Below are 72,089 nucleotides of genomic sequence, written 5' to 3'. Positions count from 1 at the left end.
AAGGAACCTTTCCATCCAACGCGACGTCTACAGTTAGCTTTTACCAATGTTCTTCGTAATCGTGATATTATTATAAAATTAAAATCAATGTTGCAAATATTGCAAGTGGGTCGATGTGAAATGCATCGTTACCGAGTCAGTAGATAAGCGTTGCATTTACCTACAGTTGACGTGCAGATTGCGGGCAGCGCGGGTTGGAATTATGAATATTTAAGTGCGCTTCGTCAATTAGTATTGCGGTCTATGAGGAGTTGAGGACTATCAACACAATTAACATCCAGAGTGGCAGATGCAGCTAAGCGGACAAGTTGCCCAAAATTATGAACACGACTATGTACCTATATTTTAAATGAACACGGTATTTAAAACCGTGTGTAGATCTTTTGGACTCCTGGTCCATTTTTCCACTTCTGCTGACTGTAAGATTTGAGGTGCAAATAGTTACCTACCAAATTCTGAGAAAAAAAGAAACAATATTCTAAAATATGTTTGGCACACTTATTATTCCACTTGTGAACTAAAACGTGTTTTTTGTCAATTTATTTCGGTATCTTTGAACACACTGATTTAAATATTAGCATAAAATCCCTCCCGTTCTCACGCACCAATTTACAACCGTATTTAACCTAGATGCGAGGGTTGTCCTGCCCATTCGTCCCCATTGCTCGACTCGAATCTAAACAGCGTATGAACCGTGTAAGTTGCTATGTCCATACGACCAATGTATTTAGTTGTAAATAAAAGACCCGACGCCTCTGAGTCTGACACGCCATTGTTTTAACGTAATAAAATTCTACCATCTGCTTTAATCTATGTAAATTAAGCGAAAAAAAAACAGTTTTTAACATTGATTTATTTTGCCCAATTTTGCCCTGCAATGTATTTTAATGTAGGTAATTACAAAGATATGTTTTGTTTTTGTTCCAATAAGTAAATACTTAGATATATTCATCTACACACCTAACTTAGTTCAGTGGCCCTTTTTGATAACTCAGAAAGAAGTTTTTATTTTAAATATTTCATTTGTAGTGGGATTCTATTTTATGATAAGCCTATGAAAAGTGTTTTGAACCCTTAACTAGGTAATAAATTAATAATACAATACCCATACTCATACTCATACTCATTTATTGATAATATTCTTAAAATATTACATGTCAACATCAGAAAATACATTTATATTGTTAAATCATTAAATTAAAATTACAATGGTAATAAATTGATTAGTTATTATTTTTGTCATGGTCAAAGAACTCCGTAACAGTATAAAAGGTCTTATCATTAAGCCATTTTTTTAGTTTCTTATTGAACATATTGGCACTATCTGATATTTTAATGTCATTCGGCAGTTTATTGTAGATCCTAGGGCCTAGGACATGCATAGTCTTTGAAGACTTGCTTAGTTTGTGGGGTGCTGACATTAGTCGTTCCTTGCTTCCTAAACGGGTGCGAGTAAGTTTGTTGGTAGCAAATGTGTGTTTGTGTGTGTGTACGTGTTTAGCTATGCTGTATATGTATTGTGAGGGTAATGTGAGTATTTTCATGTCTGCGAATAGGTGTTTGGCTGACGTACCTGGTGGGGCTCTGGCTATTATTCTTAGGGCACGTTTCTGTAGTACAAAAACGCGATGCCACTCTGCCGCTGTGCCCCATAGTTCCAGGCCATAGCACATTATGGAATGGAAGAGTGAGAAGTAGGTTGAGCGTAGTTCTTTATACGGTAGCACATGAGTGAGCCTTCCCAAAGCAAAGCATGCACCGGAGAGCTTTTTACAAAGAATGTCTATGTGTTGGTTCCATTTGAGGGCGGAGTCTAGGGTTAGCCCGAGGAATTTTGCGTGTTTAATTTGTTCTATTTGTGTATTGTTAATGTGAATTGATAAGGGCCTAGGTGGTCTACCACCTAAATTAATATGCATTACTTGTGTTTTTACTAGGTTAAGTACTAGGCCATTGAGGGTGAACCAGTTTTGCATTCGCTTGATGTCCTGAGTTATGAGTTCCTCTAGGTTTTGTATGGAGGGTGCTGTCAAAATGTCACAGGAGTCATCAGCGAATAGGTACATATCACCTTGGACGTTAGCAGGAAGGTCGTTAACCTGTAATAGAAAGCACAGGTTGGCTAGCGACGATCCTTGAGGTACACCGATGTCTACCCCCCCGTATTCCGATTGCACCTGGCCGCCTTTCAAGGCCACCACCTGCTTTCGCTGTTTTAGGAAGTCAATCGTAAGTTTATGTGCTGTACCGCGAATCCCGGCGTGGTGGAGTTTTCCCGCTAAGACGTCGTGGTTACATAAATCGAATGCGCGTGTCATATCGCACAGTAAAATAGCGACGTGAGACGAGTTCTCTTTTGACATCATAATTTTATTTATTGTTTCGCGGATCACGTTAATGCACGACCTGTTTTTCCTGTACGCGTATTGTTTATCGCTTAGTATATTAAAACGTTCGAAGAAAAGGGATAATCGTTGGCATATACAGTATTCGAAAAGTTTTCCAATCGCTGGTATTATACTAATTGGTCTATAGTTTTTTATGTCATCGATTTGCCCTTTTCCTTTATAAATTACACACATACTATGTTTAACTACGTTCTTCTATGATAATCGAATAATGATAATCATATATTTGTATATATTGATTGCAGCACTAGGAAAACAAATTGTTACACCCATGTGGATCCAATTTCTTTTTAAATCATGTGACTAATGTAACTTTGCTATACCTCGTTCAAATACTTTTGAACTAAGTATTTGACGTAGGTACCTAAGTAGCGTACGTCTTTTTATGTAGAGAAACGTCTCGTGTACCTAATCAATAGTGTCTTTTTATGTTTGGTACTTATCTGTCATCCGAAAGTGATGTCACAATCAAATAAATAGCTTTAGTTTCAATTAATGAGTGCGGCGTGGGTACCTAATTAACACACAACAGCAGAGAGCGAAAGTGTGTGTTTTGGCCACGCCAAACGGAGCGGAACCAAGTGGGATGTAACTATTTATTGTTATAAATTATAATGAATTTTTACACCAATAACGTAATTTTATTTTATTAATATTTGCAACTTTAGCTAATTCTTGTACCTACATTTTCTTGTAAACTTTAATACTGCAATGTAATCAATAGATACGGATTTACATGCCAAATACCAGACATAGTCAGTTATTGTAGAATCATCATTAGGTGTGTCTATGTTATACGTTATATTTCTTCTCTTTATAAACGACCTGCCGTCCAATGTTGCAGCTGGTTTGCCTGTATTGTTTGCGGACGATACCACTGTGTTGGTTAGTGCAGAATCTTACGACCAGCTAAGCCTAAAGATAAGTGATGCTTGTGCGCAGTTACAGACCTGGTTTTCAGCAAATGGGCTCATACTAAATTGTTCTAAGTCAAACGTGATGCTATTCTCTGGTCGGAAGATTCCACTCCCACCATCATGCACTGCCAATAGTCCGATGCCTGTGTGCAATGAGAGTAGGTTCCTTGGGTTTATAGTTGACAGTAACCTAAATTGGAAGCACCATGTTGACTATGTCTGTGACAGGTTGGGTAGTGCAGTCTTTGCGTTGCGAAAGATGAAGCCTCTTATCTCGAAGGAAGCTCTAAAGCAGGTGTACTTTGCTCACTTCCATTCTATCATGTCGTACGGCACGCTCATTTGGGGTAACTCCACTGATGCCAGAAGAGTCCTGATAGTTCAGAAGAGAGCAATTCGTACACTTGCTGGAGTAAAACACAGACACCCTTGTAAGGAACTTTTTATTTCGGAACGCATAATGACTCACTACTCACAACACCTGTTTGATCTAATAATGTATGTCAGAAACAATATTGCTCAATTTTCTCGTGTAGATTGTCCGGGAAAACAACTGCGTAACACAGGTCGTCTCAGAACAGTTCCTCGTCGCTTGGTGCTTTCAAAAAAGAACCCACGAATCATCGGACCTACGTATTTCGAGCACCTACCTGCCGAGATAAGAAACGAGCAATGCGACGTAATATTCAGGCGTAAATTGAGAAACCTTTTGTTGGAAATCCCCCTGTACTCAATAAATGAGTTCATGGAAATGACATTTTAATTCAAATTTTTTTTTAATTATTATTGTTTTCTTATTGCCATTGTTTCCGTTATCATAGACTATCCTTATTGGGAGATACTAGGTATTTCATTGTTTTTTTATATTGTTGATGTTGTGTGTTGACGATTCTTATTGGGAGATATTATTTTATACCTACTCTTATTAACGACTGTTCCAATTGGAAATTAATTGACTTTTATTCATTGTTTTTATTTTTTCTGTTCTTGTATTCTCGTAAGTTCTGACATTGTAAATTTATATTTTGGATTTGTAAGTATTTACCTACTTACTCTTATTTTAATTGTTTGACAATCCTTATTGGAGATATAATTTTATTTCATTAGTATTGTTATTATTTTCATTTTTATTTTTTATTTTTATTTTGACGATCATGATAGAAATTCTTATATTTTTGACATCAATGCAAACTTATTATGTAATTGTCTTTCATGAAATAAATCATCCATCTATCTATCTATCATCTATAAGGGTACCAACAATAGGTCTTTTTGACCCTAGGTATATCATTTTTAGAAGAAACACTCGGTAGGTGAGAGTAAAGGCTCCGTCACACAGGCGCGTTTTGCTGGCGGGGTGTGAGCGGGGCGCGACGCGAGCGCCTCGCGCGCTTCCCCCGCTTTGATCGCGCCCGCGCAGTCACACATCACACACAACACGCGCGCGTTGCGAACGGTTTGGGTTGTGAGCGCGGCGCTGGCGGGCCGCGAGGCCCGCGAGCGTGACGTTTGGTGCGACGCGCGTGTTCTGCCGGCGTCCTCAAGGCGCTGCGGGTGGGAAGCGGGCGCGGCGCTGGCGCCGCGCGCGCCGCTCTCATCGCGCCCCGCTCACGCCCCGCTCGCAAAACGCGCCTGTATGACGGAGCCTTAAATTTCAGTAATCTCACAATCTAATCTATCTATTTATCTAATACCTTTAAACGAACAATTCTTGTTTATTTATATATTTATTTATTTATTTATATATATATTTCGGGGATCTCGGAAACGGCTCTAACGATTTCGATGAAATTTGCTTTATGGGGGTTTTCGGGGGCGAAAAATCGATCTAGCTATGTCTTATCTCTGGGAAAACGCGCATTTTCGAGTTTTTATATGTTTTCCGAGCGAAGCTAGGTCATCCAGATATTATCACACTAACGCTTATATGACTTAAAAATAAGATCTTTAAGCAAACGTTAAGAATCTTAACTAACGACAGCTGCTGCAACTGGCTCTAGGGTACTCCTTTAGATTTCAAGTTACCTATTGTATAGTGATGGGTAGGACATCAATTTAAAATGAGTTTGTATGAGTACCTCATTTTCTAAAATGAGGTGTTACAATGTCTTACTTCAAATGAGGTGAGGTACTAGCATATTTTCAGCGTCGACTATTCCATTAATTCCAACGGCGACAAAAATATTTAATGTATATAAGTACATATACTTATAAATATCTAAATAGTAACATTTAATTGTAGTGCAATTCTGGAGGTTAAGAATAGAACTTTTAGGAGAAATTTAATTTTAGAATCAAGTAAAATGAATAGAGGAGTGAAGTAAGACATTTTTGCGGTACGAAGTACTGCGACAAATTAACAAAATGAGTGGTACAAATGAGGTGCCTCACGAGTGAGCGACTCAACACTACTATTGTACATATTTTTTTCACAAAAGATGTAAGGGAAACGTACTAGCTCGACATGCTAATGCCCAATAGATGACATTCTGCTGTCACCTCTATTGACAATAACTTAAGTTTTAAGATGACATGTACCGCGTCGAGCACCAGTACGTTTACCTTACCAAGGTAAAAAAGCAATAGATACATGCATAGTAAAACAGCAATCCATTTGCTGAATCAACACGCTTCAACACAATCTACCTAAGTCCAAGTTTACACATTCTCATCATGCCTTTAACATGCATTCAAAGCCATCTAATCCATCAAGCCATCCTGCACATCGCAGTGTCATGCCTCTCACTTCCTCCATGACACATCACTATTTATGCCTGAATGGTCACTATGATGTTTAGACGCGTCAAAAGTAAAACTTCAATCTTTAACACATTCGCTGCGTTACGGGAAGCATTTGGCCGTATTTGACTTTCTGCCGGTGCGGCAGCTATCTGCGCTTGTCTTACCCCCGGTGCGGCGGTGGTTTTTCTATGTTCTCGTGTGAGTAAGAAAAAGATGACTATACTCCCGATATTCTTACTTCAAGTATATTCTATTTCAAAAGAAAAAATGTACGGGAAGTATTTTTCCGTAACGCACTGAAAGGTATTTTTTTTTCTTAAGCGCGGCACGGGTGCTATTTGTCCGTACTCCATCGCCCCGTACCGCACCGTAAGGCGCAGCGCTCATATTGGTCATAGTGCTGCGCATTGTTCACGTTTCCGCGTCGATACGACATTTTATTAATGCGACAATTCAAAACTATGACATTTATTATATTTATGATGTTTGATCTATGACTTTTTTCCACTTTTAAAAATTCGCAGACGTTTCCCCTTGTTAAAAATAAAAATGATGACATATATATTGAAAATGACCTACTCTAAAAGTCCGACCCCTTTTTATAATTAATATATGAGGATGAATTATTTTTGTTTTGAATACGAGTTATATGAATTCCCGGGAATTCCCGGTTCTCGCCATATAAACTCAGTACTGGGAGCAATCCCTAGTACAGACACGATGACGATAATAAATATTTTGTCGATTATAAAAGTCGTAATCGATTCTTTAGTATCCCATCACTAGTGTTATATACGACCTGTGCGGCAAGGGAAGTATATTCCCGTAAAATTAAGGGTTTTGAAAAATGCCTATATCTTTTGGAATTGTATACAGATCCGCGGGCGACGGCAGCTGTATATACACAAGGATATAGTCTATTGATCAGAATGACTTTTAGTTCAAATCGATAATATTCCAGGTCTGTAGGGACCTTTAAAGTCAGGACATGGTACGGGAAAATGGAGGTCGTACCGCAAATTTGGCTTTCTCAATACGGGAAGTACCTATATGACTCGTAAAGCACTGGCAGTAAGTATGGGTTTTGCGCTGCCGCACCGAATGTGTTAAGGTAGAATGAGGATGTTGTGCGTTGTTTAGACGACAACAGTTTTACTCACTTGAATTCTTAGTCGCTATTGGCGACATGTTTCGTTTCGGGCCCGTCAGGGGTCCTTCCTCAGGCGCTCGTGCTTGTGCGTTGCTCGTGTTTCGTGAATATGTCTCACGAAAGTTTAATCTCGATGAATGCTGTGAGTTATTCAGGATATTCTGTTAGAGTCCGTCTAAGCTAACTGTGCACCGACTTGAATACAGCAAAGTGACGCCGTGCCATTATTAACGTCATATTTTCATAAAAAATTTACATGAATGGTGACATTGCCACAATTTGTCATTGTAATTGGCATGCAGCGTTAGCTGGGTCCGACTCTATTTCTACTAACAGTTAAGATCAGATAAGATAAAAGATAGTTTATTCAAGTAGGCATAATTAGAATGCGCTTATGAACGTTAAATAAAGCTAGTGGCTCCAACCCAACAACAAACAAGGTACCTACAAGTAATAGTGGTTGGCTAACTATTATCGCACAGTCACCATCAGTACTGATATGGTCTTATTTGTCTACGTGATAATGACATTGCCTGTCTCTTTCAATCGCATGGTGTTAAAAAGTGACACTTATATAATCAAGTGGATATAGCCGTCCATAACACGCCTGGAGATATATCGGACCGGGCGTATTGAAAATAGAAGCTTTGTTCAGATATTTGTGATCACCTTGGCCGCTCCGATATATCTAATGGCGATATAATATTGGATGTATAGGTACTTAAGAGATATCTATATACGACCTATATGTAATAGCTATCAAGCCTATCAATAGATGAACTCTCTTGAGGATCTCAACGCCATTGAGAATTGCAAGCGTTTGATGTTGAGTAATTAATACTTGAGCCGCATTACTACTTTTTTAACTAATTAACGAAACCTGTTTCGTTATGACAAGCAGTATTTGAGCTGATTAGATGTTTTTGGGTTTAAAAGATACTTATCTAATAAATTACATATATATGTACCTACCTATTTGCTACGTAATTATTATAAACCGGAAGGACTCGGCTGGACTCGACGGTTTTACTCGTATAGGATGACTGGGTAGACAGTCATGGCCCTGATGAGCATGATTGCCAACTAGAGCCGTGATTTATCGTATTGATTGCTTCCCAGTCCGCGACTGATTTACGACGTGGTTAGCGCGGAATTCCAGATTCACAAGATCGATAGAATTGCCTCAGTAATTGAAATTCTCGTCTACTTTCTCCTCAATTGGCTCTTCGGTGTTGGGAAGTCTCATACGTATGTAAAATCTTGGTAATTTTATGTTACAGACGTATATCCTTCCTATGTCGTGCTGTTGAGCATTTCAGCCGCGAAAGTGGTTAGTTAGCATCCGCGGGCTAACGATTCAAGTGTTTTAAATTAATTGCGTAAACATGCTTCGGAGATACAGATAATCCTTTAATTGCATGATTGGTTGAATTGCAGGGAAAGCCCAACAGAAAACAATGTCTGAAGATGAAGCCATAAACCTCATATGGTTTTTAAATAAGTACTTAATACCTACAGTTTCGTTATTTACGGTTGCGTAAGCGACTGAGTAAAAGGAATCCTTAAGGGATTACCTTTTACGAATCCCCTTTAGAGGGTTGTGGGTAATTTAATCCTTCTTTTCGACTTTTAAGAGTTTTTTGTTAAAAAATGTTGCGATGATTTAACATGTCAATTAATTTATGACGTTAAATCCTAATTGCATAAATGGTTGATTGTAACCTTAGATATACCTACTTATCAGAGCGTGATTATTAGCAGTTCACTAAAAAACAAGACGATCCAGTACACTAAATCAAGCAGCAATCATACCGCTTTCATACAAAGGCATACCTACATTCGCTACAAAGGCGCATTATTGCACACTATCCACCGAATCAGACACAATTAAGGTCTATAGTATGCTGCGAGCACTATCTAGATCTTACCGAACAAGGAGGCATTATCCATTCACAAGAAACGGGATAAAAAAACTGTAATTCAGTGAAAGTTTGAGCTATTTTCACTTCCATTATGCGACGTGCAGACGTTTGGTTTTTGCAGATTTCTAGAGTGGCTAATATCTGGTAGGTATTTATTGGATGTAGTTAGCGGAAAGAAGTATAAGAGTATGAACGTACGTAAACTATATATAAATAAATATAAGAACGTTTTAATTATTCTTTCAAATTAAATAAACGAAAATTACTTGAAGTGTAAGTATTTAAATTGATTATGCGGGTTTAAAAGTTCATACAGGCACAAATGCACAACATGTAATCTCAAAAAATATTTTATATTTATACGAATACTGAATGAACTTTTTTAATGAATCCGTTATTCCTAACTCTCATTGAACCAGAATGAGCATCCCACACGAACTGTCCGAAATATTTACATTTAAACTAGATCACCACAGATTAATGTCGTTACATTACAGAATAGATCGCAGAAGATACGAACGTACGTATATGGGTAGAGCGATAATTAGTTTCGCGTGTAAGTCATTACGCTACTGTTTTTTTGTACACACATACAAAATTTATGGACACGATTCGACCTCAGATGGAATCGCTTACTGAATAATTAGTAATTAAGTAATTAGCTCTAAATATTTATTTAATTTGGAAATGGCCGTGGAAAAAATAATTAATTGGCTGTTCTGCGGAAAAGTACATTCAATTTATATTAATGTAGCCGTCGCGTACCTAAGTTTATTTTGTAATGTTTTGTTGCGTGTAGTAAAGTAATTATTTGATGCGTCCCGGAGACACAATAAAGGGTCTTAATTGGCTATTTATTTAACATTAGGGTGCTACTCGTATTTGTTAATTTAATTTCATTATAACTCCCCCTTTGTACCACCCTACCACAATATGAAAGCCAGAAAAATTGTCGAACGCGAAAGTCACTTCAACAGATGATCAGAATTTACTTGTGATAAATTGATGATCTAATCGAAATCAAAGACTTAATCTTAATGTCACATGGGGATTATTTACATAAAAATTATAATGGGAATCGCCGGGAATTTACCATTCCGTCCAAACAGGGACTACTTCTCTTCTGAGACATATTTAGATTTTTTAAATCTGATACATTTTGCTTGCGTAATGTGAGCCAAAAAAATTGAATACGTTTTTACCGAATATTAACACAGCGTGGGCGACACTGAGTCGCGATATCGCAGCTATAAGCATTAACCGCTTTTGCCGGTACGTTATTCGGATTATGTACTTATACGATATACTTAATTAGTAATTTAATATTAACTTATATTAGTTACACGTTCTGACACCAAAGATTCCCTAACAACGCGAAACTCATGTACTTACTTATTTACATTTCATGTACAAACTGGGTTATCTTCACCACTGTAATTGTAGGAAGTTTGTTTTCTTTACTTATGCATGTATAATATACATATGTATGTTTTCACTTATTCATATAGGTATTAATGCTCCATAAAAAGAATAAATTATAATAGAAGTTCAAATAAACTTTCAAATCTCTCCTTCTTGGTCTAAAGACGATATTTAAAGCATAATTATCTATTAAAGAATGCTAATGATACCCTATTGTTAACATCTTATCAACACAGTAACCTAATATGTCAAGCCGAAATCCAAGCTGCCAAGTCAAGCGTGGGGCCTATTACTTCACTGAGACCCGTGTCTCAGACGTGCCTTACTTTCTTACACATCTATTACAATGTATCAAGGCACATTTTCCTTTACCGGCTCCTTTTAGAGAGCGCGCTCGTGACTCTATTGAAAATAAAGAACCAAGTCGCAAGACTTTTTCAGACCTTAACAAATCATTGACAAATTGATGATTACTTTTCGTACTGACTGTTGCAATCGTAACGTAACCTGCATGTATGACTGTCAAATGCTGGCAAACGGTAACTGCAAACACATTCACTTTGTTGTAAATCAAAATCACGTAACAGATAAGCATCTGTAGATTTGGGCAAGTAGGTAGCTGATTGATGCAGCCAGGAAGGCATGTCTCGATGGGTAATCATTCATGTCTGCACTAGTTTTATATTTCCGTATTGGGTTACTGGTTATTTCACATTAGCCGAATAACGGATACCTATGCTCGCTATTGAAAATGCTTGTAATCAAGTTAACCCAAATTTGGGTTGCGCGTTGAGACGTGTAACGATAGTCGAGTTCTTCAATAAATAAGTACTTACGGCCCGATTCGGGAAATGATTTAGAGATTCACTAGATATGAAATAGTAAAGATATGTGACTATTGGAGCGGCGTTAATAATAGCGTAAGCGCCAGCCGCCATAAGGTACCTTTTGCCGTGGAACGTATGTGACTACTATTTCATATTAGTGAATCTCTAATTCATTTCCCGAATCGCGCCGTTAGTTAGGTTAATGTTTTAGCTATCGGTCGGTAGGTATATCATAATATCAGGAGGCACATATTTTGTAAATATCGAAAAAAATACGTTATACGAGTACCTATACCTTTGTACTCGTATAAGAGCGCTTTGATAGATAGAGTTACCCGTGTTCACTCTTATTGAAAAAAAACTTAAATCACATGATAAGTAACTAAGCGTATAAAACCAACCAACCAACCAACCAGACTCAAACCCAACTCAAAACCAACAGCCACTTAGTAATATGATAAATAACATCTCTTCTCAGTTCTATAATAAGAACAGAGTGGAGAATACAACAGCCATGTGTGAAAACAAATTTAACAACATAAATATGTGTGCCTGGCTCGGGCGTCATTCGTGTGACTAATGACGCGCCGTGATGTGTGAACTCTGTAAAAACTTCAACAAAAAACAAAACGCACTCTAATCACAAGCTGACATGGGTGTTACTGCTACTTTGTCACATTTTGTAACGAAAAAATGTTATTTTATTAGATACAATATATCGCAGGCAAGTAAAAACCAAATACAATTGTTAAGGGGACGGTATATGACGTTTACGATTTAGAGCTCACATTGTGCAATCAATTTGTTCAAGAAATATTTAATAACTGCATTAAATTATACGTAAATTTGTTCACGAAGAAGCCGTGTACCGGCTCTTCACGCCATAATATTTTTTATTTGCTGTAATTCTCTACAAATCGACACTAAAAGTATCCAAAAATCAAAATATGGAGTTCCGTTTGAGCAACACGCATTACAGTTTTGCCTTTGACAGTAATTGAGTTGTTGTGTGATTTTGAAAGCTAGATAACTAAACCAGCAAATTATTATCTACTTATATTTTTACTCACAAATACAACACAGAAATTCAATCCCAAATGTAAACTTTCGTACAATTTCCATACATTGACGACATCACTCAAAATTCTTCTTCGAGTCAGATGGCCGCTGGCCTTGGATCGAAGCAGACGTGTACGTCGTCGTAGCTCGTTTTTGACATTATTATAGACATTTCATCATATACGCATACGAAAATGTATACCAGTAGGTAAATTGTATTTCCAAAAATAGGGTAAATAAATATAATTAAAATTTGATTTGTTGTTATTTACAGGTCGTAACGATCGAAAACAGCAGTAAACTATCCTAAAACAATACGATTACAATCGAATTTAAGTAACTTGTTCCTTCAAAACCCGCTTAAAATGAAAAAAGTTTAAAGACTCGTTTTACTGATTGGGATTGATTTTCATTACGCTGGTATCAATTTTGCGTCATTAAAAAAAATGTATATGACTTCTGTACGTCAATGACTTTTGATGTCAATTGTAATCTTGTATTTACGTTAGAGAATTATATATTGATTTAAATATTACTTACCTATTAATACGAAGCGTAATTCGTTTAATACCTGAAAGTCTTACAGTGTCTACACCTACTTTGTTGCCGTTCGTTCCGTCTATATGTATGCGATTACGTGCTGTTCTGATAATCTTCAAGAATCAAGAACAACGGCAAGACCAGCATTTAGTACTAACTAGTTTTTGCGGATTTGGAGACCGAGATGAAGCTTACAGGCCAATACCGCAGCGGCCTGGTTATTGTTATGTGTATATATCGAGTATTATATAAATTTACTATAAAAAAACAATGTTTTATTTCAATGACATTATGTGCGTAGGTATGTAGGTATGTTTCGGTGATTATAAGAATTTTGTCCACACAATAATTGTACAAAGCAGAGACATGCTTTCTTTACGGTATAAGCGGTATGGTACCGTTATTATTTATTAATACCGGTTCGTTTTGAAGTTAAAACTATACCGGTTGAAATATAAAGTACGGTACCGGTATAAAATTACAGCAGGGACAACCATTTTTATAGGTGTACAGTCAGCTGCAGAGAAAAGGTACCACCCTTGCAAAGATGATTGTATGCAGGGGTGGTATATACCTTTCCTCTGCAGCTGGCTATACCTAAACCATCATTGACCGAGCGTTAGCGAAGGTCTCCGTTTCAACTTGGGCAAAAATGCTTTCGTATATCCGAATTCTTCTCCTTTGCAAATCACATTTCTCAACCGATTCTGATTAACATTTGTAAGGAGGTTCGGTACTCGGTAGTTCGATATAATTATTCGGTTTCTTTTTTTGAATAATTAAAAAAAAAACGTTTATTTCAGACAAACATGGTCCATATTTTGTTAGTACATCTTAACAATTTAAAACTTATAGCGAAGGTTAACTTAAAATAAAACTTAAATAACTATCATATTAAAATAGGCAGAAATTGACATAAAGGACTTAAGCGCCAGTAGAGTCTGTGACACTTAAGACCATTGTGATTATTAGGTACTTACTGGCCCCTATTTCACCACGACCACGGTGACAGATGCGACAATTGTCGACATCACTGTTGCTGACGTCACAGGCCTCCAAAGGCTACGGTAACCGCTTACCATCGGACGGGCGATGTGCTTGTTTGCCACCAACATTTTAATAAATAAATAAACTCCATTATATTGCCACTAAAAAAATCTTGTGGCAATTGTCACTAGAAACACAACAATTGTCACGAAATTGCGACACAGAACTCATTTCCTGTCAAGACTTACTGAAAACTCTTTGAAAAATCTTGTGACAATTGTCACAAGATTTTTTCGCAAGAGAAATGTCTGTTTTATCCGATAAAATAAAGTTTTTTTTAATAATACAATGACGGTGGCAAACACGAATACGGCCCGCCCGATGGTAAGCGGTAACTGTAGTCCATGGATGCCTATGGCGTCAATAACAGTGATGTTTTATAATTGTCGTACCTGTCACCGTGGACGCCGCGCCGCATGGGACGTGAAGTGCATTGGGGTAAGTGCATACCGTTCACTCAAGGAAAAAAATATGCCTTATAAGATCAGTCGTGTGTCTGCCATTTTTAATCCAGTGAAATTGTAGAAGTTTGTAACGTGGCTCTTCTGCGTCAAATCCGGTAGTTCTGATTTTTTACAGAATTATTTATGATGTTGGCCCAATTAATAATCCAGGTTTGTGACCTCGAGCGCCGAACGCAACTTTGTCAAAAATCGAAAAAATCGCGAAAATTTCGGTTTTCTTTTAGATTTGGGCGATTATAACCCTAAAGGACTAGTTTTTGATAGTACCTTTCTTAAACGTTTTTAAAGAAGACTAAATTTGCTACAATACGAGATTAGAACTGTCTCTGTAGATTGAACCAGCCAAAGAATTATAAGTAGATATATGCACTTATCCCAACGCACCTCACGTTCTACTCTGCACGGGCATAGAGAAATAAGTAAGACAAGAGTGCTCACTCCATACATCAGTTCAGACTATTAATTTCAGTGTCTACATCTAGCATCGAGTAGCGGAACTATCAGTACTGCTACTTGACAATAGATGTCGCACCGACCGGAAAGTCTTATCTCAATAGCATAAGACTTTCCGGTCGGTGTTACATCTATTGTCAAGTAGCAGTACTGATAGTTCCGCTACTCGATACTAGATGCTAATAGTCTTTTTGGTACTAAAACTGATGTATGGAGTGAGCACTCTATGTATTTTTTTTCTCTATGGCACGGGGTTCATTGCCGCTCCTACCGCCGTAAGTAATTATCAACACCTACATTATCAAGGCTACGATCGAAGATAATCGGTTCAGCACTGAAATAATACCGGTGGAATACCGGTATAATATTTTTTATTTTCATTTTATTAATTTAATAGCGAAACAAAAGGCGAATATACGACATAAAAGTAAATCGGTAAAGATATTAGGGGTACATTAGCCAATACTGTTTCCATATATTTTCAAATTTTATTTTGTCCGCCATAATGAAATTTTGCACCCTGCCGGAACTTTATTTATTTAAATTCTCATTGAATTGATTTTGCGCTTTATGAAAAGTCGTATAGAGTAGTAAATAAAATTTTACATCTGACTTAATGACATCTGGTTTTATTCGGTTTAACTTTAGAAAACGCGTATCTCGACAAAGCAATAATGTAAAAAATTGTCAACAATCAAATGAATTATTAGAATTTTAATACGTCACGTGCTCGGAGGAATAATCCAATATGGAGTGGTGACACGCACTAATTTCTATGTGAAAAATTCTGCCGTTTTCGGCGCGGGGGGCGAGGAACGCACACAAACAATGTAAACACTAATGCATTTTTCGCATGCGTCGCTACACACGCACACGACAAAATTATCAAACACTAGCATAAACTATATTCACACAAATACAAGAACAAACACAGACAACCCTGTCCGTGAACGAGATGATGTCAGTTCTAAGTAAACGTAGAAGTGCGAGGGACTTGTCGATAATATTGTCGATATTTTATTGACTGAATTTTAACTGTCTGCTTTAGTCAATTATAATAATATGTAATTGAATATCAAATCTTTGTACGAGCATTTTACTAACTTTCAATGATTGTACTTATTGTATGCATGTTAGTTTGTCTATTTTATAGTGAAACTTTTATTCAATCGCTCCAAAAATCTGTAATAGAACAGTTATTTTTTAACCACGAAATCCTTTTCGTTTCCGGGATCCCGGGGTGTAAATAAACGAAACTGGTTTCCGAGCTCTGGGTGTGCGGCGTAAACAAAGATACCGACATAGGAAGAAACCTAGGTTAAGAAGAAAAATAGGTTATATGAAAAGAACCGTATGGAAATATTTATTCTCCTAATGATTGTTTTGTTTATTTCAGACCACACAGATAATACAGATATATACAGATATATTAATGGACAACCTCTAACAAACGATCTTGTAAAGACTATTAGAAGGATTATTTTTTTCAAATGGATGATTGGTCTGAATCTCGGCTCAGGCAGAACATTCTAACACAATTTTTTGGAAATAACGGCTTTTATAAAACAAGTATTGTAAAATCTTATATTTGTAAGTAAATATTATAATATAATAGGGATATTAATTCCTGTACTTAGAATAAATTATTTCAAACCGTGCACGAAATAAAGCACCAAATATCCCGTTTTATTGCATCTTTTGGAAATCTAAAAAAATAAATCAAAATATACTTGGTCAACCAGATCTTGACAGTAGAAAAAGGCGGCAAATTTGAAAAATGTAGGCGCGGAGGGATATCGTCCCATACAAAATTTGAATTTCGCGCCTTTTTTTACTGACAAGATTTGGTTGACCAGCTATAACAATATATTTATAATGTTCATATAGATTTTATCGATATTGGTTTTTATGGTGTCCCAGCACTAACTATGGTAGAGTGATACCAGAGTAATAAATTAAAAGTGCCTATTTATGGAAAATGACGGCAGTAAATACCTTAAAATAAATAAAATACAATACAAATATTGGACATGTCAAATAAAAAATATACGATAGAAACTAAGAGAAAAATGAATTTTCAAATAGTAGTAGGGTAGGTGCGTCAGTTTTCGTCCAGCTCTAGTTTTCGTCCACTTGACGAAATTTAATATAAATCTACATTGCTGCACAAATTTGGACTTAATGCAATCCTTAATGTCGAGACAATATATCTATCTACATAAAAATGTATTTGGCAAGTAGCAAATTAAATATCAAATATGTTATTTGCTAATCTGTCATGTGGACGAAAACTAGAGCATGGACGGAAACTAGCACCATGACCCTATATCGGTAATATCACGTTATTTATTATTTATACTATTTATTTGATTGAATGGATTATGTTGATATTAAAATAAGGTGTTATAGAAAAATAATGTGTTATATAAATTATATAATAATAAGCAACGCAAATTAGAAGTTAGGTATACCTAATGAATATTTAGGAAGTCTTCTTTAAATATTACCCTAAATTAGATCTAGTACCATGAAGTGGTATCACTTTCAGATTGACAATGTTTTTTAGTTCTTTGCTAAATTAGTGCACTATTTGTGTAGACGACGCAATGTACTGGACCTGGATAATATTTACATGTAATAGTACTTACATATGAAAAGAAACGTGTTCTTTAAGTACGCTAGATGTTTCCGATCGGTTTTTACAGGAGAAAACGCTACAATTCGGCATTTTCTGCTCCTAACATTCCGCTTAGACTGACGTTTGCTGATTGGCGTATGACGTATGGCAACTAGTTTTATATAACCTCCTTGACCGGCGGCCGCCGAAATTTGGCAGAGGGGAACGCCTGTTAATGGCGGTTCCTGTTGGTTTATTATTCCGAGGTCACGTGTGACATGAACAGACAAGGAAAGCAAGATTAAATGTATTGTTTCTCTTTCTTCTTTCAATGGAACGCTTTTCCTAAAAGGAGGCCAGTGGTTAACACTAAACTCAACCAGCTATCTTAAAAAAAAGTTGATGGGTCAATGACCTGTCCCAGTAAAGTGAGGTAGTGTGCGTGAAGTGCGCTTGTGTGTGAAATGGGGTAAATTGACAGAATCTGAACATTTACCCACCTCTACCGTCGCCTTAAAGTATCATCATTTTTCCTCGCGTTGTCCCAGCATTTTGCCACGGCTCATGGGAGCCTGGGGTCCGCTTGGCAACTAATCCCTGTAATTGGCATGGGCACTAGTTTTTACGAAAGCGACTGCCATCTGACCTTCCAACCCAGAGGGTAAACTAGGCCTGTATTGGGATTAGTCCGGTTTCCTCACGATGTTTTCCTTCATATCACCGAAAAGCGACTGGTAAATATCAAATGATATTTCGTGCATAAGTTCCAAAAAACTCATTGGTACGAGCCGGGGTTCGAACCCGCGACCTCCGGATTGCAAGTCACACGCTCTTACCGCTATAGGCCACCAGCGCTTCGATTGTTAAAGTATCTAGAAAAATAAAAATCCAAAGAACTAAAACTGTTGCGGACTAACTCTAGTTGCGGACGTTAGTTTTTACATTTTCTTGATAAAGAAAATATTGGGTACTATGACTTTGGAATAGTGAAAACTGTACCTACTATAAGTACCTATAACTTTGCTGCTATAATGGTACAATCTACAGACTGCACTTGTTGCTAGAGTGCCCTCTCTTGGACACTTGCGCTTTTCTCCTTGTTGCGGTTTGCAGCAGCCACGCAAGCCTTTCTATCATTCTATAGACCACAATACGTGTACTAAGATTTTACCTTAATGATTGTGTTAAGGAATAATGAATTTTCAATTTTCTTAAGTTTCATCTGATTCTCTTCGCAATGTGGCTTCACGTATATACATTTTAAGGTTTAAGATGGATGATGGTTTAGATTTGCTCAGTGATTAGGTGGTGTTTAACTTTAATGCATGTTTATGATGGGTAACAAAATTTACAAATCAGCGATAGGCTTGACTTGTCCTTTTTACGTCAGTGAAGTTTCACGGTTCAGTTATAAGTTAGTCAATTTTGCACTATTATATCAGACTCCAGACCTGTTATTAAAATACGCTATATTTCTAGTCATAATAAATCAAAGGAATCTTAGAAAAAACGCATTTCCGTTATAGTTTTTTAATTCTCATATAAAACGGAAAAAAAGCGAGAAAAATAATTTCTGTTAAAAGTGATCTGCTCTACCTGCAATTGTTACCAAATAATGAATAGTGATACATTAAGTACTAATCATGCACTTAGTTACCGGCTGGTCACACGGTTCGAGTAATTTTGGCGAATGATAGAATAATGGGTCGTTTAGGCAATAATGTCATGGACAAAAAACACATTGTCATGTCACTGCTAAGGTAGTTGGCCCTGTGGAGTTACGTGTCGAGATCTGATCTATTTTGCTGTAATTTGTAGTGTACATAAACAGAACTAGCCCTCTGGTGTTGACCAAATAAATGGCTAATATATTTCACCATCAGTACGTGTAGGTGGGTATATGTTGTTCTCTTCTTTCTATCATTGTCATTGCATTAAATACTTATACTTTATTACGTAGTTCCACCTTCATCGTTTGTGGAAATAAACTTAAGCCCAATTTGGTCCATCGGAACGAATTTTATAGCCTAAAGAGTAGATTCTATTAAGCTCAAAGTATCGTTGATAAAATAGCGTAACTAACATATAGCAATATACAGGGTGCCCAGTAATTAATGGATAACCTTCTAACCACCGACAGGGCACCTTAGGCTGGTCCAGAAAATACACTTATAGGTCTAGTAAAAGTTTCGTGGTTTTCGAGATAATCGCGCTTTAACTCTAGTAACTGTTAGCTATTAAAAAAGACAGAAAAGTTCGATTATCTCGAAAACCACGAAACTTTTACTAGACCTATAACTGCATTTTCTGGACCAGCCTAAAGGTGCCCTGTTGGTGGTTAGATGGTTATCCATTAATTACTGGGCACCCTGTATATATGCATAAGTAGATAGGTATATTGTTATTATCTAGCTATATCTCGGATCCTGACCTTAAGAGCAACCGGTTCGAACGAGGCTTCAGTCGAGTCGCAAAATCACGGCTTGTTATTATAGCTTTGATTTGATGCTTTATTATTTATAACATTTGTATTTTTTATTATTTACCTACATTACCTACATTAATCTCTAAAAAACAACGGGTTGCACTCCGGGAGTGCCGACAGAAGTGAAAACTGAATGACATCTTACGTCTTACGCTCTCGCGAGTTTAACATTTTTTCCCCATCACAAAAATTAATATATTTACACTATTTACGGCACCTTATTTCCTTGTAATAAGGCATAATAATATTTAACATGGCCCGATACAAGGCAGAATTCCTAACCTCAAAATCGTAGAGAAATTCCGCTTTTATAATGTTCTGTGAAGTGTCCGTGAATTTCTAATAATTATCGGGACTTTCATTTCATATTTGGGGCCTAACAATATACCACCCATGTTTAGCGAGTGTTGGGCCAAACTTGTATGGGAGCGGAACATCATCCTTTAATTTTAAAACAATAACTACTGTAGTTACTTATGTACTCGTATGAAGGCTTACACTTAGAACACAAAGAAGGTTTGCGAAAATTTATTTCAAGTAAAACGAATTACGTACATATAAAATACCTAGGTAATAAACAGCACTTTATGGTCTTCATATTTTTTGTTCACCCAAATCGTCGTTAAAATTCGAACGTGACTTATCCTTGATCCGGTTTCCCAAAACCAGCACTTGGTTCTGATAAGCGATTATTATTTTGTAAACAAGATGAGTTGACTTTGGAGGTCCCTGTGGGAATTACTTTACCTCGTGCCGAGTGTGCCGACGAGGTGGTTTTGAGGTTACCGCTGCATGAGTTAATAAAAGTAAAAATGTTGGCTTTACCTGTCTCTTTTAACCGATATGTTTTGCTTTTATGAAATACTTTATTGTTTGTGTATTTTATACTAATTGCACGAATTTTACCCCTAGGGCGGCAAGTGCCGATTAAAACTGCAGGTTGGCTTTTGTATTTACAAGTAAATGTACTGAAAATGTATTAAAAAAACCTAAAACTGCACAATTTTAACTGATTTTGGCTCTTTGCTGACCGGGGGGCCAGTTGAGTCCGTGTCACTTACCTAATTATATTCAATAAATCCAATACTTAGTATGGAATTGATCTGCTTGATCGATGTGATACTCTTACTTTCTCACATTTTCTAACGCGTTTAATGCTTGCGTGATGTGGCAAAACAATGGTGGGTGTTATTACTTATTACACAGAGAGAGATCTTTATGATAGTGCTATCAAATGTAATGGATCGATTGACAATCGATCGCTGTGATTGAACACCGCCCACAGAATTAAGTATATTCTGTTATGTAAAAATTCTGTGATGAGAAAAAAATTGACGAATTTTAAGCATTACCATTTTCAGCAACTGTTGTGTCCGTTTTCGGTCTATCTGTAACGAAGTTTTACAAGTTAAGTGTTCGAGTGTACTTATTTGCAGCACACAAATGCAGTATAAAGCACTAAAGTCACCATACCTATTAGTATCATGGCACATGATAACATCATCGCATTTTAAAATTGGATGTCTAAATCGGCCATGGTCTGCCAGGTTCTGTACACGGTTTTTGACTGCGGAACCCTTAAAACACGCGACGCGACAAACAATGCATTTAAAAAGGCCTACGTGGAACCTGTTCCTGTAAACGAAAATATGGCCAGTCAATAAATTCCAACGTTGAATGCTCAAAATCAGAACGTGTTGAAAAAGTTGAATTTGGTTATTTACAGAGACGGCGGCGGCGGCCTGGCAAGGCGGCCAGTCTACAATACCCGGCCTTCGCAGAACATGGATGTGTAACTAAGTGAGTATAACTTTTATATAAACGTATTGGTATGCTTAAGATAAGGTAGGTACCTAACAATAAGATGCAGACACAAATTCTTTAATTTAATTTGAGGTTGATATTTACCTATCTTTCAATAGTATTATAATTATATTATGAACAATTATACATACCTACCTACATACTACAATACATAGTACAGATCAAAGTAACTCAGATAATGGTTCTTAATTAACTGCACATTACAGTTAAGCAATAACTTAACAAGTACTTAACTTTAGTTTCGAGTATTAGTAGTTATTCGTTTTTGTTAAAAATATTTTCTTTTCTTGGAGACATATCGGGAAATCATGAGTAGCCAAAACGAGAGATGATGAGATGAGAAATGAGAATGAAGACATATATTTTTTCGACAGCATATTGCCAAAAAAATCCTTTTTCATCGTGTACAAATTTAGTTTTGTTTTTTTTTACCCTTCACAAGGTAGTTCAGTTATCGATTTTACGTATCTCCCCTCTCTTATCTTTCCAAACTTTCGTAATAGAACTATGAAGTGCGCTTGTAATGTGTCCCAGCTCCCTTTATTTGCCGATTCACCGCCATAACTGTAAAGCATCCTTATAAGTTTGAGCAGGCATGGAAACTTAGTTCTCCGAGCGGAGGATTGTAAGTGATTAAAGTCGCACTAGTGGTAGCGGCAGCCATTGGAAAATGTAGGGCGACCTCTTTACCATTGTTGAAGTTACGCTTCTGTTTCACGCCGTTTATGTTTTATTTGCTAGCTATTGGGGTTCCTTGTCTATGATGCACTTTCAGTACTAAATATCTATTTGACACCCGGCAAATTTGTATATCGGTCATGATCGTATTAAAATATGTACATGTATTTCTTTACCTTGTAACTTCATCTCACGCACGCGTCTGGCATTTTCGTTTATAACACTACATTGACACGTGTATAATAAATGATCTCTGAACTTGTGCATACCATCACTTTCGAAACGTACGTGGCCGATACTTGTTATATCCAATTTTACATTAAATTGATGAAGACACTTGGGTCCAGCAATCACAGTAATAAAGAGAAACTAAAGATGACAATAAATTGTACGGAATTCTTTCCTTAGTGTCGACGTGCACTTGTCGTTTGTTCAAAACATTATTCGACCCGTGACCAGGGACATAGTTTTATTTGAAACAACGATTCTGAAGATGATCAATGCAACCTTTTTCTGCTCCGGTGCACTGAACAGTTATTTCTTTAGCCGAATTGACTGTTGCAATTCAGAATTTGTTCTTGTAGCCATTCAACCAAAGCAAGACGACAAGCGTAGTGTTTTATTTGATAAGTGAACGGAAACTAAGAAAGTTACGTGCTGAGATCTATTATTAAGTATTTGTCTTAATTATTTAAAGTCGTCGATTAAATTCAAATTAGGGGTATAATTACTAGAAATGATGTTCACTTTGCGCCTGGGCCAGAAAATTCGTGAAAACTGGACGTGGTCAACAGCCCTCTATAAAAAAAGGGTATAACCTATAAAGATAGGGGTATGCTGCTGGTTAACATTGTATTGTAGGAGTATTGGCATTGATGATGCAATCGAACATTTAATGCATTTTCTTAATCACTAACTTATATCATTGCCGTTGAAGATTAATGGAAGCTGACTGTATATACTTGCACCCTATTTGAAGCCAGCCAGCCAGTAACAAGGATCTCGGCAACAAAGCCCCGTGAATGGCTCGTCTTTCCGGCTCCGCCATTGTTGTTTCGGCCTTGCCTTTCACTCGTTGGGAAATTAAAACTAAAACACGATTAACTTCATCGAAATGTCTATTTATACCTATTGTTATTTATTGGTCATAAATGAAGAATTGGCTGTAGTTAGCGAGTATAATAAGCCAGACATGATCGCTTATGCGGGCTCTCACATAATACTCGAAAACGGGCTTTTTCTAAAATAAATATCGAAAACCCGATTCTTTCAAATCTGGACGTTCTTGGGCTCATTCTACTCAGAATCGACAGCACTCTCCATCCTACCATTAAAAAAAGATGTCCCAAAATGTCCATTCCATTACGTCACGTTTTTAGTATGAGAAAAATTTTCACTTGTAGTATGTAACGTGACGTAGTGGAATGTACAATTTTCATACAAAATTTTGGGACATCTTTTTTTAATGGTAGGACGGAGAGTGCTGTCGATTCTGAGTAGAATGAGCCCAAGAACGTCCAGATTTGAAAGAATCGCGTTTTCGATATTTATTTTAGAAAAAGCCCAGCTACATGTTGTCGTGAATGTGTACCTACCTACTGTTATAGTCGTTTGGTTTCTTGACGAACTAAACATAATATGTAAATTGCATCGTAATTTTAGTCATCGTACACAAGTGGTACACAATCAGTCACATTACTTCCTGGAAACCTTATTGTACATATTTTAGCTTTTTTTATTTTTTTCTCATATACCAATTAAAAACAAAATTGCATCAAAAGAAACAGCGAGAGATATCCTGTGGCATAAATGCAGTATAAATACTGTAATAGACATCCACAGACGTTATTAATTTTATGTAACAATATACCTATTTGCTTGCACTCATCTGACTCATCGTCCCTGAGTATCGCAGTTGTGTTTGCGTTCACGGCGTTCTACATTTTGAACAGAAAGAACGTTCCAGTGGCCCCTTTCCAGAGCTTTCTGATCCGTATGTCGTAAATAATGTTTAGTTCCAGGTCTTGTTTACAAAATGTACCTGGTCAATGAACGCAGGTTTTCACTCACCCACCTATCGTATTCGATATTAAATCAACTAGGTTACAGTCTAATTTATATTTTGAGATTGGGAAGTATATACTCACTCGGTAAATTCAGTAGATATACACGCAGTGACATAGTTAAGAGTCAAATGCACCCAACCATTTGTCGCTATTGAAACATTAGCTAAATTTAATTGTTTGAGAAGTTTATAAGTTCACTGCTGAGTGATGTTGACCAGTTTGGGGATTGTGGTTGATGCAACTTCTTCTTATAGGTACGTCTCTGTCTGATCAGGTAACTAATCGAATATCGACTTAAAGCTAATCTGTGTAAGAAAAGTAATCACAATGATCGGCACAATAGCCAATCACAAAGCGTATTTTATGAGTTATTATAGGGTACGTCATCAACGATGACTTGGGCAACAAAAGAAACAAATCGAGCAGGAAGATGGAAGGAAGAATACCAGCTCCTTCCTCTTGACTCCATCCAACGGCGGGCAGGTCGTATTGTCGGCGATCCCGAACTTACTGACGGCTTAGAACCTCTTAGCCTTCGGAGAGACGTTGGCTCTCTTTGCATGTTCTACCGTCTGTACAATGGGGAATGCTCGGAAGAACTTTTTGATTTGGTGCCATCGTCTCGTTTTTATCACCGCACCTCCCGCCAAAGGAGCAAAGTTCATCCCCACTTCTTAGATACATGGCACACCAAGAATAAGCGGGCATCTCGCTCGTTTCTTCCCAGAACGTGCAGAATGTGGAATGACTTGCCTCCTGAGGTATTTCCTTTGCGCTACGACATGGGACTCTTCAAGAAGCGGGTCGGCAACGCTTAAGTGGCTCCTGTGGTGTTGCTTATGTCCATGGGCGACGATGACCGCTTCCCATCAGGCGGCTCGTCTGCTCGTTTGCTGACTATCACATAAAAAAAAAAAAGATGTGTCACAAACCACCTTTTTTATTCGTCCTGTTAATGCTTTGGTTTATGTTTATGGTGCACTGGTACTTAAACCTAAATTACCTGCTTAGATAGAAACGATAAATATTAACTTTGTCATAATGCCCCGTGTTGAGCCAAATACCATAAACATTGTAATTGTAAGGTTAATCTACATAGTAGGTAACTGGATAGTTTTAAAATTATTAGTTAGTTTGGAAATACGCCACTACAAATCGGCTCTCTTCTTATAATTTGAAATAAAACATACTCGTACTCTAGTGCTGAGAGTTAAGCGAACTTTGGTAGTCATTTATTTATAGACAGAGCCACATTATGTGACCTGTCTAAATGACCTACTATTAATTAAGTTTGCATTTTTCTATTGTCCATATTTTTCTGACTCGGCCTACAATTACATCCTTTGCCCGAGATATCCCTTACTAGTACAACAATTATGATTTCCGCTATTAATATGTAAGAGTTTCCGTCCTTCTGACATGCCTCGCGTTTTTACCATGACGGTCAACGGACGATTAGCTTAACGACTATGACATTCTTCAAAGGGCTGTAGATGTAATGTATGAGGTCTTTGATATTACAACTTATATAACTATATCTACATTTAAATATGGCAAATTAATCAATGTTCTTCTGCTGAAAAATGGACTTAAAACTCTTCTGATTTTCACAGATAAATACTGGGAAAACCTCCCTTATTCTGATTGTTATAACAGGTTATAAATTTGATGATCTGTCCGAATGTTTATAATGAGTTTATAACACGCCTCTAAAGTCTTAAAATCAACTCTGCATTCATTTAGGCATTTGCTTACATATTGTACATACGACATGCATAACGCCGTCGTGTTTACAACATATAGTCGCCGCGCCGCCCCCATTAATCACATCAGTGTGATAACCGCCTAACGCCGTGAATCCAATAATCTATAGTTCGTTTTTTTAGCATTAGAAAGAAGGTAAACGATCTTGACATGTCTTTTAATTGAAAAACGCTTTTTAAAAATCAGTAACTTATACTTATGAAAGCAGAAGAATATAAATGATCGTATTAGATTCATAATTGTTACATATTTGCCGTGACTTATTTTTAAAACATGTTTTTCAATTGAAAGACGCATCAAGATTGTTTACCTTTTTTCTAATGCTAAAAAAACGAACTATAGTGGGCGCTTACAGGCGCCTGCAGTAGCGACCGAAAACTAAAACTAGGCTCCTATTTCTGTTAGTTTCAAGCAAGCAGAAGGACAAACGAATAGATGCAGCCTCGACTCCGTATCAACTATGATTTAATTAGGGATCACGTTTATACTGGTTACATTAAGTGTAAGGCCTGAGTGGACGCTCGAAGCGGAGCGTTCGGCGGGGCGTGCAGCGTGGCGTCGGAGTCAGGAGTAATTTGAGCAGCGTGCACTAAGGTCGCTCCTATACGTTTGCATTTGTTTAACATGCACGCCGCACGCCCCGCCCCGCTGCACGCCCAATGCACGCACAACTCGAGCGTCCACTCAGGCCTTATTACACTTAGTCAACACCTCGCTTACTCCAGGCGATGTGATAACAGCCTACTCTATATGGGGCATTATCTATAAAAAGGGACCTTATTGTCGATGGCGCTTACGCCGCACAGCGTCACGCGACATTATGTTACTATCGGAGCATCGTTAATAATGGCGTAAGCGTCCCTTTTCATAGATAACGTCACATATGGGTTCTAAATAATTTAACGCCTCCATTACAAAGCTCAAAGCTGCCTCATGTATACAAATTTATGCAGTATGCGCCGCCGGCGCCGTGACGTCACTAAATCGTGCGTTCGATCGGAGCCATTAGTATTAGGAAGTGGGTTCAAGGCTCTGTAATTAGTTTGTGTTCAAATTATTACTGGACATATGTAGTGCCTTAATGCTATGAATAATTTACTTATTTGCATCAGAAGACCTCGTACATCTTAGAATCTGACAGCGTATCTAAGAATTTCTTAAAAATAAATTACTATCAATTACGGTTAAGGTTTTTAAATTCAACAAGATTATTATCTACTAATTTGCCACTAATGATTAGTATTTTCGATTAGTACAGTCCTGATAATTTCACATTCTAACAATTGTAAAAAGCTTTTAAAAGGAATAAGGAAATAATTAAAAATATAATCCTTTGCAAAATTCCGCTATGTGAGAGATATTAGGAATCTATATGTGACGTCCCACGGGTAAAGGTACCTTATGGCCGTTGGCGCTTACGCTATTATTAACGCCGCTCCGCCGCCGCGCGCTATTATTATTGCGGCGCTATGCGACGTAAGCGCCAAGTGCCATAAGGTACCTTTTGCCGTGGAACGTCACATATTTTGTATACGCGGGACTATAATTGGCAATTTCTTTATACCCACAGTTTAGTGCGCTTCAGCCCTAATCCTATAACCAGACCTCATGTTAGGTCTCAAAGACCGTATTACCGTGGATTCATCTCGATTTGCATCAAGTATTCCCACGTGCTACAATCGACATCAAATGCAACCATGTCGCGTTTCACGCTTTTTATGATTGTTATGAATTTCTCACCATATCAGGGAAGGACTAAACATCATTTTCTTGTGAAATTCGAGGGAGAAAATGCAATTCAAATGCTTTACTTACATGAATTCCCTTTATACAGTATATATAATAATTAATAACAACACGATTAACTGTTACATCGAGCAATCGTTACAAGTAGAGATGCCACGAATATTCGGCAACTATTCGGAATTCGGCCTATTCGGCCACTTTGCCGAATATTCGGTATTCGGCCGAATGTTGCGTACTATTCGGCCGAATACCGAATGTCTGTTGCCCCTACCTAAAAAGGAAATTTACACAATAAAAATACCAAAAATTAGGTATATATTTAATATTTAAAATGTATTATTGGAAAGTTGTTAATAGGAAGACCCTTTTTAAGCATTTGTAAGTTATGAAATATTTTATTTTTATCATGGGCCTGATTCATTAGTTCTGTTTTACAAAAAATATATCTTAGCAAACGTTGTGCTTTGTTGGGGAACAGTTTTCATAATAATTGTGACTCACAATTAATTGTGGCCTAATATTCGGTATTCGGTATTCGGCCAAAACCACTATTCGGGGCATCTCTAGTTACAAGTATTTACTTTACGTCGTCGGTATAGGAATGTCGGGCGCGTTGATGTCTATGTTATCGAAAAAAGTGTTAATAAGAGTGTTATTCTCAGCAAAAAGTTAAATAATTCGTTAATTGCATCGTTTGATTGATAAGTGGAATTGCGATTTATCGCGTTAGTGGATGTAATTAGTCATATTCATAGATAATTGTTCAATTCACTTACTTTTTCATGGGAACCTGTTATATTTTGATTTTGTATAAAAATCTAGTAAAAGATAATCGTTTTAAGCAAATGGTATTTTAAGATCGATATAGTATTATAAAAAATATTGTATGACGGGTCAAACCAGACCAATTTTTGACGACACCTGGTTGTACTACTTAAAAAATAAACTCACAAATGTAATACACATAAATATGTTTAGAAGTCAGATCCGAGTAGCACTTTATGAAGATTACACGGCACTTTTAGATACTACTTATGAAGTTTACCTACTTACATGTGCCTACCTATTTTGTCTTACTCATTCACTATTCTCTATGAATATTTAAAACTTATATTGACCTAAACAACCCGTCTTGCATAACACAAAAGCTTTGTACAATTTAAGCTGCTTTATAGCATTAAGTTCAAAAGTTTCAACCAGTGACGAGCCTCTGCAGGGCTGCTCTGTTCTCCATAAATTATTCTACATCAACCAGCATACGAGTGACCCCGTGCTCAGTGTCTTTAACACGGACCTTAAAGTCTGGTCTGTTTAGTCTAATACTTGGTAAGCTGTAATACAGGGCCAGGGCTATAACACCGTTAAACATGATATCCGTGGACGAGAAGTGAGATTACGCGGCTTCTCACGGTCTGTATCAACATGGATCTGGGGAAATTCTGGTGGAGATCTTTTGGGAGATTAACTTTAAAAACAGCGCACTTACTTGGAAAAACAAATATCATGTGCGCGCTTGTAACGAATTACAGGAGGCAATAACGACTTGTTTTATTGATCGACCATCATACTTGCATTTTTGGAAAAAATAACTGTTTGATCTTCAATTTAGGAGGGATTTAAATCTTCTCGGGTCAGAGATGTAGAGTTAGATACCCGGCGTAGCTTTATTTGACGTTTACAAGCTCATTGTAATATGTCTACTTGAAAAATAAACGTATGTTATCATATCTTTATGTTAAGACATACAAAAACGTATTGGCATAATCGTATCCCATGAAGTAGTAATTCGGCTAATTTAAAAATCTAAACGTACATTTTGTTAGTTATTGAAACGTAAAAACCCACTTAACCGGCGCTTATGATAAAAATAACTGTGATATTAGTCTATTGTATGTTAATGAGTATATTAAAAAACTCAACAAAGCCAGTGGGCGGCTTGAAACCTGTTTTGGAGAAGATTTCTGTTGGTTATTTGTCTGTGACATTAGGTCAACCACAACAGAAGTAAGTATGAGTAGGGAACGGTAAAAACGAATGAGTAATTACATATATTTTTTTCAATTACATACTTTTGTACCTCACCTACGTATTTCGACACTTATGAGCAATCGGGCGTCTCAGAGGTCTCGGGCGACGTGAATTATTACTGTGAGAGGTACTTAGATCTTACAAACACTGATGATCACATCTCCGAGACACTTGCGTAGACATTCTACCAGCAATGATTTACAGTAGTTACAAATTTTACTTTTGAATTATAATTTTTCTTTAAACTTCATCCGAAATTTCGATCTGACTTTGGGATGTCTAGTTGTCTGCTTTTTACCGGCACTGAATTCATTAGATAATTGATGTATTTGTACGAAGAATGTCTATTGGCGGAATATTAATTTTTTAATGGCAGAAAGAGTAAGGTAAACGTACTAGTGCTCGACATGCTAATGCCCAATAGATGACACCCTGCTGTCACCTCTATTGACAATGACTTAAGTTTCAAGATGACATGTATTGGGACCACGCCGAGCACCAGTACGTTTACCTTATAGGTATCTACTGTCTTAAGATATAAAAAAAATAACGATCGTTTCAAGGATAATGGTTATTTTCGTCATAATAATTAACCTTTTGCGATTATTGTTAGCAATCTTTCCGTGCAATTTCCATTGTTTTATCTAAACATAAGTTACAAATTAGTCGCACGGCATTGGTTGCGATACTTGCGATAGACACGAAATTTATCTGATAAAAGTAAGTGCCGCGTAATTTACAAAAATATCGCTATTATATACAAATTTTCCGTATTATATCTTAATATATTGTACGATATTGCAATAGCTGTCTATATAAAGCTCCACTGCAGGCGGACGGACAGTCAGACAAACAGATATGAGACTGTAAGTCAGCAATACTATTCACTTAGCACCTTTGCATACAAACTTCTACGCAGGGGAGGTACCTTTTCTTTGCAGCTGACTGTACCTATTATCCATGTAGGTAATTATATGTATCAAAGCAATCATATATGACCTTACAGACCCCGACTCAAGGCCAGCGTTGCAATCAAATCAGAACTGCAAGATGCCTACAAAAAATGTCACGACACCTATACCCAATGCAATTATTATAACAAAGCAGCAACGTGCTTAGTCACTGGTACCTTGTACATTTTCTCTAGTTACGCAAGTCAATTTTTTATTATTTCACCCTTGAACCTTAACAAGAAAGTTACATGTAGGTAAACGTACTGGTGCTCGACGAGGTCCCGGTACATGTTATCTTGAAACTTAAGTCATTGTCAATAGAAGTGACAGCAGGGTGTCATCTATTGGGCATAAGCATGTCGAGCACTAGTACTTACGTTTACCTACCTTAGTATCTAGGTATACAGATGTATATAGTGCATAATTGTTTTCCATCGTATTTTCTCGGAAGCGTTCGTATTTGTCATGCTACTTCAGTCAACCTCAGTACTTTTTGTACAGAAACTGACTGAAACAGCAAGTCAATTTCGTACGTTTCCGTAAAAACATGATGGAAAATAATGATGCACTACATCTACATCAATGTACACTCACTGTTGTAATTGACTCTTCTTTGGACTTTCGTTGAGACTTAAGAATATTCTCTCTCTTTAGAAAATACATTTTGATAGTCAACTAGTACTTACGGTCTTGCTTGCATTCGTGCAAGAACGGGATGCTATTATCTACTAGAGTGAGAAGGCAATACTTACTCTCTATTACAGGACTGTATTCAAAATAGATTATATTTTCTACTATGTGCTTGCTGTAAAATTTATGATTACTTTTATCTCTAATTATTACTTAATTTTCATAGTGACAAATTAAGTTTAGTATAATACAAGTAAGAATACTAACCTAGCCTGTTGTTAAACTGTATCACGATCTTGTAAAAACAGTCATTGTGCGCAGTCGCACGCCTCGAACCTTGAATGAACTTTGCGCAACAATAAGTATAATTATTAATTGAATGAGCGGTTAAGTAACGCGCGTTATCCAATGCGCCGTGAGAATCATAACGATTCTGTAACTTGGATGAACTGCACGGGTTTTATACTCCTTGAGATTATTTTATAAGGCAACATTTGTATTTTAGTTATTACTAGCGACCCGCCCCGGCTTCGCACGGGTTAACAAATTATACATAAACCTTCCTCTTGAAACACTCTATTAAAAAAACCGCATCAAAATCCGTTGCCTAGATTTAAAGATCTAAGCATACATATAGATAGACACACAGCGGGAAGCGACTTTGTTTTATACTATGTAGTGATTTGTTACTTGTAACAATGTAAATTAAAATTATTTACCCTCGACACCACACCTCTAGTTGACACTTTTAATTTTAAGCGACAAACAATGCGTACATTAAATATTTATTTACTTCTAGGATTACAATGTCAAACATTGGGACGTTCTCTTTGACGCTAAAACTGCGGAAATAAATTGGACGACATAATACATAATTGTATCTTTCATTTAAGTATAGCTTTTTCAAACTGCTTGAAGAAAATGAGTTTCTTTAATATTACAACACCTAAGATAGGAATTCTCCGGGTTAAAAGTTAGAGCAGAAAACGTCTCACCTCCGCAATTTGCTCGCATTAAATATTACGAGCCACTGTATTTTTCATTCCGTTCGGGTGAGAGGCGGGAAACTTAAATATTTGATTTTCTTGAAAGGCTATTCCGACGACGGCATTATTTCAGTCTGCAAATTTAAAAACCTCAAAGAGAAAACATTCAAAGGTATTAATTTTGAAGTTCAAGCTATTTACCCACACGCATACATATTATTTAATTAATGTTACACGCATAAACATCGACAAGGCATTTACTTAATTGTATGTTATTTGCTAATTACCTTTAGTCTACTATTGACATGAAGTAAGCAAATTAGGGTAATGGAAATGGTAATATGAGGAACTATCGAGGTTCGCATGTAACAGTATGTAACTGTAACAGAATTGATGACTTTATGTGTAATTATGGTTTCTAAACATATTGTTTTTATTTGGTTATCGGATACTTAGGTATATTGTGGTAGACCTCGAATGGTGATGCGACGAATTTAATGCCTTCAATAAGTAAGATTAGTTACCTACTCAAAACCACGCCATATAAATAAAGCAAGCTACTATTAAACATATGTATAGCAGCAAATCTTTATTAGGTAGACCCAGATTAACCTTTTAACCGCCGTAGACTGATATATAAGACATACAAAATCGGGCTCATTTCGCCGCTGTCTGATAAATAAGACAAATCTTCGTGTAACTTCGTACCCCCCGGCGACACGAGCATGCTCGATGACGTATTCTATGGCGGTTAAAAGGTTAAATATATATGTACCTAAACTTGTTGTTTTCTTACAATCACAATACTTACCTACTTCCAAACTGTATTCACAAAAGCGACAGTAAAATAAATACATAATAAGAACCTTGTTGTAGTTTAAAATAGTGGTAGACTCTATTAAAAGTATAACATAATAAACTTCAGTCTTACAATAAGTGAGTAATGTTGTCGAAACTCGGAGAAGCTCGTTAAATTCGTTAAAGACTATAAACAAGAGTTTTATTTTTATGACGGCCGGATCATTGAAACGTCATCCCAACGACTTCAGAGGGCCTACCGCGAACCACGTTCGACGTGTTGCCTCTCTGTTGCACTTGTAAATTCGTACGTAAGTGTGACAGGGAGGCAACACGTCGAACGTGGTTCGCGGTAGGCCCTCTGTCCGTCTCTCGTCTACTCGTAATAAAATGTGTACTTACAGCGTAAGAACAAAAACATAATGGTTATGTGACTAAGTAAATGTAGGGGTAAATCGGTCCTGATTTATATCTTTTATGTTCGTCGTAGTAGTAGGTATAGAAAGTTATAGTGTAGGCAGTGGCGTAGCGTGAACTAATCTAGCCGTGGGCGAAGTCGCATCTGCGAGGCCCTTTTCTTTCACTGTGCCCGAAGGGGCCTCGCGCGAGGCCTCCCTTGGGGCGCGAGGCCGTGGGCGACGGCCCACTTCGCCCACGCCTTGCTACGCCACTGAGTGTAGGTCTAAACTAAGTCGGGAGTGCTAGCTATAATGCCTGTAACCTCAAATTAAAGCCAGATATAAGCTAGAGCAAGAGATAAGCTTCATCGTCAACAACTTTATGGCATTAACGAGTTTTTTTTGTACGTATAAATTGAATGCATAACAGATGAATATGATACTCGTGGAGTTATTGTAATCTATGGCAATAAAATAAAAATGTCCTAAATGGACGATGTGTATTCCATCCCACTGCACCCCGTATGTGTGGGTGTGAAAAGGAAAGAGGAATTCGTATAACCACCATACAACTATATAACCATATAGATGACAAGCTTAATAATATTATCGATAGGTACATAAAACAACAATTAGCATCGAGTGACAAAAAACGAAACAAAAGGCGTTATTAGCACCAATCTAAGTTGAACATGACGGAAATAACGTGACGAGAAGATGTCATTAGTCACTGCCGTTGCTATTGTCTCGTTTTATTAATCAAACTTATTGTCTTATTATAAACTTTTAGATATTTAAATGTGTAGAGTCATAGATAAATAAGTAAGCTTATAATAGAGAAACAATTAATAAGTTGTATGGGATTCATGGTAAAACGTATTTTTAATAAGTCTGAAGCTCAAATCTTATTACAAATAACTTATTGCAAAGCTCGGTTAAAGCTTATTTTATTACTCTATGGTAGAGTACGTAGAGTCAATAATACTTTTTAATCCTAACACGATTAAATTTTTGGACAGAAGAAACTTCTTGTTAATCTTATTGTACTGTATTTTTTTTAACCGCCTTCAAAAAAAAAGGAGGTTCTCAGTTTGACCCGTATGTATGTATGTATGTATGTATGTATGTATGTATGTATGTATGTATATTTGTTCGCGATTATCTCGCGTTTGGCTGAACCGATTTTGATGCGGTTTTCAGAAAAGTGTTTCTTACATTCTGGAGAAGGTTTTAGTATACATAGATCTGAGCTGATGCTGAACCCGGGCTGTACCTAGTGGAACTCAGGTTTGGTGCAACATAGGCCAACGCTATTTTGGCCATCCGTCACATCTTGATGAGCACTTGGGAGAGCAGTACCCAAGATAGAGCTGATGCACCAAACCACCCTGGCTGGCAGGGTTCACCCTGGCTGTACCTAGTGGAACTCAAGTTTGGTGCAACATAGGCCCACGTTATTTTGGCCATCCGTCACATCTTGATGAGCACTTGGGAGAGCAGTATCCAAGATAGAGCTGATGCTGAACCCTGGTTGTACCTAGTGGAACTCAGGTTTGGTGCAATATAGGCCCACGCTATTTTGGTCATCCGTCACATCTTGATGAGCACTTGGGAGAGCAGTACCCAAGATAGAGCTGATGCTGAACCCTTGCTGTACCTAGTGGAACTCAGGTTTGGTGCAACATAGGCCCACGCTATTTTGGTAATCTGTCACATCTTGATGAGCACTTGGGAGAGCAGTACCCAAGATAGAGCTGATGCTGAACCCTTGCTGTACCTAGTGGAACTTAGGTTTGGTGCAACATAGGCACACTTTGTTTTGGTTAACCGACTTGTCGTCGTGTGCCTATGTTGCAGAGTTCCACTAGGTGGGTCGATGAACTTTTTTCTAACTGCCTTTAAAAAAAGGACGTTCTCAGTTTGACCCGTATGTATGTACGTATGTATGTGTGTATGTTTGTTCGTGATTATCTCGCGTTTGGCTGAACCGATTTTGATGCGGTACATGTACATGGATGGTTTGAAAAACCAATTGGACCCGGTAGGTGGCCATGCTATCGGTATACCTACCAACAAATTTATGTTGCTAAAACGGATTTAGATAAAATAGTGGGAGTGGGAGTCGGACTCGGACTGGGACTGAGAATGGGAGTGGAAGTGGGAGCAATATACATACAAATCGTTTAGCACCAAAACGTCATATTATGTTGTGTCGCGATTATCATCGAGTTAGGCCATCACCAACATTAGTAGACTAAATGGAGAGCCTAACAAACTAGTATTTTAGCCCAAAACCTAAAATAAATGAAGGACCTACCTATCACTAAAAAGTAAAAAATAAAATAAAATAATTAAAAAATTAAAAATAACATAATACCAAAATAAAATAACTTAATATAATATCTTTTTTAAAAAAAGGGAACCGCCTTCAAAAAACCAACTCACTGAAAAGTACAAAATAATTTTTATATGGCACCCCTTTACGTGTCCAGTCCCTATCCCACGGCGTAAAGCAAATTTTTGCCAAAAAGTAATTAATACCTAATAATAAGAAAATTAATAATCATCCGGGTAATTACTTAGTTTTTGAAGGCGGTGCCAAACCAACAAAAACAGTCTACTGCCAATCAGAAAAACAATACGAGTACGTAGTACCTACAAGAACTAAATTAATGAGTAAACTAAGCATGTCTTTATAATGCAAGTAAGTGCAGCATTCTTCGTTGTCTAAAATATCGGTTTTCAAAAATTTTGGTTTGGCACCGACTTCAAAAACTAAGTAATTACCCGGATGATTATTAATTTTCTTATTATTAGGTATTAATTACTTTTTGGCAAAAATTTGCTTTACGCCGTGGGATAGGGACTGGACACGTAAAGGGGTGCCATATAAAAATAATTTTGTACTTTTCAGTGCGTTGGTTTTTTGAAGGCGGTTCCCTTTTTTTAAAAAAGATATTATATTAAGTTATTTTATTTTGGTATTATGTTATTTTTAATTTTTTAATTATTTTATTTTTTTAAACTTAATAAAAATTATATTGGTGAAAAGAAAAACGACTTTCCAACATATAAGTAAACCATGCTACGCCGTAGTTGAATAAATAATACAACAAAAAATACGAGTCTAAACTCTCAATGACACCTGCCATATTATGTAAATCCGTTTGAAACTTTAAATATGTAATCAGTATAAGTTGATCTGTTGACATTAGTAAAAAAATATTATACCTACTTAATATTTACTCAACGAGTGAGAAGAAAAGTTGCAATAGTCGCAAAGCGCGCGCATTTTTCATTTAAAATCACTGTCCACTTGTTTGTTACGTTAAAAGCGGTAATCGTATTACTACTTTACTCTCATGTCATGTGTTCCAATTTGTGCGTACACGGCAATAAACACTACAATGGTAAATAAAAGAGATAGCCGCATCCTGCGGACGTCATTGTCGCTATGGCACCATTGCGATACAATGGAGTGACGCGCGACTTAGCTTCTTGTCGACATATGGAATGAAAATAGATTACGTTGCACTCATGTGTTGTAATAAAACCTATAAATATTTCGAAAAAGGGACATTACACTTATTATTACACTCAGAATTTTGGACGTTTTGGGAATATCAGGTTACTGATATCGATTTGATAATGCATCTCGCTCGTCATCATTGTACTGTAACTGACCCCCATACAAACAAGTTTCAATGCAGAGGAGAGGTCAGGTATCTCTGCAGCTACAGTAACCTCTAAATTCAAGCGTAACGCAAAAATCGTAAAGTTCGCATGCCGGTTAACCTATAACCTTGGTTATTCACAATTTAATTTGGATGGCGATAGAAACTTATTGATATTTGCTGATCCTCATTCAAATATAAAATACAAATACAAATAATTTATTATCATAAAAGAGTTGTATACGTGTACAGAAAAATATCTATCAGACTCCAAACTAGGCTGAGCCTGTATCTTGGAAGTCTGCAAGAGCGATTGACAACTATATTGCTTTTATTAGAGGATTATGTCCTTAATCCATTAATAATCTTCATTGAATGATCGGTTACATATTGCAATAAAATCTGCCTGCAATGCAATCTACAGCAAGTTTCACAAAACACTCGCAGCATGTTCAGATCAGCCGTATTATCTTGTCATTATTTAGCGTTTTATGTCATACTGGTACTTGCGTGCGAACAATCAGGCCGCGACGAAGCCATCCGCTTTTAATTAGTCTCATTAACATATAACAGGCATAACAGATGAGCTGTTTATTACCACTATATTCGGTTTGCTTGTCGATTATAAAGCTGTTTTACGTGGGAATATTAATTGTTACTTAGCTCGCAGGCGCTAAATGTAAACAGACTGTATCATGTTGCTAGGTAGTTTTATTACAATTATTACATACAAACTGCTAATTGTGTAAATCCGCTTGGGTGCTTCGATTATATCAATTAAGGGAGCAATAGTCAAAGTAAGAACCTCTAACCTATACATTGTGTCGTTCATGATGATCTGATGATTGGCATATGAGTAGAGATTCGATATTTGGAAAGATAATACGTATTTTCTGTAAATAGACAGAATTATATAAATATTTATAGATATACTTAACAAGTAAATCTTATACTCATGTTTTATATTTACTTACTTGAAAAATATGCTTCCGTTTAAAAGACAATCAGTTTTGATACCTGCCAATCATAAGTCGAGTTATGAAAAACTTAATTATCAATATTATTTCGTTTAGAAAGCAGCGCCATAACTTTGCAAATCTTCCCTTATGCTCTAGATGGTTCTGCCTGAACCATCTAGAGCATAAGCATAAGATGAACCTACTTCTACTGATTAATGTGAGGGCAGCAAAATACTTGAATCTCTTAATTTCACCTGACTATCTAATTTATTTCAATCTGGCCAAGAACCTTACCAGTAGTACCTGCTACTATGACGTAAATAAAACTTATTGTTAGTCGCATCAAACGATATCAGCTTAACAACACCACATTAAAAGCTTTCTTCGACCGTTTCGTTTACATGTCACTGTTTTGTACCTATCTCATTGTTGATACAAGAATAAATTAAGGTTTGTCTGGCGCGAACTAACCATTGTACACGCACACTTGTTCCAATAACTCGATGATAAAAGTCTTATTATTCTCTAAAAACCTGCAAGGCCGGGCCATTGTTTGTGCGGTGCAACGTTTGTCCCAAGTAAATAATACGTTATAACACTATATTGTCTAATTAAATTAATCCTTCACGGTCTGTGGCTGTTCTTTCTAGCTTCTGAAAGGGGATTTCAAAGCGGTTGCAACTTGCAACCAGTTTTCGGCTTCCAGTTTAGCTAATATGTATACCTATCAGAATAATTTTGACTATTGCTAATTAGCATGTATATGACGTACGTATTATCTAAATTTATTAATGATGCAGGTGCCAAAAAACTGGGTGTTTAGATATTCTTTAAGTAAGAAAATAGTGTATACATTTATTTTTCTTTTTATCAACATACATGAACTATATATGCTTTCGTCCGAATAGTCGCTAAGGAATGTATGTACCTATTTACATAAATATAAATGTGCATGGTTGCATTTTACGACCACGATTCATGTCTTGCCTCAAAGTGCATTTCCAAGTATAGTTTGCTTTAGAATTTCTGGTTAATTCCACTACGTTCAACTGAAATATCTCTATTTGACCAATATACCTAGCTATTTATGTTCCTATAGCGAACTATCTAGCAAACTAATAACTTTTCCTATTAGAATTAATAACGAACTACCTTAAAACGGTTGGGTTAATATTTAAATACCTTACATTTTGAAATATTGCACAACCCTAATAGGTTGCATACAGTTAGCACAATAGTAGTTTATGCAACAGTGATATAATAAGGGTTCTTAAAATTCAAGGGTCGAAGTTACAAAACGAGACGTAGTCGAGTTTTGTAAAAAAAGACCCGAGAATTTTAAGAACCAATTATGAGCTGTTGCATACATTACTTTTTCTATGACAGCTGCAGCAAAAAAAAAAAAAAATAAAAAAAAAATAAAAAAAAAATTATTATTAAAAAAAAAGAGTTATTATTTAAAAAAAATTGAGTTATTATTAAAAAAAAAAAGAGTTATTATTGTAAATGAAAACATACCTCTTTCAATCAAGATGATCGGAACTTGTATCTTTAAAAAAAATAAAGCAGTTGTATTATACTCATAAGATGACTGCTAGCAGTCATCTTATGAGCCTATAGACAAATCATTCAAATGACATTGCTTTAGATATCACTGTCAGTCATTTAATTGACACATTTAAGTGCTGGAGTAGAAAAAGTCTATAATTCACTCATTGCCGTAGCTTTCTAAGTTTCTACTAAACTTCGCTAACTCTCTATAGAGGGAGTTGCAGGGCGGGCAATAACTGAAGTGCCTATTAGATAATTACCTAGCTGTACATACCTAATGGCTACATATCTAATTATCACCAGTATATAGTTAAATGTTACAGAAATAACAAGACAAGGAAATGTTTACATAATGTAACCTCCCACTACCTACTTACTTACTTACTTAACTAACCATAATATAAACACCCCCTTTAGATTTACCCCTGAAATTTGGCCATGTGATTTTAGTCGTGATCGTCTAGTCTAGCGTTAGGACCCCTCGAAGTGAACCGCGGTACCCTAAGTTCTTTAATGAGTATCAGCTAAATTTTGGACTCTGATTTTACTTACAATTACCTGGACTTTAGGAAAAAAATATATTACAATATTGAAAGCACATTTATTATGACGCTAACGAGTAACTTACTAGAATAATTTATTAAAATACAGAAATAGTACTGAAAGTTACCAGAATTTATTATTGTAATGTAAATGGAGTTATATTTTACTTCAAATGATATTATTTAGGTAAATGCAGCATACATGATAATACCAATATAAAAGAAATATATTTGGTAAAATGAGTTTAAAAATGGGGTTGGTAAAAGCCTGCTACAATCTATTAAGCCTCCGGGATAACATATGAGTAGCACTCCTGGGGTAAGCCCATTTACACCCTAGCATTTAATATTATTATCTACCAGCTTCTATTCGAAATATGCTACCCATACGCTCGATGCAGGATTGGGGGCTCCTAGTCCAATCAGCAAGGTCAATTGGAACTCCTACCCTACTCTTTAGCCAGACGGGCTATGACCAACACTTCGGAACCTATGCGTGCCTAGATGACTATGAAGAGAAGTGTCAAAGTATCCATCAGTCATCAAAATTACTATTCTTTTTTATTTCAAAAGCTAGGGATGCGAATCCCATTTCCATTCCCCAGAACTAAAATATAAACTGTATTTCTAGTTTTTTAGAAGTATGAACGAAGTACTAAGTTTATTTGTTAAACTATATACTAAATTTTATGAGACTGAAATATCAAGATGAGCATTATTTCACTCAAATCATCCTTTGGATTACTCTTGCCTGCCAAAGGTTCCCTAAAACAGCTAGACGTCGATTTTCTATCTCCGAATAGACTGTGTTCCTAATCCCAACTTGATATTTAAGATTTAATTGTGTAAATACCTTAGAAACACGATTGTAATACTCAGTACCTCGTCTTTACACCAGAAAACCAGAACTTCATAAATAAAAATAGAGATAAGATTTTACGTTAATTATTTTCCCCAAATAATTAAAATATTGGAAGTTTAACCAATTGAAACCAATTTCAGTATAGCGAAACCTTAGTTGAAGTCCCTTAAAAAGAGAAATACGTCAGTTTTACAGACCAAGACTAAAACGAAACCTAAATTCCGAATAATTAGTGTGTGAATTTACCCTAAACCTACCCTTGTCCCTACTCTAGTATAACCAAAGCACAGTTCGTACTTACCATCGACCTGGCACTTTGGAATATACGCAAGTGTATCCCTACTAAGAAGCTGTAAGAGTTCGGCGAGCGATTCCGAGAATGCAACCTAACAGCTCGTGGACTTGTCTCCCCCCATGGCGGGTTGCACAAAGGCAGGGTGGCAACATGGGTAAGACAGGGCCCTATTATGTATATAAGTGGTATAAATAAATATATTTAATATACGAAGCCTCCAAATACTGTAGATTTCAAATGGGCCCAGATTACTCCGGATGATGCGCACGTGACATCCCCATTATTCATCTAACAGCTGGACATTGGAGAGCTAAGGAGGGAGACGTTTTTCACCTTCTATGTTGGTAAAGAGAAGGTGCCAAGATAACCCTCATCTTGGAGCAAAAAGACTCCTAGACAGCTCACATTTAACACCGCAAGGGGTGAGCTGCCCAGCCGGACAAACAGTCAGTCCAAACAATGATCTGGTTTTGAAAAATATAGCAAAAGACCCCATAGTAAAACACTAAAATAACTAGGTTCTATTTTACGAACCAAACTCCACACAAAATTAAACTAACTAAACACAGAAGTGAAATCCCCTTAGACACCGTTATCTAAGTTCAGTTTTATGACGATATTGTCCCCATAAAACCAAACACAGACACGCCTTCCAAGCTCCTGTTATGCAACGATATTGTCCCTGCATAACGTGACGGCACTTAGAAAACACAGTGTAGAAAACTTCACTATAACACCACACAGTAGCAAAGAATCCCCGCAATAGCCTAAGTTCAGTTTTACGACGATATTGTCCCCGCAAAACCAAACACAGACACAATTTCCAAGTTCCTGTTATGCAACGATATTGTCCCTGCATAACGTGGCGGCACTTAGAAAAACACTGCGTAGGAAACTTCACTATATTTAAATCCCGTACACGGTAACAAAGAATCTCCACAAAAATCTAAGATCAGCTTTACGACGATATTGTCCCCGTAAAACCAAACACAGACACCATTTCCACGTTTAAATTCACCAGGATAATTCCCGGCAAAAACAAACATAGTAACAGTAGTAGAGGAACTTTGCTCACCGAATATTTAAACGCCCGAGAACCAGAGTCACTGCTAGCCGATGGTTGAAGAATGAATGAATACCGGCGGTCCGCTCCTGCCTTTTATACTCTTTTACTGGCGACATACTGGCGACATAATGGCGACATACTGGCGACATAACGGCGACATACTGGCGACATAACGGCGACATAACGGCGACATAATGGCGACACAATGGCGACATACTGGCGACACAATGGCGACATACTGGCGACACAATGGCGACATACTGGCGACATAACGGCGACATACTAGCGACATAATGGCGACTGGCGACATACTGGCGACATAATGGCGACTGGCGACATACTGGCGACATAATGGCGACATAACGGCGACACAATGGCGACATAACGGCGACATACTGGCGACATAACGGCGACATACTGGCGACATAATGGCGACACAATGGCGACATACTGGCGACACAATGGCGACATACTGGCGACATAATGGCGACATAACGGCGACATAACGGCGACACAACGGCGACATAATGGCGACACAATGGCGACACAATGGCGACACAATGGCGACATACTGGCGACATAATGGCGACTGGCGACATACTGGCGACATAATGGCGACACAATGGCGACATACTGGCGACACAATGGCGACATACTGGCGACATAACGGCGACATACTGGCGACACAATGGCGACATACTGGCGACATAACGGCGACATACTGGCGACACAATGGCGACATAACGGCGACATACTGGCGACATAATGGCGACTGGCGACATACTGGCGACATAATGGCGACTGGCGACATACTGGCGACATAATGGCGACATAACGGCGACACAATGGCGACATAACGGCGACATACTGGCGACATAACGGCGACATACTGGCGACATAATGGCGACACAATGGCGACACAATGGCAACACAATGGCGACACAATGGCGACATAACGGCGACACAATGGCGACATACTGGCGACATAATGGCGACATAACGGCGACATAATGGCGACACAATGGCGACATACTGGCGACACAATGGCGACACAATGGCGACACAACGGCGACACAATGGCGACATAACGGCGACATAATGGCGACATAACGGCGACACAACGGCGACATAATGGCGACACAATGGCGACATACTGGCGACACAATGGCGACATAACGAGACAAACATTAATCAGAAAGTACCAGGATACCATGACTGAGGAAGAGGTCATTTGCCCCGTACCTATTAGCGATATGCAACCGACGACCAGTGATTTATTAAGACAAATGTTTACCAAAAGTACCAGGCTACCATAACCGAGGAAGAGGTCAAAAGTCGTAAAGTTCGATGCTACCAAGATCTATCCCTTTCACGCTTGCGTCTTAGAGAAAGACGGAGATATTCTCAATGACGTCTACGCACACATTCACAGGCAATAGTCGGGTAGTCAGTTTGAGTAGACTAAATTATAATAAAAGGGAACGCTTTATGGCCCCTCTACACGCACGAACCTGCAAGTGTTATTTTACTTTGAGATACTTTTAGCCTCTTTCCGAAAAACACTCCTGTGTGGAAGTATTTTACGTTTATTAGTAGCAAACATACTCAAAACATAGCGGGAAGTTTAAAATCTTAGGCGTTTTGGACTGTTTGTATTAACTCTGTACTAGGAGTTCAGACTTCAATACGACCGAACGTCACGCTGTCAATGTCACTGTCATTCTAATGCCAAAAGTTCACATATTTGGGTTAGTTTCAACTTGTAATGGTTATTTTACGCAAGTTATTAATCTAAATAGCAAAAAATTTATAGTGGGTTATATATTTAATGAAACCACAAGTGATGAAATACGAAACGTGCACTTCAAGTTGTAATTGTGACATTATTCATTGGAATCATGCATGAAATACGCGACTGAAAGGGATTTTAGTATTCAAGGTATTTCTTTCTAGTTTGTGTGTTTTGTAATGAACAAATTAGGTTAATGTAATAGGCATACGACCAGTCACATCCGCCCCCGATTTAAGTGTTTTATGAATTACAACAGTAATTTGTAAAAAACTTCAATCTACTCTAGATTAGTCGGAAATATCCCCCCCTTTTCTAAACGTGTAGTGTGTGTCTCAATACTAAGTGACCGCTAGTGACTCAGCTTTGAAATCAGTCCATCAGAACTCTGTCAATGAACCATGACAGCCCTTTCCCCAGTCACCTCGCTCCGCCAAAGATAACCAGATTGTGGGTCTAGCAGGTTACTAATTAACCCGTTCTTGCTAGCTCAACCCGGCAGCACGGGTATTACTCCTGTCTCTACCTTTAGCGCCGTACACTTCCGTAGAAGAGCATCTGATGAGACAGCAAAAACTTCCATGCAAAACGAAGAGACCTTTAATTTTTATAAGTACGGAGCTTTCAATCTCCATTGCCAGAATTCAAACCAAACTTCGTTGCCTTATCACCCCCAGCCACGTTTTCTTGGCGTATGTCTCGTATTTGAATAAAATACACCGACCTTTAAGTTTGTTTGGGTGTGTTTTTTTTTTATAGAAAACAAACTTAAAATTGACACAAGTACCTCAACATGATACGATAAACATATAAAATCAAAGAATCATTAATCCAAATTAGAAAAAAAAAATTGACAATAATTATAAGTCATACCACCAATAAAACAACATAAAAGTGTGAATACATCAAATAATTAAATAATTATAACCTCTTGAAAAGAGCCTCGCCCTTTCTGGACGCTCACGGCTCATCAGAATATGTCGAATGCCGATATATCTCATCCAAGACGAGTGAGTGGTTTCGTGAAAGTTTTATTACCTTGTGGAGTACTAGCCATAAAAATCCACCCTGTAAATGGGTTAATCCATTGGATTTTAACCTACTGATAAGATTTTTCCTGGCTAGTTGTGTTTCCCCTTCCCACCCCTGATTGATCCCCTGAAAATACCGACAAATCTAGTTTGATTACACTCTAGCCTATGTCTATCTGTAGCAATCCATTTTTTCCAATAAAGGTACATTCATCCACTAAACATCCATCATCTCATAATCATACATCCCTCTCATAAATCCACATAACTAATAATTATAAGCACTCAACGCATTCCTCCTCAGTTACACTTTCACACGATTGAAACAGACAGCCAAGGCGTTGTCATGTAATCAAAATGAAATAATAGAAATCAAGCCTATAGTTACATATGCACTTGAAACAAAAAAAAACAATACCGTCCTATCCAAATAAAAGCCCATTATTTCTAGTTTTAGATGGTTTAAAAAAAAGTCCATTATATTTATAGTCCGATATGATAAAAAAACTTGGCACTCATCCAGAGCCTACCCTATTTTTAATTTTTCTTGTTATTTATTAAACATGATCTATTTAGGGAAAGAAAAGAAACATTAAGATAATTAACCGCAGGTGGCAGAGAAAACGACCCTTCTGCGTATGATTTTAAGTGCTAAGTGAAAATAAATAAGGATAGAGAATAATGATCTGCACAGGCGTCTGCAGAGTGGAAGGTTTGGGTGAACAAAATAACGACCTCAGATGGTCTCGGCCCTTAGTCATGAGGATTCGAGAAAAGAACAAGCGAATACTACTGCTGACTGTACATACAATTAATGGAATTAATTTTGAGAAGCGCTATTATATTTCACTGTCAAGCCCAGATAATTTATATGGCTGTTTGCAGCGCGCAAATATTTCTTTAAAATCGCCGAACCAATAACCGTGTACCGGCTGATTGTCATACGATTCCGACCTAAGCACTTTAACACTGGGTAACTTTGTTACAAGGCTTTGTTCGCCTCTTATAAAAAAAAATATAATCGAACAAAACTAGAATGAGTTTCGTACATTTAACTCGACTCTACTTGTACTTGTACATTTCCTTTATACGATTAGCCCATTGGGTAGTCAAAATCTTTCAAAACGTGTTTACGAATAAACAAAAATATCTGGGATACCCAGCCCCGCTAGAAATACATAATTATAAAACTCGATTCCCCCAGAGTCAAGCCCCAACCTGATCGATTCCTCGCCCCCGCAATCCCCAAATAGAAAATCTCATCGAAATCGTTAGAGCCGTTTCCGAGATCCCTGAAACATACAAATACACATGAACTGCTCGTTTAAAGGTACATATAAGATAAGGTTCAAAGCAAGAAGGTTCCAAGTTAAAATTTATCGGAAATTATTTCCCAATACAATACCGAACATTTATAACGTTTGTAACGTTGATTATGATGATGATGATGATTCATAAATACTAGTAAACTACAATACATGCAACTAAACATACTCAAAAAACGATTTGTTTCTATAAACTTTTAGGTAGATACCTATTTTAATGTATTTTTTTACCTAAGGTCATTGACCTGTCGCACTTACGTTGACATCAAATAACTATACCTACAAACATACAAGAATGTTATACCTTCATATTAAATGGGGTTTTAAGCTACAAAACATTCACTTTGTTTGATCTTAGCTACCTCATATTAAAATATAATAAAAAAAAGTGTTAAAAACATAAATTTCCCATTGAGTGTTCAAAAGCTTATGTATAGGTATCTCTTCTTGACCTGTATCTTCTATCCCGAAAATCGTGTCTTGTAAGTTCTCTGCAATCCTTAGGATGGTAGCCACAGGAACAGTAATGCTTGTTGTTTCTTAGTTACACTAGCAGCTTGAAGACTGGATGCTGTCTCTTCTCCTCCAAATCGATGGCACAACCATCTTGTCCAGTTTATCCGGTTGCCAACGGGCATCGTGACTAAAATATCCAAAAATTCCGAAGCCTTAGTATGCACTTATACACATAACTCACTGTAACACTAAAACTTTTCTCAACGTTTATCTCACTCAATTTGAATATCGTTAGTTTCGTTTTTCACTTCACCTGAACTGGTTTTAACACTTATATTTACACTATAAAACATTCAATAAAACCCGATTCAATGCTTTTAAACATCTAGGTATCTTGAGAACTAAGTAGGTACCTAGGTAGATAGATAGGTAGGTAGATAGGTAGGTAGGTAGGTAGATAGGTAGGTAGATAGGTAGGTAGATAGGTAGGTAGATAGATAGGTAGGTAGATAGGTAGGTAGATAGGTAGGTAGATAGGTAGGTAGATAGGTAGGTAGATAGGTAGGTAGATAGGTAGGTAGATAGGTAGGTAGATAGGTAGGTAGATAGGTAGGTAGATAGGTAGGTAGATAGGTAGGTAGATATGTAGGTAGATAGGTAGGTAGATAGGTAGGTAGATAGGTAAGTAGGTAGATGTAGATAGGTAGATGTAGATAGGTAGAGGTAGATAGGTAGGTAGATAGGTAGGTAGGTAGATAGGTAGGTAGGTAGATAGGTACGTAGATAGGTACGTAGATAGGTACGTAGATAGGTACGTAGATAGGTACGCAGATAGGTACGTAGATAGGTACGCAGATAGGTACGTAGATAGGTACGCAGATAGGTACGTAGATAGGTACGTAGATAGGTACGCAGATAGGTACGCAGATAGGTACGTAGATAGGTACGTAGATAGGTACGTAGATAGGTACGCAGATAGGTACGTAGATAGGTACGTAGATAGGTACGTAGATAGGTACGCAGATAGGTACGCAGATAGGTACGTAGATAGGTACGTAGATAGGTACGCAGATAGGTACGTAGATAGGTACGTAGATAGGTGTTCCTTAACCACTGAGTACTGACCGTAATTTAATTCATAACTCGTCTTTGTTTCATAAAATATTTTGTATTGCTAATAAAAATACCTCAATATACCACGTCACTTAAACAAATTACATAAAATGAAGCTCTAAAATTATCCTAAATACAGCAATAAAATTGCAAAATGTCTCATAAATTCACAATAAAAATTAAAACATTTTTCACTACCCAGGCTTCGAACTCGAATTCATAAGCATTTTCTCCATACATTCGTCCGACACTGAGACCGCTAGGCTAACTGAACATTGAGAAAACTGGACAAATTTAGCAATGGGTTTCAAAGAAACACTTTTACTTGTTTTGATTTATTTTTCAAGTAAATTAAGCGCATATTTACTAACAAAAAGATTTTTATTTATAAAGGAAACAAAATGGAACGCAAACAATTAAATGGTAAATACGAACACTTTGTACCTACAATCCACACAAACAAATCACACGGAATTCTTTATAAACCCGCTATTGAACGAGAAAAAAGCATGTGTCTAATATTTTGGAACATTCGAAGGATTGGAATTAGAATGCAAATCATTATTATGTAATGTGAACCGGCGATTTTAGATACTTTTTCATATACGATCGTAACCTACAATTGTTCCGGGTCTAATTGTCAAAATATTTGTACTTACGTGTTATTTCTTGACTATTATCACCGCTGTACATATGTACACTGCACTAAAACACGTAAAATAACCACTTTAATGTAAATTTGCCACAGGAAAGTACGTGAATTTAATTCTTTGTTTACAAAATGGACTCGTACACTGCGTGTCTTGCGTTCGCAAGATAACTCCTTTTTTCACTCAAAATACGCGTTTTCACTCACTAAGAACCTTCTCTGAGTAAGCATCTACTTCTATTTTTGTTCAAAACACTGTATATTCCATTGTAATACTGCCTAATAACATATTTCTGTCCAAAACAAAGTTGACCCGTTTACAAAACCGACACGTTTTATTTTAACACGATTTGACCAGATATCATGGCCGTAATTTGTTAACACGCACTTAACCTAAACTTTACAGCTATCCGTATTTATCTTACATAAAGATTTTCATTAAAAGCAGGCCAGTCTTATTTTTCCATTCCTTAAAAACAAAAACAACCTCCATCTTTACAATAACTTTTGACAACTGACAATCATTCTAGAGGCAACATTCTAAGTATAGCTTGTCAAACCACGATTGTCTGTAGCAATGGCGGCAAACCCAAAAATGTATGCGTAAAACCCGGCCTTTCAGAAGTAAAACTTGAATCCCGCGCGTCCCGCTAAATTGTATTTTACTTTAGTGATTTTTAGAACCTATCCCTTTTATATTATTAGCAATATAAACGAACAATTATCAACTAGAAATAAGTTAGTAATATTTAGTCTTGTTTGCACTTATTGTATCTATGTCCGCCATAGATGGTAGAACCCTACAGATGTGCTATACGTGGACGTTCAAAAGAGACAAAACATTCGCAACGCGTCACTATGATTGGTCCTAACACACTACCGCACCGCACCGCGACCTCGGCTTCCGAACTATAATAATAATGTTGTCAAAATTGAAACTAAATAAATCTAGGTTTTCGGAGAATTTCTAGACTACTAACGACATCTATATTACATAACTAAAAATATCAGAAAGAAGAAAGAAAGAAAATCAAACTGTAATTTGACAACAAACGGAATTAGTACTTGATTTTATGACAACGGTTGGAATTTTCTGCTTAAAAATTAATCCGTATTTATCTATGTTCATAAAGTAATGATTGGCAATCTATTTATTTATTTATTCCTATGCTAAACGAAATTGATCGTGTAAACTCACTTTTACAATGGACCGCATACACAATGTGACGAAATGATAACACACGCTCTAACGCACCCGACAATACACCAAACCAACAACACAATATGGTCGTGGGAAAAAGGGCGGGAAACTTCGACCTGTGCGCGCGTATTTTTTTCTCCTTTATACAATTTTAAATATTTTTAGTAGTAATAGTGGTCACCGCAGTGTAAATAGTTTGTAAATATCATTGGTAGTTAGTTTATTATATTTTGTATATATTTATTCATTATCTAGGTAAGTGTTTAATACATTTTTCACCGCCATGGGCGGTGATGACGACGAGCCTCACGACCCAGGAGGTGGTCCTCCGGTTTCCCACACTGTTACAATCGATAATAATGAAAATTCTGATAATGAAATTGATATGAAAGAGTATCACAGCGTGGATACAGATAGTTCTGTATCTTCTGAGGTGAGAAAACGAAAGACCGCATCCAGGAGGATATGTCGTCACTGTAATAAAAAAAAGCGACATAACAAGGACAAAAATAGGGATAAAGAATCCATTACAGATGATTGCAATTGTCAAACTTGCTCAAACAACTCCGATACAAAGTCACAATTTCAAGCACCACTCTCAGCCTCAGCTTTTACTCCGGCTCTAGCTCCTGCTCCGGCTCCAGCTGCGGCCCCAGCTGCAGCCCCAGCTGCGACCCCAGCTGCAGCCCCAGCTGGCTCAGTGAATACCACCTCTCAGCTCACAGACATGTCCAGGAAGCAATATATACAAACTGATTCTTCGCCGTATGTAGTACATGTCCAGAAACAACAAGAATCTCCCAATGATGGCACTTCTATTCATTCAATTGCTTTTGGCAACTTTTTGAAACGGCACAATTTTAGGAACATTGTTAATGGTAGTGTCAAACGTATAGGCCGCAATAGAGTCGCTCTATCATTCTCAAAGTATGAGGATGCCAACCATTTTCTAAAAGACACTCGACTGACTGACAACAAATATAAGGCGTTTATTCCAAGTTTTAACGTTATCAGAATGGGTGTTGTTAAAGGCATACCAACTGAAATGTCTTTAGAGGAGGTCAAAGAAAACATCAGTGTCCCAGTAGGTTGTGGTGAAGTTTTAAAAGTAAGGAGAATTAATTATAAAGTGATTGTGGATGGTTCTCCGGTCTGGAAGCCATCACAAACAGTTGTTATAACGTTTGATGGCCAAGTTCTTCCAAAACGCATATTTATGTTTTATAACGCTCTACCAGTAGACTTATACATCTATCCAACGATCCAATGTTACTCTTGTTCTCGCTTTGGTCACACGCAGGGACAATGTAGATCTAAACCGAGGTGTTACAAGTGTGGAGAGGGTCATACTGGCTCCACATGCACTATTGAAGAAGATTGTGCATCTTGTTGCTTATGTTCCGGTGTTCATTTTGCCACTAATAAGTCTCGCTGTCCAGAGTATGAGCGCCAGAAAAATATTAAGCTATCTATGGCACAAAGTGCTATATCTTATACAGAGGCCTCTAAACTGCACCCTCCTGTAACAAAACCATATGCAGATGTGGTCATGTCCACTCCAACATCTCTCCCGTCTCAGCATAATAGAAATAATAATAACTTAGGTACAACTACTCACTCATATAAAAAAACAGTCTTTCTGAAACCTCGCAGCTTGCCAAAATCCCAGAAAGGTTTTGACACTGCCTCACATTACAATTTATCTAAAGACTATAACATGCCATCCCCCTCTGGGAATGGTTGTGCCATTGTGCAACAATTTAACAATAAAACTACCAATGACCTCATATTAGAACTTATTCAACTGTTAAGTATTAATTTACACAAAAACCATTCAGAACCGTCCAACGCTGCACATATTACTAGTCCTCATGTTTCCTCCAATAATGGCCAACAATTCCAAAATTCTTCAATGGAATTGTCGCAGCATTAACAATAAAAAAAGCGATTTAATCCATTTAATTAAGAAGTATGACCCTTTTGTTATTACCCTATCTGAAACATGGCTCAGGTCTGAGTCATGTTTCAAAATTCCTGGCTATGCATGCCTCCGCGAAGACAGGTCGGATGGGCATGGTGGTGTAGCCATCCTGGTAAAAAAATCATATCATTTCTCTCATGTTCCATTAGCACCTCATAATAATGAATTTTCCATAATCTCAGCTCTTGTAGATAGCATTTGTATAGTTTCAGTGTACATACCTCATCCCTCGCTTACCATACTTAGTGAAGTAAGAAACATTATATCATCTCTTCCTACTCCATGTTTAATATTAGGAGATTTTAATTGCCATCACCCAGCTTGGGGGTGTTTCAATTCAAGTACTTTAGGCGAGGAAATAATAGACATAGTTGATTATTATAATTTATGTATATTGAATTCTGGTGTTCCTACGCGTCGGTCTGCTCCCAATGAGAATCCTAGTGCATTAGATTTATCAATTTGTAGCTCTTCCATATCACACTCCTTACTGTGGGAGGTACTTCCACTTTCCTATGGCAGTGATCATTTTCCAATTCTCATTTCTTTTCCTATTAAAAACAGACCATTACATAAAAGATCTCCACTTTTAGCATATAAACTTCAAAATGCAGATTGGGATAAGTTTCGCAAACATATGGATGAGAGGTTGGGAGAATTACCCGATGTATCTCGTGAAAATTTGTTTAAAACTTCTGATGCTTTTGCTAAGTTTATAATTAATATAGCTGATGAAGTATTTCCTCGTAAGAAGTCCTCTAAATTCAATATTCCCAGCCCTCCATGGTGGGATTCTGAATGTTCAGAAGCTGTTAAAAAGAGAAAACAGTGTGAGTTAATGTATAATAATAATATGAGCGAAGAGAACTTTAATTGCTTATTAGTTACTTTAAAAGAAACAAAACAGTTTTTGAAGAAAAAGAAAGTTGACAGTTGGAGATCCTTTTGTGCATCTTTAAGTCCTAGCACTCACCCGTCAGAAGTTTGGAGGAAGGTTAGAATGTTTAGAGGAGCTTTTGTAGAAAATAACGCCATCAATCTTGATCCTCCAGTAGCCGAGAAATTTTTAGATAAATTAGCTCCTTCATTTGTCCCATTCCCTGTGTGTCCTGAACTGGCTTCCTCGCCCAATATTGATAATGATAACGTGCAGCCTTTTAACAGTCCATTTTCGTTTTTAGAGCTAAAGAATGTCTTATCATATGTTATTGATTCTGCACCAGGATGCGATGGTATTCCATATTCATTTTTGAAACATTCTAGTGACAACGTTATAGGTTACTTTCTTAATATTATCAACGGGATTTTTATGACAGGTGACATTCCACCAAATTGGAAAATACAGTTGGTGTTACCCTTTCTCAAACCGAATAAACCCCGTAATGATCCAAATTCGTATCGTCCAATTGCGTTATCTTCTGTTTTAATTAAGATTTTAGAACATTTAGTTAAAAATAGGTTAGAGTGGTTTATTGAGAGTAAAAAATTATTACCCGATATTCAATATGGTTTTCGCAAAAGCAGAAGCACTTTAGACTGTGTGGGTTTGTTAGTTTCTGATATCCTTTTAGCCTTCTCGAAACGGGAATATGTCGTAGCTTGTTTTATAGACATCAATTCGGCCTATGATAATGTAAATATATCAATTCTTGTAAATAAGTTGTTCCTCTTGGGAGTTCCTGAACGCTTGTGTAATATTATTGCTGCTATGTTTTATGAACGGACGATTAGGTTAGATTTCGATGATAAAGTATTTCACAGGACAGTTTGGAAAGGACTACCACAGGGTTCTGTTCTTAGCCCTTTACTTTTTAATGTATATACATACGACCTTAGTTCCAATTTGCCAGATTATATATCAATTTTACAATATGCCGATGACATAGTGTTCTACTCAAGAAATAAATCCGTACAAAAGGCCTGTGAACTCATAAATGCTAGTTTGAATGAACTAAATGTATATTTAAATAATAATGGGTTAGACCTTTCAGTCCCGAAAACCTCAGCAATTATATTTTCTCCCAGGAAAAAAACTGTTAATGAAAGTTTATCCTATGGTGGAACTACAATCTCCTTTCGTCAAGAAGTCAAGTATTTAGGAATGGTTTTGGACTACAATTTGTCAGCCAAGGGTCATTGTAATTATGTTAAAGGTAGATGTGAACGCTCATTAAACATATTGAGATGCTTGGCTGGTGTATGGTGGGGCAGCCATCCTTTCTATTTGAAGCTTATTTATAATGCAGTAATAAGAAGCGTTGTTGATTACGGTTCTTTTCTTTTAACTCCGGGTACAGAAGATGCCATTAAAGTATTCAATGTCATACAGAATAAGTCACTAAGGACAATCCTTGGTGCTATGCGAACCAGTCCGGCTAATGCCATGCAAGTGGAGTGTGTTGACCCACCTGCGCATTTGAGACGTCAATTTTTATCCGACAGATTCATTTTTAGGACTATGCAATTTTCGGTTCATCCTCTTATCACAAAATTATCGACTCTTTATGATCATATGCAGTCATCTCCATATTGGCGTAATAGAACTCCTCCTTGTATAATTAATAGTTACCTTAAATTTTTGGCTCTATCTTCTCCTACTGTCAGACATATTAACCTTCCTATATACGAGAAAGACTTTGACTCTTTGATTATTTCTCCACAAGTTTTTCTAGACTCCAATATTTCTAAGGATATAATAACTGCTCAACCTGTATTTAACAACTTAGTGGGCGAATATTGGTCTGGTTGGCATTACATATACACAGATGCATCAAAACTTGCTACAAATAGTTGTGTTGGGGTTGGTGTATTTCATCACCAGTATAATGTTGTACAAAAAATTAAACTCCCTCCAGAATCTTCGGTATTTACCGGAGAACTATTTGGTATTTATAAAGCTGTTGAATATGTTTGCATGTTCAATTTAAATAAATGTGTAATTTTTTCCGATTCTAAAAGTTGCCTTCAAATTCTATTAAAATCTCCTTTCAAAATGACTAACAGTTACCCTTTGTTATATGATATCCGAGACGTCTTGTTAAAATGCGAAAAGAAAGGGCTTACTGTAAACTTTGTATGGGTGCCAAGTCATTGTGGAATTCCCGGAAATGAGAAGGCTGATCGTCTGGCGGTAGATGCTGTTGCTTCTGGTGATATATTTCCATATAAAAACTATTGTCATGACCTTCTGTTGCTCCCCAAAAGATATCTCAGGTTAGCCTGGGAGTTCTTTTGGTTTTGGAGCAGCCTGGAATCCGGAAGTTATTACCTTAAGATTCAAAGTGACATCCCTGTAAAGCCGTGGTTTTACAATAAAAACTTTAAAAGACGTGAAATATCATGTTTAACACGCATGAGATTGGGCCATACATCTGCTCCTTCTGACCTTGCTCGATTTAAATTTATTAACGATCCCAATTGTGACTGTGGTGCCGAGGAGGCGGATATTAATCATATATTCTTTTCATGTCCTTTTTATGATCGTACTGCTTTGATGGATTCTTTACTATCCAAAAATGTTCCATTTCCAATAGACATCCCTTCCTTGCTCATCAATCCAGACTTTTATAACATCCTAGCTTCATTCATCGTTTACAATGATATAAAGGTATAATATTTTATAAAACTAAGTATATTTATCATTTTGTATTTCATCTATATACCTACCTGTCCTGACCACTACACTTTCCAAATTCCGAATTACCTTTAATCCTTGTTCCGCGTTTAATTTCCTTCCCTTTAATTTACTTGACGTTGGCTACGGGCAACACCGCCCTCAAGTCCATTAAAAAAAAAAAAAAAAAAAAAAAATATGGTCGTGTTCATTTGTTTACCTGTGATTGAATTTAAATAAATAAAAAACAGCAAAGATTTTGTTGTTTTAATACGTATTTTATATTAATAGACACATTTTACAACTAGAAAATCAGAATATTTGATGAAATCGGAATGATACGGAACGTTCGAAGACATTTGTCTATAGTAACTTTAGTGTCTGTCAATTTTCTAAGTTCCGTTGTATTTCGTACTTTTTTTTGTGTGTTTTCTCTTCAAAACTTTTAAAGAAGACGCTTTAGAAGTTTACGATGGCTAAATTAAATCGCTAAATTAATTTTAAGAACAAAACTATAACGCTAAGAATGTCTGCAAAAGTTTTAAATGTTTTCACCTGTAGTGTCATGGCGGAATCCGACAAGCATACTACGAGACAAATGAAATGGAAAAACAAAATTACCGAATGAACACGTGTTTTCTACTTGTCTCATCAGTTCGACGATGTTTCTTGTGTTAACAAGTGAATTTACAATCTAAAACAAAGGCGGTTTAATGTGTCTAACTACTACCAAAGTGAAAGAAATGTTGTTGAAAGTTTAAAGACCGTTCCTGCAAACAAGGTAAGATTACGTTCTGGTTTCTCCTTTTTTAGACGACTCACTCCTGTGGAGACCCTGTAAAATATACTTAAATATCAGTTAACGGAAAGTAATTTCGGTCGCAATTTGACCTAAGTTTCTATAAATAAACCTACTTTTCTGACCGATCCTCTGTTCTTTACAGACTAACCTTTTATATGGTTTCCATAGTTTGTTATGATTCTACTTATAATGCTTATGACTAATGTATCCTGTTGCCTTATTTTTAGTCTTTGTACAGCAATTTAACCACATTTCTTCTTGAAAAACTGAAAGAGATCAAAGTAAAACCCGGTATTTAAAAAAAATGGACGTGTCGATTTTTGTTTATCGCTGTCTATCTAACATTAATAGTCCTTCTCTACACTTATTTATATTGCAATAATAATTACCAACTACGATTGCCTTTTCAGTAAGCTGACAACTACTGAAATGAATCCCGGTGTCCGATATGACATAACCTGTTACCGAAGAACAAGAAGTTGAAATTATGCTGTGGAACCTGCCTTTGCTGGTTTTGACGATTCTTTCCTGACCTTTTAACGTAAGTAAAACAACTCTGTTACCATACAAATACTCTTAGAGTTGTACTTACTGTATTTGGAATTCTCCAATGTCGACGTTCTAGAAAGATGATTTGGCTCAATTTTTTTTCTTTAATAAAAACTCGAACTTGGAAGCGCAATACAATAAAATTGACTAAATATATGAATGCCTCAACTAAAAATAAACAGGTTTCTTTGCATGTTAATGACAATTTGTAGTGAATATGTATTTTTCTTAAAAAGGAACCAGCGGTGGTCCGGCAACTTAAATAAAGTATGTCGACCCTACTATCTGCAGAAGACAATTTTCATTCAAAAAAGGCTTTTTATCGTTAATGTCCCTACACACGATATTAGTTACTTACTGACTGAACTTACAATGAATCATTTTTTTTTTTATGGCTGAAAATATTGAAAACAATTTCCATAAACACATTCTTGACCCGTTCTATCTGTTGCTACAATCTATTCTTAGTTAACTATGTACAAACCATTTTAGAGTGAACGCCTTAACTTTTGAAGTGGTCACAAAATTTAATTTTAATGTTATCTATCTATCCAATTGTTTCACTGGTCAAAACTATTCTTTTTGCAATAAATTCACCAATATATGCCGAAATTTTCAGCAAACCAAATGGTCAGCTGCCGTCAATGGTACATCAAGTCGAACGGAGCAACCTTCCATCGCTGTCCTCGTGGTTCTTCAGAGTGATTTGACACTACTCTAGTAAGTATAACTACTATGCCACTAGAACGTAATTCTTAGACTAAATCCCACTTAGAAAATAAATAAATTTAATTTTTTTTCAATTGTTCTTCAAAAATCTCTGAATTATTTATTATTTTCCAATTTTTTTACTGTGAAGACCCTACTTGCAGTAAATAATTAACACTTGATGAGGCTTATAAATACACCTTACTTTAGCTAACATTTTCACACTTTCAATTCCAGTGTTTTCCCGGAGAACTACCCGTGCCACAGTGTCAACACTGCCTTCACTGTACATCTACTGACTGCTCCCATTTATGAAAGGTATTTGATCTTATTATATAAATACAAAACTTACTATAAGCTAAATAACTCATGGCTTATGTCTGTCACTAATATTCATGGCTGTGCCTGTTGTCTACACAGAACACTACCGAAAAAATGAAACACCATGATTTTCCTTCATGTTAGGTACTAAGAATGCTAACTTAACCTACTGTACACTATTATTTGATAGTAATCAGAACATGATAGCAAAGTGCCGTCAGCAGAACAGTATACTGTAATCCTAAGCCAAGCTATGATAACATGGTACCACTTTGTACTACAAAAATGCTTATGTATGCACACTGTTCGCCCAGGTGCTTAACTCGTTACAAATCCTAATCGATTTTCATGAAATTGATTGAGTAGTTAGTCATTATCAAATGACTGAGGTACACAAGACAGCTCGCAGGAGCCCTTGTAGATAACGGTAAAACAATGAAACAGTAATTATACATATTTCAATGCTATTCTTATTCCTGACAGACATTGTGACATTTTTAGGGTCCCGTACCGTAGAGTATGTAGGTAAATGTTCAAATACAATGTATGTTCTACTAATCCTCTAGTAATAATTGTTGGTTGAGTTGAGGGCAGTGAATGAATGGTCGTGGAGATCCTTGGGGAAGGCCTTAGTCCAGTATTGGAAGTCTTTCGGTTGAGATGAATAATGATACTATTACTGTTTTCTTAAACTAAATATCCTAACAGGTGTGATAGATAACTATTTGTCAGGCGTATCCACTGAAATCCTTGTTCGTACATACATACATGTTTGTGTGTACACAAATACTAACTAGGCTCAGTCCTAGCATGTGTGGTTGTCACTTAGACCCACGCTGTGAGTAGCTACTTATTGTTTATGATATAGAAGGCAAAAGAACAGGCAATTTACCCGGTAGTGAATGATTACTGTTTCAAAACCAGAGAGTTGTAAGTGTGTTGCTGCTGGCTTTTAAGATGGGACGCCCCCTGTTCCTTAGTATTTCCAGAAATTCTACGTGAAATGAACCAATTTACGCCCCCATGATTTCTCAACTTAAGTATATCTTCTTACACAACTAGATATCTTATCTAACCACATCCTAGATTAACTTAGGTAGCCTTATGTCTAGATTATTGGCAACAGCCTCTTAGCCCAATCTATAGCAACCCTGCCTATGAATATTGCCAGACAAAGGCATCTACCCGCGCGTTATGGTTGACATACATATGTACATACTTATCCATACAAGTTTGCACTGCGCCGCCTAGTACCAACCGTACAAGCTCTGCCTAGCCCGAGGCCAGGTTGATATGTGAAAGATTGTCCTGACTGATATATTTATTTATTTATTTCATTATCATTAATGATTCTTGCGATAAAACTAATTGCTTAGCGAATCTATGACGCAAGGGGAAATGTTTGATTGTATTCGCTTAAAATAACCGTTGTAAGTGCTAAAGTTATACTACATGTCTTTAATTTTGTTACTTTATTTTTCAGATATCAATGACGCAAGAAGATGGACTTAAAATTTATTTTTGTGATGGCAAACATCGTAGCTCATGAATATGAAAAAGAATCCCTACCAACAGCAAGAATGAGACGAATGAAAATAATAGAAACTTTTTATTTTTAATTAAACAGTAACTCTGGGTTTATTTATTTATTTTGTTTTTCTATATGGAGTGACTATTGAATAATAAAGATAATGCTTCATGACCTTTTTTAAACCACAATAAAAGCAGAGTCCAAACTAAGTGTACCCACTCCATAACACGGTCAGCAAAATGTGCCGTAAAGGCTACTTTTACATACATATATCCTAAAAAACCATAGTAAACCAGGTAAACTACATCCTGCGTCACCGGCTTACCAAAATGTAGCCATAAAGGCTACTTTCTATTATTTATTTTTAGAAACCTCGGTATCCAAAATGAACCTAAAAGGTGCATTTTAGATCCTTTGGTCACGGAACCAAAATGTAACCTCCCACTACCTACTTACTTACTTACTTAACTAACCATAATATAAACACCCCCTTTAGATTTACCCCTGAAATTTGGCCATGTGATTTTAGTCGTGATCGTCTAGTCTAGCGTTAGGACCCCTCGAAGTGAACCGCGGTACCCTAAGTTCTTTAATGAGTATCAGCTAAATTTTGGACTCTGATTTTACTTACAATTACCTGGACTTTAGGAAAAAAATATATTACAATATTGAAAGCACATTTATTATGACGCTAACGAGTAACTTACTAGAATAATTTATTAAAATACAGAAATAGTACTGAAAGTTACCAGAATTTATTATTGTAATGTAAATGGAGTTATATTTTACTTCAAATGATATTATTTAGGTAAATGCAGCATACATGATAATACCAATATAAAAGAAATATATTTGGTAAAATGAGTTTAAAAATGGGGTTGGTAAAAGCCTGCTACAATCTATTAAGCCTCCGGGATAACATATGAGTAGCACTCCTGGGGTAAGCCCATTTACACCCTAGCATTTAATATTATTATCTACCAGCTTCTATTCGAAATATGCTACCCATACGCTCGATGCAGGATTGGGGGCTCCTAGTCCAATCAGCAAGGTCAATTGGAACTCCTACCCTACTCTTTAGCCAGACGGGCTATGACCAACACTTCGGAACCTATGCGTGCCTAGATGACTATGAAGAGAAGTGTCAAAGTATCCATCAGTCATCAAAATTACTATTCTTTTTTATTTCAAAAGCTAGGGATGCGAATCCCATTTCCATTCCCCAGAACTAAAATATAAACTGTATTTCTAGTTTTTTAGAAGTATGAACGAAGTACTAAGTTTATTTGTTAAACTATATACTAAATTTTATGAGACTGAAATATCAAGATGAGCATTATTTCACTCAAATCATCCTTTGGATTACTCTTGCCTGCCAAAGGTTCCCTAAAACAGCTAGACGTCGATTTTCTATCTCCGAATAGACTGTGTTCCTAATCCCAACTTGATATTTAAGATTTAATTGTGTAAATACCTTAGAAACACGATTGTAATACTCAGTACCTCGTCTTTACACCAGAAAACCAGAACTTCATAAATAAAAATAGAGATAAGATTTTACGTTAATTATTTTCCCCAAATAATTAAAATATTGGAAGTTTAACCAATTGAAACCAATTTCAGTATAGCGAAACCTTAGTTGAAGTCCCTTAAAAAGAGAAATACGTCAGTTTTACAGACCAAGACTAAAACGAAACCTAAATTCCGAATAATTAGTGTGTGAATTTACCCTAAACCTACCCTTGTCCCTACTCTAGTATAACCAAAGCACAGTTCGTACTTACCATCGACCTGGCACTTTGGAATATACGCAAGTGTATCCCTACTAAGAAGCTGTAAGAGTTCGGCGAGCGATTCCGAGAATGCAACCTAACAGCTCGTGGACTTGTCTCCCCCCATGGCGGGTTGCACAAAGGCAGGGTGGCAACATGGGTAAGACAGGGCCCTATTATGTATATAAGTGGTATAAATAAATATATTTAATATACGAAGCCTCCAAATACTGTAGATTTCAAATGGGCCCAGATTACTCCGGATGATGCGCACGTGACATCCCCATTATTCATCTAACAGCTGGACATTGGAGAGCTAAGGAGGGAGACGTTTTTCATCTTCTATGTTGGTAAAGAGAAGGTGCCAAGATAACCCTCATCTTGGAGCAAAAAGACTCCTAGACAGCTCACATTTAACACCGCAAGGGGTGAGCTGCCCAGCCGGACAAACAGTCAGTCCAAACAATGATCTGGTTTTGAAAAATATAGCAAAAGACCCCATAGTAAAACACTAAAATAACTAGGTTCTATTTTACGAACCAAACTCCACACAAAATTAAACTAACTAAACACAGAAGTGAAATCCCCTTAGACACCGTTATCTAAGTTCAGTTTTATGACGATATTGTCCCCATAAAACCAAACACAGACACGCCTTCCAAGCTCCTGTTATGCAACGATATTGTCCCTGCATAACGTGACGGCACTTAGAAAACTTCACTATAACACCACACAGTAGCAAAGAATCCCCGCAATAGCCTAAGTTCAGTTTTACGACGATATTGTCCCCGCAAAACCAAACACAGACACAATTTCCAAGTTCCTGTTATGCAACGATATTGTCCCTGCATAACGTGGCGGCACTTAGAAAAACACTGCGTAGGAAACTTCACTATATTTAAATCCCGTACACGGTAACAAAGAATCTCCACAAAAATCTAAGATCAGCTTTACGACGATATTGTCCCCGTAAAACCAAACACAGACACCATTTCCACGTTTAAATTCACCAGGATAATTCCCGGCAAAAACAAACATAGTAACAGTAGTAGAGGAACTTTGCTCACCGAATATTTAAACGCCCGAGAACCAGAGTCACTGCTAGCCGATGGTTGAAGAATGAATGAATACCGGCGGTCCGCTCCTGCCTTTTATACTCTTTTACTGGCGACATAATGGCGACATACTGGCGACATAACGGCGACATACTGGCGACATAACGGCGACATAACGGCGACATAATGGCGACATAATGGCGACATACTGGCGACACAATGGCGACATACTGGCGACACAATGGCGACATACTGGCGACATAACGGCGACATACTAGCGACATAATGGCGACTGGCGACATACTGGCGACATAATGGCGACTGGCGACATACTGGCGACATAATGGCGACATAACGGCGACATACTGGCGACATAACGGCGACATACTGGCGACATACTGGCGACATAATGGCGACACAATGGCGACACAATGGCGACATAACGGCGACACAATGGCGACATACTGGCGACATAATGGCGACATAACGGCGACATAACGGCGACACAACGGCGACATAATGGCGACACAATGGCGACATACTGGCGACACAATGGCGACACAATGGCCACATACTGGCGACATAATGGCGACTGGCGACATACTGGCGACATAATGGCGACACAATGGCGACATACTGGCGACACAATGGCGACATAACGGCGACATACTGGCGACACAATGGCGACATACTGGCGACATAACGGCGACATACTGGCGACATAATGGCGACTGGCGACATACTGGCGACATAATGGCGACACAATGGCGACATACTGGCGACACAATGGCGACATAATGGCGACACAATGGCGACATAATGGCGACATAATGGCGAAATACTGGCGACATACTGGCGACATAACGGCGACATACTGGCGACACAATGGCGACATAACGGCGACATACTGGCGACATAACGGCGACATACTGGCGACATAATGGCGACACAATGGCGACACAATGGCGACACAATGGCGACACAATGGCGACACAATGGCGACACAATGGCGACATAACGGCGACACAATGGCGACATACTGGCGACATAATGGCGACATAACGGCGACATAATGGCGACACAATGGCGACATACTGGCGACACAATGGCGACACAATGGCGACACAATGGCGACACAACGGCGACACAATGGCGACATAACGGCGACATAATGGCGACATAACGGCGACACAACGGCGACATAATGGCGACACAATGGCGACACAATGGCGACACAATGGCGACACAACGGCGACACAATGGCGACATAATGGCGACATACTGGCGACACAATGGCGACATAACGAGACAAACATTAATCAGAAAGTACCAGGATACCATGACTGAGGAAGAGGTAATTTGCCCCGTACCTATTAGCGATATGCAACCGACGACCAGTGATTTATTAAGACAAATGTTTACCAAAAGTACCAGGCTACCATAACCGAGGAAGAGGTCAAAAGTCGTAAAGTTCGATGCTACCAAGATCTATCCCTTTCACGCTTGCGTCTTAGAGAAAGACGGAGATATTCTCAATGACGTCTACGCACACATTCACAGGCAATAGTCGGGTAGTCAGTTTGAGTAGACTAAATTATAATAAAAGGGAACGCTTTATGGCCCCTCTACACGCACGAACCTGCAAGTGTTATTTTACTTTGAGATACTTTTAGCCTCTTTCCGAAAAACACTCCTGTGTGGAAGTATTTTACGTTTATTAGTAGCAAACATACTCAAAACATAGCGGGAAGTTTAAAATCTTAGGCGTTTTGGACTGTTTGTATTAACTCTGTACTAGGAGTTCAGACTTCAATACGACCGAACGTCACGCTGTCAATGTCACTGTCATTCTAATGCCAAAAGTTCACATATTTGGGTTAGTTTCAACTTGTAATGGTTATTTTACGCAAGTTATTAATCTAAATAGCAAAAAATTTATAGTGGGTTATATATTTAATGAAACCACAAGTGATGAAATACGAAACGTGCACTTCAAGTTGTAATTGTGACATTATTCATTGGAATCATGCATGAAATACGCGACTGAAAGGGATTTTAGTATTCAAGGTATTTCTTTCTAGTTTGTGTGTTTTGTAATGAACAAATTAGGTTAATGTAATAGGCATACGACCAGTCACAATAACAACAACAAATATTGAAATAAATACTTGGGTTTTGTTTACAGTTTATGTATATAATGATAATAATCTTCGTAATTAACAATAATTAGTTTTAAGCACCAAAATAATTTAAGTCACAACTTATTGACATTCTTCAACTGTTTTGTTGTTTACATCGACTATGTAATTATTAATTCTTTTGTTATGGGATATCTAAATACAGCTCTATTTTTGTATTTCATTTAGTTAAAATCAACCAACGAGAAAGGTACTGTCTAAAGTGTAGACTTTTTAATGTGCCGCATTTAGACGTGGACTTCGAATACCTATAATCAATTTAACTAATTACAATTTGCACGCTTTTCTCATCTCAAAGTTGCCTAAACGAGTTGCTGTGTGTCTGGTGTCAGTGGATCTGTGGGCTATCGTGTCGGTCATCTGTAATCTGCGCAATTAATGCGGTTAGACGAGTGCAGTGCGCGCGCTAAATACGAGGTTGGTGTCGATGGCGTAGATTCTAGATTAACACGAGTTTAATTTGTTTTTTAGATCCAAGGCAGGTTAAGGCAATACTGGATCATGCTTTCTGTTTATTTATACCCAAAATAAATAAAAATATAGGTATGTAAAGGTCGTTAAATATTACGTCAAACTGGCACAAGTAAAAACTTGAAACGTAATAAATAACTACTAAATTTCTTGACATAAGATTTATGATAACAGGCGATGGGACCTGTTTCACTAGTTTGCAAACAAACAAGATGAAACTAGATTTTAGATTCAAAGCACATGACTTTATTGACCTGTACAATAACCTCGACCATAAACTTGTTTTTTAACCGACTATAATAATAAATTATGTAACTAAACATTAGATAGGTACGTCTTTCAGCTTTTTGCGCAATTCTACACATTTTGAATATAAAACTTTCCTGTTTTTCGCACTGGATTTAAACATTTATTCATAAAACCTAGCACCTAAAAAAGCACCTTTTATTCTTAAAATGTGTGTCTTCCTAACAAGCCGAAATGTCAATCACGTTTGGAAGGCGTCGCTACATTCTTAGACAAAGAGACCATTTAAATATATTATAATTTTGTTTGGACTGGAAGAGGTGAGAAATTTTTACAAGCAAGAATAACTTAATTCTCTAATACAGCTACAAAATGAGATGGTGTTCTTAAATGTTTATTTGGTATGTACTAATAAGTCGGTACACATGTCGAGCTTTAAGAAATAGACAACTTAAACTGAAAATCTATAAATACCTAGTATTAATTAACCTTTTAGCTTCTAATATAAATTTTTTCAGCGTGGCTCTGGCGCCCTCATAATTGTTGCGATTTTCAAAGTCGACTCCAAATGCGATGAGCACTGACAAATCAAATCTCACTTCCACCGTTTCCACATACGGCGCGATGACGTCACAAGATGGCCGCCAATCATGCGTGTTAGGTAAAGTGCAGCGACCCCGGTCAATGTTAATGTCAGCTGTTAAACGCGCCAGTATTGACGGTTTGGTAAACTTTAGATGGATTTTGTGGTAGATTGGTTGGTTTATTTTTTTTAATATATATTTACATGAGAAATATCTAGATACATATTAACTTTTTTTAACCGTCCCTTTAACTTTAGAGAACCTATACATCACTGAAATACGAGTATATAATTTATTTTTCTACTCCAGCACTTAAATGTGTCAATTAAATGACTGACAGTGATATCTAAAGCAATGTCATTTGAATGATTTGTCTATAGGCTCATAAGATGACTGCTAGCAGTCATCTTATGAGTATAATACAACTGCTTTATTTTTTTTAAAGATACAAGTTCCGATCATCTTGATTGAAAGAGGTATGTTTTCATTTACAATAATAACTCTTTTTTTTTTTAAATAATAACTCAATTTTTTTTAAATAATAACTCTTTTTTTTAATAATAACTCTTTTTTTTTGCTGCAGCTGTCATAGAAAAAGTAATGTATGCAACAGCTCATAATTGGTTCTTAAAATTCTCGGGTCTTTTTTTACAAAACTCGACTACGTCTCGTTTTGTAACTTCGACCCTTGAATTTTAAGAACCCTTATTATATCACTGTTGCATAAACTACTATTATAACGTTTCTTGCGGTTGTATAACTAGTCAAAATGTAGATGGATTATTTAGTATTTAACTACTTCGTTAAAATATAATAGTTGCAAACGTAATGTAACAAATACACAATCAAATTAATACTACATTGTATGGAAAAGTATTGATTAAGTATTATGCAGGAAATTTTCATATTTCAACAGTAAAAATAATAACGGTGTGTTGTATTTTACTTTCATGAAAAGTCATCCTATTTACTTCCGGGAATTCAAAACAGAACGGAATAATGATTGGAAATTAATATATGATACAATAACAAACTCATTGTTGAGTTTTGCGGGGCTATGATTATAGTTAAGAATATCACTGTACTTTATTAATTAAATAAATAAAATAATAATAATATAATTGAAGCGGGTCACGACATAGAGACCGTTTAGATCCAAGCTGTGCAATCTACAGAGCCATTAGCATCAAAAAATAACAAAGGTAGGTAGGTATCTACTAAAGACGCGTCTAAACTTGAAGCAATCTATTTGAGGAGGGTGAAACCACTCAATAGTCTGGAGCCCGTCTGTTGGCTTCCGATCGGCGATGGGTCGGACAAATACCTACCTAGCATCACAACAACGGTTCACTGTATTTGTGTTTCACACTTGTACTCGGGAAGGGTTTCGTCGATCTTTTTGTAGTGTCTGGTTAATTTTAGCTTTAGTACAAATGTTTTAAATAGACTGCGCTCGGTACTTCTTAGATCAAACTTTCAATGGAATGGCATGACATTCAAGAAGTTCTCTCTTGGTCGACCATTATAATACATATTACGTTATTAAATATGTCGGATTTTCTTATTGACACTATTTCTGACTAGAAGGCCTCTTTCCCTTTGCTTGACATGCTATATATAAACAATTTTTTATAATTGTTTTGTGTGTGTGTGTGTGTGTGTGTGTGTGTGTGTGTGTCTCAATCACACTACTCACTTTACTAATTTAAAGTGTAAATAAGCTCAGCGCCTATTATCTAGTAACAATTTTTCATTTCTTTTGACTCAAATTTTGTTCGTAAATCTTAGGTACGACTTTAGCGAAACCTTCTTAGCAATTGTATTCTTTGTAAAGAATGAAATGCCGTCACGGTTCAAATATTTTGCAAATGACATGATAAAAGCAAGGAAAGTCCATCACGTTTGAGAACAATCTATGCATTGTTGTTAAACTATTATGCAGAACAGAATATGGTTAACACTCCTTTTGTCAGTGTGGCTGGTCAGTGTGGCTACCACCAGTTTGGCACTGACATAAACGCTATCGAGAACGTAACTTACTTTCTATGCATCTCGCTCGTAATACTCGCATACCTATTAGTGCGAACGAGCCGTATAGAAAGTAAATTACGTAGACGCGTTAGTGTATATGTCAGTTTTGACACTGTCAGTGGCTCATGATACGGGTACTAGTCTGCCAACTTAAGGTAAAAACGTGTATGTTCTTGCGTTACCGTTAAAAGAATCTATCTTTACTTGATTCTCAACTATCAACCATCTCTCAGTTGTTATTCACACAAGTAGCGAGCCCATCGCTTGAAGCTTCACCGGTAAGTATAGGGAAATGTGATGATGATAACTACATAGGTACAAAATGTCAAAAGTCGTAAGGGGTCATGTCATAACCAATTGTACAAATTGTACAATTATATCCAGACATGGATAGGTATTTCAAGTATCGGCGACAACACCGCCTAGCGTTTCTTATAACGCCGCACTACTGGGTATAAAACCTCTCCTTTCTTCCTCCAACACCACTCATATTCCAGCAGAATCAGCGATTCATATGTATAGGTACCTACGTTTTTATTTTTTGCACTTGTGGTCTCGACTCGAGCACCTGCCGGCTTCACGGTACGCAGACTCCGTTGTTTATAGCCGCTGCATTGTGCGTCAGCGCGTCTGAGATTTCCAGATTAACGTAACAAGAACCCTTTCACATTATCCTTTCACATTATATCGGATGTTGCATATGATGGACATGTAAATACTATATAATATATATGCATGTTAGCAATAATCAAGTCAATCAATAGGTATAGCAACTTAATTGTAATATTTCTACGCCGATAGAGGCAGAATATGACGCACTTATTGTAATTTGACCATCACAGTATCAACCATATTCTAACAAATAAACATTTGTATTTGTATGGGGACCACATGGGGACATGTAAAAAGTGGTTATTAAGTATCTACTTATTTATTTTAGGACTAGTTGCCCCAAACCGTCTGTCATCGTGAAAAGTTACATAACATTTATTTTTTGGAAAATTTCATAGTACTCTGCAGAGTTCACACGTACTATTAAGGAAAATAATATATAAACTTACACTTACCCATAACTTAAAGTACCGTAAACTTTTCAATGACTGTTTTTAATTTAATTATGCTTCCATTAATGGTCTGCAAAACCAATAACAAAACAAAACGATGGCTCGTTGAAGTTATTAAATTGCTAATTACTGAGGGCATTAAGCACTAACGGTATTGCGCACCTACTGTTAGCTTAAAGCCTGCCCTGTTAAGGCTACTACACCACACAGTACACTGGATTAAATGGAATAAATTGTAATACCACAATATTCTTCACTTTTGTCAAACATCATCATCTCGATAGATTCTAGAATATATTAGCTTACATACTAACCTAACTAACACACCAAGTTAAAAAGTGCTTGTTAAAATAAGTATACTTATATATGTTGTTATTAGGTAACTACATAGTTTGTTATAATCTAATTTTAAAGAAATTAAAAAAAACTCAACTTTTGACACGAGACCAATCGCGTGCGCGTCAAGAAAAGACTTGATTTATCACATTTTCCAACGGGATAGAAATTTTAATGTCTATTGTTAGTCTCTACAGCGAATGTTTTATTGAACTGTAGCACAAATACACGAAATATGACTTTTTGCTTAATTATAGATAAGAATCAAATTAGAGTGACAAATTAGTAAGAACAGACGCTAATGAATTTATTGCTAGTGCACAAGATTTACTGTATATTTTCTGAACTGTCAAGTAGGTAGGTATCTAATACATTAGTTTCTAGATATCTAAACTGTATTAGCTGCACAGCAAAAGCGTTTAATATATATGCACCGTAAACCGTAATGTATGGTCTTTAAAATATTTTTTTTCTTAATTTCAGGTCCCACAATGAGGTGTCTGTGATCTAAGCAAACAAGGCGGTCGCCTACGAAATCAGAATGGCGTCAGAGCGCGCCATCCCGCACCTGCGGGACATCTTCGGTCTCAACCAGCAATATGATACCAAAAGTTTCGAAGACGACGACAAAGGCAAGAAGTCCAAGAAAAAGAAGGACGACTTCCGCACCTACACAAATGGTGACGTCAAAACCTTAGAACGGCACCTCAGCATGAAGAAGACTATACGGAAGAAGATCATGCGGGATCTACAGCAGGCGTTCGTTGAAGACCCTAACGAGTTTAAGGTCGAGAATACGAGCCCTGAGAAATTAAAGGCGGAATTAAGCGCCGAGGCTGTGAAAATTGAGAAGAATGTACGGAAGAATGATCCTACGTTCTTGGATATGCTACGAGGAGAGACGAGGGGTGAGGAGGCCCGGGAGGAGCAGCCGCCGGCGGAGAAGACGAGCTTCTGGCGGCGGCTCACCATGAAAAATAAGAACAAGAGATAAAGCACACATTGCCGATACTCCATTCTCATCAAAGTTACTGGCCATCAAGAAAATTGTCAAAATTTTGGCGCCAACTACCTACGATATAAATGTCAATATGGACGAATTAATTGAAATGACGGATTAATTGACCAATAGAAGCACATTTAATCACCAAATGGCTAAACCCTCGATCAGTCAAAATCAGATCAGCGCACTGGTTAATTCTATAATATCTATTGTAATATACAGGTGGCCCAACAATACGTTGACAAAAAAATTTAGGAATCTTCAAAATATACTCCTTTTGTTTTGGTACACAAACGCAAAGGTTTGATATTATTTATCAACAATATGATATGCCACAGTAAAGAAATTGTCAACGTATTTTTGGGCGACGGTATTGTGACGTAATGTCATTGTCATTAACTAAGTACTTATGTATATCTATACTGTATTTTTTTGCGTAGTTTGGTGCCACCTATCGAAATTCTTCAACCATACTCATATTAACTCCACGGTCTCGTTGCTTATTTATACAATCCCGTGATTTACGAAAACATATTTGAAGTGAACTTTTAATCTAAGACTGTATTTTGGATGTTGGCATAGACTATTTAAATAGACCAGTTTGTACTTATTCTATGTCAATTACTCGGATAATATTTATTATTATTGTATAGTAAGTTTTTGGACGTCTGATGTGTACTGACTATTCAATCGTTTTATTAATAGCTCGAGTGTATAAATTAAGAGATCCGAAAGGAAAAGCATCCTTGGTACTAACTAATATTGACCACATTACGGAATTACTTTTCCGGAGGACTAGGAATCAATATGTTATTATTGTTTTTGAATGAGCGTGAACTCAATAGGTACATGAAAAATTATAAAACTTTAGAATAATTAACTAAATGTAATTTTTTGCCCAACTTGCGATAACCATGCGATAACCTAAAGAAAACTAATTTGTACCAAATGTACCATATTGTATTGTATCAAAATTAATTATAATATTATGTCTATATGTTGGGAATGACCTTTTTCATTTCCGAATGACATTATAACTTTATTGAATCGAGCTAAAATCGGTAAAATAAAAACTGGTCAGTTTCAGGAGTTTCAGGTAACCATGAGTTGGTTGGTGTAAGTGGTACATTTTTTAAAGAACTAAATGTTTTCGATCGGAACAGAATGTTTCTTGGGTGTTGTTGGAACAGAACTATACTAAAGTAATCGTCTTATAAGATCCATAATTTTATTGCTATGTATCTCATCTTTTCTTTATTTTAATATAAAAATGCAGGTGCAACATTACTCGGTATTGCTATGGTACTATAGTTCTTAGGGCCACATACATTAACCCGGGGTTAACCGGTTAAACCTGGAGTTAGCATGGTTACCAGTATAATTTGAC

General features: G+C 37.0%; 1 protein-coding gene and 1 long non-coding RNA gene across 2 annotated transcripts; one reads left to right on the top strand and one right to left on the bottom strand.

The window, feature by feature from the left end:
* The first annotated feature begins 21,739 nt into the window (after positions 1 to 21,739).
* LOC134650300 (uncharacterized) lies at positions 21,740 to 70,749 on the top strand. Its single transcript, XM_063505260.1, has 2 exons — positions 21,740 to 21,853; positions 70,183 to 70,749. The coding sequence occupies exon 2, from the start codon at positions 70,241 to 70,243 to the stop codon at positions 70,691 to 70,693; it is 453 nt and encodes a 150-aa protein (XP_063361330.1). The 5' UTR covers positions 21,740 to 21,853; positions 70,183 to 70,240; the 3' UTR covers positions 70,694 to 70,749.
* Positions 52,790 to 54,145, bottom strand: LOC134650043 (uncharacterized). Its single transcript, XR_010097020.1, has 2 exons — positions 53,392 to 54,145; positions 52,790 to 53,227 (listed from the first exon to the last, which is right to left on the bottom strand). It is a non-coding gene; the product is annotated as an uncharacterized LOC134650043 (long non-coding RNA).
* Positions 70,750 to 72,089: the final 1,340 nt, after the last annotated feature.

Source organism: Cydia amplana, chromosome 8 (genome assembly GCF_948474715.1).
Source record: "Cydia amplana chromosome 8, ilCydAmpl1.1, whole genome shotgun sequence".
Classification (NCBI taxonomy): Eukaryota; Metazoa; Arthropoda; class Insecta; order Lepidoptera; family Tortricidae; genus Cydia; species Cydia amplana.
Note: the sequence above shows the minus strand (reverse complement) of the source record. Positions and strands in the feature narration are given on the sequence as shown.

Bases quoted from the DNA above. Each gene is read 5' to 3' on its own strand.
- LOC134650300 (XM_063505260.1), top strand. From the start codon at position 70,241: ATGGCGTCAGAGCGCGCCATCCCGCACCTGCGGGACATCTTCGGTCTC.